The sequence below is a fragment of the Panthera leo genome, chromosome D1 (assembly GCF_018350215.1).
Source record: "Panthera leo isolate Ple1 chromosome D1, P.leo_Ple1_pat1.1, whole genome shotgun sequence".
NCBI classification, from domain to species: Eukaryota; Metazoa; Chordata; class Mammalia; order Carnivora; family Felidae; genus Panthera; species Panthera leo.
Window position 1 is genome coordinate 103,622,497 of NC_056688.1, and position 72,089 is coordinate 103,694,585.

At 37.7% G+C, this 72,089-nt stretch overlaps 2 protein-coding genes and 1 pseudogene across 2 annotated transcripts; all 3 read right to left on the reverse strand.

Annotated features, from left to right (window-relative positions):
- Positions 1-11,370: 11,370 nt before the first annotated feature.
- LOC122200608 (olfactory receptor 1440-like) lies at positions 11,371-15,322 on the reverse strand. Its single transcript, XM_042906316.1, has 2 exons — positions 15,305-15,322; positions 11,371-12,328 (listed from the first exon to the last, which is right to left on the reverse strand). Exon 2 carries the CDS (start codon positions 12,313-12,315, stop codon positions 11,371-11,373), a length of 945 nt encoding a protein of 314 aa, XP_042762250.1. The 5' UTR covers positions 12,316-12,328; positions 15,305-15,322.
- An 8,671-nt stretch (positions 15,323-23,993) lies between these two features.
- Positions 23,994-25,537, reverse strand: LOC122200192 (annotated as a pseudogene).
- Positions 25,538-41,324: 15,787 nt separating this feature from the next.
- On the reverse strand, positions 41,325-42,304 carry LOC122200187 (olfactory receptor 5AN1-like). The gene has a single exon (XM_042905667.1). It carries the CDS (start codon positions 42,261-42,263, stop codon positions 41,325-41,327), a length of 939 nt encoding a protein of 312 aa, XP_042761601.1. The 5' UTR covers positions 42,264-42,304.
- Positions 42,305-72,089: the final 29,785 nt, after the last annotated feature.

A 72,089-nucleotide genomic window follows, 5' to 3' on the forward strand; every position in this document is an offset into this window, starting at 1 on the left:
AACCAAAGCCTCACCTAGATATTTCTGCAGAAGGTGGGGCACTGCTGGGTGTTTATGGCCTGGGGAGTGTGGCAGTACCTGTGGCCCCCTGCAGGCCCAGACTCTTGTCCCAGATTCCTGGGAAAATCACTGAACACCATCTTTCAATTATCTTCTAAAGGAAACTTCCTCTCCTGTGCGGCCGTGATAAGAGAGGTGCTTCCAAGTGGGGTTCATTTAAATGCCTCCCTAGGACCCAAGGCGGAGACAGGATAACTAATTAATGTGTCCAGGGTAATTGTTCTCTAGTAGAAAAACATGAGAGATTTCCCCTGCTGATTCCATTTTCACTTTACAGATCCTTCACGTTTAGAAAACTTCTTTAGACTAAGGAATCAATAGAACAGGAATACATTTAATACACCATCTTAATCTAAAACCTTTCATTACAGGTGGATATTTCTCAGTCTTTTCTGTTACACACGGGATGGTATGATGGGTGTGTTTCACTCAACATGTTACAATGCATATTTAAATGACTCATAAACATCATTATAAGGTATTAGTGGTTATATAATATTCCACTTTAAAAAATACACCTCTGGTGGATTTTTTTCCCTCTGGTGGATTTTAAATGAAATCTAAGTTTTTGCTATGAAAAATTATCTTGAGTCAATGTCCAAAGCATCTACACTCCAGATAATTTCTGTAAAATAAATTTCTAGAAAGGAGAATTACTCCATTGCTACAAATGCATTTTCCTAGCTTTCCATTTTCATTTCATTTTATTTATGATCTCCTAACATTTAGAAAAATCTCATTTTTTTCATAGTGAATCTTATGGGTCTAATTTCATCCATTCATTTGAAGCAAAGTTCTTCCCTATTCAGAGTCCAGATAAGTATTTACCTATTTTTAACTGACTTTTTTTTTTGGTTTAACACTTTTTTAACTACTTAAATGATCCAGAATTTAACTTATGGTTGAGGACTTAATTTTTTTCTTTTTTTCTTTTTTCTTTTTTAAAATTTACATCCAAATTAGTTAGCATATAGTGAAACAATGATTTCAGGAGTAGATTCCTTAATGCCCCTTACCCATTAGCCCATCCCCCCTCCCACAATCCCTCCAGCAACCCTCAGTTTGTTCTCCATATTTATAAGTCTCTTATGTTTTGTCCCCCTCCCTGTTTTTATATTATTTTTGTTTCCCTTCCCTTATGTTCATCTGTTTTGTCTCTTAAAGTCCTCATATGAGTGAAGTCATATGACTTTTGTCTTTCTCTGACTAATTTCACTTAGCACAATACCCTCCAGTTCCATCCACATAGTTGCAAATGGCAAGACTTCATTCTTTTTGATTGCCGAGTAATACTCCATTGTATATATACCACATCTTCTTTATCCATTCATCCATTGATGGACGTTTGGGCTCTTTCCATACTTTGGCTATTGTTGATAGTGCTGCTATAAACATTGGGGTGCATGTGTCCCTTCGAAACAGCACACCTGTATCCCATGGATAAATGCCTAGTAGTGCAATTGCTGGGTCGTAGGGTAGTTCTATTTTTAATTTTTTGAGGAACCTCCATACTGTTTTCCAGAGTGGCTGCACCAGCTTGCATTGCCACCAACAATGCAAAAGAGATCCTCCTTCACCTCATCCTTGCCAACATCTGTTGTTGCCTGAGTTGTTGATGTTAGCCATTCTGACAGGTGTAAGGTGGTATCTCATGGTGGTTTTGATTTGTATTTCCCTGATGATGAGTGATGTGGAGCATTTTTTCATCTGTCAGTTGGCCATCTGGATGTCTTCCTTGGAGAAGTGTCTAATCATGTCTGGGGACTTAATTTTTTTCTTAAGAACCTTTCCATTAAATTGAAAAAACAATTAGATTTTTCAATGATGTGTGGTAAATCCTTTATCATATATTATATTTAAGGATTATGAACACATTTTGTTACAATTCTGTCTCTACCTTGAACATTACAGGCAGGATTCAAAACTGTCACCTATTTTATATACTTTCAATTTTGCATTTTATTATGTTGCATTAAAATTATTTATTTTTACATCATGCCCCCTACTAAACTGTGAGTTTCCTAGGGAAGGATCTGTAGTATTTATCTCTCTCAGCACTTGACACTAGTAGCTGCCCACTAAATGTTGACATAAATGAAAAGATGAGTGAATATCAGTTAGGTTTAATGATTGAAGAACTTTATACTAAGCTCATTTCTGTGGTTTAAGTTATTAGAGGACATTCTCATGTTCTTTTAGCTAGGTCCTGTTTGAAGACATTTCTTTTTTCTTCTTTTCATATTATTTTTGTTTTCAAGAGTTTTATGGAAGTATAACTTACATATCATAAACTCTACCCATTCTAAGTGTACAATGGGTACACTAAAATCTACTAAACTTTAGTAGATTTATAGATTTATAGAGTTGTGCAATGATCACTAGAATCCATTTTTAGAATATTTCCATCACCCAGAAAAAGATCCCTTGTGCCCATTGTGGTTTTCTGGCATGTCAACTATAATTTTGAACAGGGCACTGCTGTCCCTGAACTTCTGTCCGTCTATCATCTCAGATGATTGAGATGGTAGGAGTCTTTGGCCCCAAAAGAAAGATATGAGTGTCCCAGTCATGAAAAGTAAAGGAGAGTGGTGTGTGCTTATGGAGTGTATACAGATGTATAGTGGCAGAATACCTTGAATACCTGTAGTGACAGAGATAGCATTAAGGACAACTGAAAAATCAGGTGGTGCTGGAAATTATGTGTGGAGTTTTTAATTCTGTAGTTTTAGAGAGTGCAGGATATTATTCCTTTTTTTAAATGTTTATTTATTTATTTATGACAGAGAGAGAGAGAGAGACTGCAAGCAAGTAGGGGAGAGGCGGGGGGGGGGGGGGAACGGGGGGAGGCACAGAATCTGAAGCAGGCACCAGGCTCTGAGCTGTCGGCACAGAGCCCAATGCAGGGCTCGAACCCATAAACCACGAGATCATGACGTGAGCCAAAGTAATTACCCGACTGAGCCACCCCGGCATCCCTATTCCTTTATAATACGTGCCTTTGCCTTTGTTTTTCTATGATAACAGATCCTCTCAGGCTTATTCTGGCTCAAGTCCTAAGGTTCTCAGCACCAGTGTTCATCCTTACATTACTCATGCTATTTCAAATAAAGAATTGCTGTCCTCCCCGCCAAGGGTAAAACTATTCACCTGCAGGCAACTGGAGTTTGGCTCCACCAGTGATACACTTTCTGCCATTCATTTTCCAAGGCTAGCTGTCAAGTCCTGCTTTCATCTGCCTGTGAATATACCCAGGTCACTGACTCCCTTTTTACACCACCAATTCATTCTGAGTGGGAATAACCCTCTTCCACAGTGGTAAGAGCAGAGAAAATGATCTAAGCAAGAGAGTGCCTCCATCACCGCAGCCACAAGGCATGTCCACTCATGGAATGAACCTTTGTATTCCCAGCATCACATGGTTTGCAGGCATTTCTTCACCCAGCTGTATGTCAGTGGCTGTTATCATCAATTCCAAATATAAATGTCTTTGGTAACTTTTGAAAGGCCAAAAGGATCTGAACATCTTGTCTAAGGAAGCTGGAACAGCCCACAGTTGGATGGCAGATGGGACATCAGGTATGTGTTTTATTGTCTTCACTCTAGCCCCCCTCGGGCTCTTCTCTGCTCTTGATTTTTTTTAATTTAATTTAAAACAAACAGGAAGCCTAAAGAATACAGTACAATAAAAAAAGTTACCCATAATCCTGCCACCCAGAAACAACTACTAATATTGTTGATTCTCTAGGGGAGCTCAACATTTTATCCCTCCTGTATTCATCACCTAAGGCTCCGTGGGAACTTTGCATCTTACTCACCAAGGGGAAGTGCAATTCAGTGTTTCTGGGCTGGACAAAGTGGTATGAAGGCTTTCTTTCGGGGGTGCATACCTAAGGAACTGGGCTAAACAGAGATTATTAGGGTCTGTTAACCTTAAAAATAAAACTGTCAGTTATTTTACCAGCAAAAATGGGTTTCTTCTAGTAACAGAATTGCAATTTGGGACATGCAAGCTATGGCAAAAGCATAAGCAAAGTCCAAAAACAGACAGGAATGTTATTATTTATTTTTTGAAAAGAAGGAGGAAGCTGGGAGGAGTAAGTTTGAACAAAAGTCCATTGAAGAGAAGCAAGAGTTCAGGGTGATGACCCTGTTTCTCACTGGCTGAGTTGCAGAGGCAGTCAGTTTCTTGTAGGAGATACAATCTGCCCTGTTGGGGCCTATAACTGATGATTCTTTCCAGTAGATACTGCTATTGGGGTTTGTAATTGACACTTCTGTTAGGATCTGTAACTGATAATTCTTTCCATAATTAACATTTGAGTGATAACTGCACCCATGTCTGGCCTCCTGATTCCATTTTAGTGAGGTTTGCCTTTATTTTCAAAGGCCTACATCTTACCAATTTTATTTATTTATTTTTATTTTTTATAATTTCATTTCATTTATTTATTTTGAGAGAGAGAGGCGAGCAGAGGAGGGGCAGAGAGAGAGGGAGGGAGAGAATGCCCAGGCTCCTCACTGTCAGCACAGAGCCCCAGGGGCTCCATCTCATGAACCGTGAGATCATGACCTGAGCCAAAATCAAGAGTCAGACGCTTTACCAACTGAGCCACCTAGGCGCCCTATTTATTTATATATTTATTTATTTAATAATTTTTAAATCCTTCTTTGGTCAGCTTCACCTGAATCTGAGATGGCTGTGCATCTTATTCTCTTAAACTTCCAGATTTTCTGCACTGATAAGACAGAAATCTGACTAAAAGAGAAGGGGAAACACCATGAAACCATGTCCAGAGGGATTTCTTGCCAGGCTGTCTCCTACTTGCAAAGGCTGAGTAAATAGCAATGAATTAGACACACAGACAAGCTCAAAAAGAGTACTAAATCCAGATTTCTAATCTGGACTGAGAAATTGAGTCAGCATGGCTTGGTTAACCTCCCACCACTATGGCCGCTGAAAAGTCTAATGAGGCAATCAAGGACTGGCCACAAGTTGGAGGGCATCTTTGACTCCTTTCTGGGATGTTGGGGGCCATGTCATGCTTTCGTTGAATCTCTTGTCAGCTTAAAGAAGATGAGTCACTGGAAAATACTGGTGGCTGAAGCAGTTGAGTTGTGTCTGTAATAATAAAAAAGATGTGGACACCTAGTTTTGGAGGGCCTCTCAATGAAATCCTAGGATATGGTGGATAGAGCTCTCACCAAAAGTTTAGTACATAAGTTTGGCTCTTCTGTTCCTTGCTCCTTGCTTCCAAGTTAGTATGTCTGGGGCCTTTTCTCTACTGGAAAATAGTTTGTCTCTCACTCTTCTCCCACCCCTCCCCCACCATGTTTCTTTCTCTCTCTGTCTCTCTCTGTCTCTCTGTCTCTCTCTGTCTCTCTCTCTCTCCCTCCCCCACCTCTGCCATATTCTCTTTCTCTTACCCCTACCCTGTCTCCTTTCCTCTCTCATTTCTCTTCCTTCTGCATGGCAACCACTCCAAGGGGAGCCACACAGTCTAAGTAATTTAAGACATAGTTGTGAGAAGAGTAGTCGATTTTTTCTTTTTTCCCTTTTTGTCTCTTGTGATCATGGTCTATGGATATGCTCTGAACTCAGAATTTGGTCTTAGGAGAAATAGCAGACCACTAGATTGTGACCCATCTCTGTCACAACGTAGAATAAGATATTTTCGTAGAATTAGAAGAAATTAACGTAGAATAAGATATTTTCATGCCACAAACTGAAGTGTGCAAAAATGCATCTTCTTTATTGCCTTTTAATATAATTTCTATTTTGAGCCTCTATTCCATCTGAAGACAGAAACTTAATGCCTTCACTTTTATTTGCAAACACTTTCAAGTAAAGTCACTCACCTCCGGATTTTCTCCCCAGTTACTGAATATCTATAAATCTATCAGTTAAGATGTTCGCTTTCCTTTGCTCCCTGGGATTATTTCTAAACTCCAAAGCTTGTGAAGTTTTGTAAGCTATGGTAGAGAGGACTTTCAGCTTTCAGATATGCATTGTCTGGCATTCCCACAACAGGCAGTTTCTCCACATTGTTCTTGGGCAATATCTTTCACCCTTGGCATTTAGCCTGTTACGGCCCCATCCACAGCCACCGATGGAGATGTTTGTGGTCTTAATGATTTCTGGTCATTAATCCACATATTCTGCAGTTTCCTGCCTCTAAACATCTGATTCTTTTGGTCCAGCAACCCCTCCCATCCCCTCTTTAGGTGTATGGGAAACTTCATGACCCTCCTCCATGTTTCCCTGAAGCTGTGGAAAACTCAGGATGACTTTCTCAAGATCTTTCTCATCCTGGGCTGCTGCTTCTTCTTCTTTTTTTTTTTTTCTGCTCTCCATACTCTAGGCTACCACCTTGTATGTGGTAAATAGGCAAACTCTAGGACCTGTGTTGTTTGCTCATGTTCCAGTCAAGGAGCACCCGTGAATGTCATCTACTTTGGATTCTTCAAAAAGCTTCTTTATCTTTCTGGACCCTCAGCTTAACCCAAAATGGTCAGGGAGCAGGGCACAAGACTCCAAACTAACACATCCAAACTTTCTGGATTCACACCCAACTCTTGGCTTCCTCTGTTTATTAGTGAGGAAGATCTTTACTTGGTATTATTAAGTTTGTCACCTTCTAAACCTTTTTGGTCTAACACTTGAACCAAAGCTTTGAATTAAAAAAAAAATAAGAATTTTCAACATTTATTCCTTGTTCTATGGCAACTTTCTCCCTAACATGAGTGACTAATGTCTGATTTTCCAGCTTGGGGAAAGACTTTCAAGATTTAAGCAAAGAAATATCATCCTGCCACCATGTAGAAAAGCACAAACACAGAGCACGTGGGTGGCTCAGTTGGTTAAGTGTCTGACTCTTGATCTCAGCTCAGGTTTTAATCTCAGGGTCGTGAATTCAAGCCCCACACTGGGCTCTGTGCTGGGCATGAAGCCTACTTAAAAATAAAGTTCAAACATGAAACTCCCACTGTAGTAAATGGTTAATTCTTGTCAGACTCTCCAAGTTTTAACCTTATCTGTACCACTCATGAAATATTAAACATTAGGACAGTTAAACATTTTGCTCCAGTTTTTTTTTCATGTTGAAAATGAATATATAAAAATAATGCATCTGTCATGGGATTGTAAGTATTAAAAGACTACATAGGGGCTAGTATTTCATTAGTATACACTGACATAGCCATACTGGTAGTTTAGTGATTTTTTCATTCTGATAGGTTGGTGTTTATCCTGTGTCAAACTGTTAAACAGTTTTTAATCAGCAGTGTAGAGACAGCTGCTAGGTTGGCTCTTCACACTTCTTCAGCTTTAGCTGGTGAGAAGAGAGTGAGCAGTGAAAGGATTCAGAGAGGGGGCAGCATGAGTATTATGATTACACTCCCCTACTGTCTCAAGTCCCATGGGGGCAACATGGAGGCAGATGTAGGAAGATCATGTGCACAAGGTATGGGTCTGTGTAACAGCTGGGGGACACTGATGCTAAGATGCCCCCAATCTTATAAAGGGCTGCTGGCAGCCAACCCATTCTTTCCTCCAGACAGAGACACTATCATTATTATCCTGGATGGTAAGCAAATATTCTCAAAGGTTGGAAGGAGGTGTCTCTATTTCTACCATCCTGGATTTTTTTTTGACAGAGATTTCTTAAACATTGCACAGTCATTTTCTTACAAGATATGACCCAGATCATCTGAAAAATGAGTGCAATTGTGTCAGCAAAATTCATTTAATAATCACCATTGTCAGTGTCCCATCTTTGTCCCCAAAGAAAGGAAGAATAATTCACTTTATGTTGACTGGTAGGGATCTCCCATCCTAAGAAATGGAATATTTGACTGTGGGTCTTTTAGAATAATTAAACCCCATTGACTATTTGAAAATATTTTAAATCACTCTTGTGAATTTGACAGGTGAAAAGTCACACACTGCATTGTTATAATCTGCATTTATCCAATTACTTGGAGTTTGAGCTATTTTTCATACATTTGTTTAGACTCACTTTCTCTTTTGTAATTCATCCTCACACAGGATTTGTAATAATCTCACTACTTTTCAGACAATGGATGTAGCTTCCATCAAAATGTGAATCATTTGTAGATCATCATTTGTTGCTTTATTTTCCCTTAAATGGCTACTTGTCTTTGAATTTTTTTGTGTCATTGATTGAAAAGAAATATAAAGTCTTTAGAGTACCAACTTATTTTCCTTTGTGGTTTCCTCTACTAATTTTAAGCTTGTTAAACTCTTTATTATTTACAAATCACATTTATTTATATTTTCTTAGCTATATTTCTCAATTTTGTTCACATTTTTTTTTTATTATTTACTTGTGGCTTAAATGTGTTTTATTCATATACTTCCGTCCACATGGCAGCTATAGTTTATGTATCATGAAACAAATAAAAACTTATTTTTATATTCCAAAATATTTAACTAAATATAAGATTATAAATTGAATACTTTTATCAATAATTTATAGACGCTTTTATTAAAAATGTTAATTTTCATGTTACTAGATCTTTCTCTAAAATAAATTTTTGTCCCATTTTTCTGTTTTTAAATCTTTGCACCATTTTCACATGGTTTAAATTATTGTATGAATTGAAAACCTAGAGACAAGCCAGTAGTTATAAGTATTTTTTCCAAAATATTCTTATTATTGTCAACCTTTATTCTCCAAATTGAACATTAGTACCATTTTACAAAGTTCTTTCCACTACTTCCCACCCACCACCAAATCCTGTTGGGATTTGGATCAGAATTAATTTTAACAAACACATTCCTTGGTTAAAACAGGCAAGTTTTCAGTATTTTTTCTTCAGATCAAGGGATTTCTCTTTTCTTAAAAATTCAACAATCTTGTCTCCACCTGTTTAATGATTATCTTTTGAATCTCCTGTTATATTACACTGGTCTCCTAAAGCACTCCTTCGTGCCTCATCATCTTGTTCTCATATTTATCTCTGTACTTTGTCTCTGAATTCTTGCAAACTGTTTTTTTTTTTTTCATTTTTAAAAACATTTTAAAATTTTTTATTTATTTTTGGGGGGGGAGGGGCAGAAAGAGAGGGAGACACAGAATCTGAAGCAGCCTCAAGGCTGTGAACTGTCAGCACACAGGGCCTGACGTAGGGTCACACTCATGAACCATGAGATCAAGACCTGAGCCAAAGTCAGAGACTTAACCAACTGAACCACCCAGGTGCCCCCTTTTTATCTGAATTCTTAGGAAAGATCTCAGGGAAGTTCTTCAATTCGATGCTTAGTTTTTTGAAACATCCACTTTGCTGTTCACTGCCTCAACCATTTTTTAAATTCTTGGACTTACAGAGCTCATTGTGGTCTCCCCCTTAAATGAAAACAGGGTTGCTGACTTCTGAAGTCAGATGAATGTCAGCCTTCCTGAAGATGCGCTTGCAATAGTGTAGCTACTCACTGAGCCACATCCCTGGATATGTCTCAACTTGGAAAGCTTAGGAACCATTTTCAAATCCCACTTTTAACTTCCCTTTCAGAAAACTACCTTCATTCACCAAAAATAAAGCAGTAGAGCACTTAGGAAAAATGAGACACAGGCATGTTAGTATAAAATAAATATTATTTGCAATTTTAAATTATGAAATAATTGAGATACACAGTGATCAACAAAACAACCAGTCAGCAATCTGTGCTGAATTAGCTTTTAGCCTATGCCCAGAGTCCTAGCAGCTATCAAACCCCCTCCTCTTCTGCTAACATAGCAAGGAAAATGTCACTTCTTAGAATGCAGGATTTTCTACTGCCTATCTGGGAGTATGTCCATTCTTAGTCATGGGGCTAAATTCCCGTGGCAACCCAGAAACCCAGGAGATATGGCATGATAGAATTAATGGATGCAGATGTCTTCCCTCACACAACATCACATAAAGTACACTTGTTTCTTTAAAATATCAAGACAAAAATGTTAACCACATGTAGTTACAGAAAGAGAAACACACAGTATGATCCAGAAGTCTGTCTAATCACAGAGCCTCTGTATGATTAATTAATCTCTGGTCCTCTGTTGCTCATGAGACACACCTGCACAAGGGTATGTGTCATATACATCTAGATGTTACAGGTGATTTAAGGATCAGAATAAAAAGGAGGCTGGTCTTCTTGGAAATAGGCTCTTTTGCATTAAGACCCATATCACTCTTTTCTGAGGACTATGTTCTTCATAATTGAGATTTTTAGTTTTATATATTGAGGCATTTCTCCTGGCTATGGCCTAAGATTGTGGAAAGCAGAATCTGAGGATAAAAAACAGGAGTGTGCTTTCTCTCCCAGCCTCAGTTCTCCAGGACTTCACTACGCCTTGTAGCAATCCAACCAAGGGTACAAGGGAAACAGCTAAATCTAGACTTTCTTATGTACCAGAAGTTCAGCTTCTTATATCTAATTTCACCAACCACTTCCCATATGTTAATTATTGGAAAAACAACTTCCTAATGGAGACTTGTTCTACTTAAAATACAAAAAAAAAAAAAAAAAAAAAAAAAGTAACATGAAGACATTGTTGTTGATGCCAAAACCAGGCACTAGATCACTTTCTCAGCAGAGTGCCAGTTTCTCATTCCGTTTTCTGGTTTCACAGTGAAGATGGATGATTCTATAGCAATAACAGACAAGGAATTTCCTAGGGATTGCTAATGAGCCAACTAGTCAACCAAACCTTAACTAGGGCAGACATGTTCATCATTCTTATTACAATAAATTTCTTTTTGTTTGAAGTTAACAAATCTGATCTGGTATAGTTACTCTTGCGTTGGACAAATCCATAAATGAAGAAATTCATCCATTATTTCCAGAAATGAAAAAATAGGTTAAATCTGAGAACCAACCTAATTACTTAGGAAATTCATTTTAAAGAGATCTCTCAACACTAATAGTAATCTCTGCCTTACCTAAAATGAGTTGCCATAAAGACACATGCTGGTCTCCTGGCAGCCTTGATCAGTACTGGCATCTCTGGTTCTTGAGGTAGAACACTAGATAGAGATGGAATATTGAAGGTGAAGGGTCATACCACCACAACTAGCTACAAAAACAGTTGTGAATTGTTTGGCCTTTCGATGTATTGGTTCATAACTGATGAAGGATGGAGATGTTGAGCTTCCAGTTACTTTTCATGCATTTTCTAGTCCTTGTGCCAGTCACGGATTTATACTGGGAGAGTGAAGCAACTGTAATTCATCCCACAGTTAGGACAGTTGTGGTTCAATGTTTTAGTCACCAGTTTTTCCTATACTGTACATTTGAAATAAATTCCATAATTAGTAACAACAGAAAAAGATTCTCTTCTTCCTTCTGTTTAGGGCATCTTTGATTTCCTTGTTCCTCAAGCTATAGATCAATGGATTTAGCATGGGGATTAGAACAGTGTATAAAACTGATGCCAACTTGTTTTGGCTCAGGGAATCACCAGAGTTAGGATACATATAAACAAAGATACCTGAGCCAAAGAAGAGAGCCACAGCTGTCAGGTGAGAAGCACAGGTGTTGAAGGCCTTGGACCTGCCTTCAGCTGAGGTGATCTTCAGAATGGTGGCAACAATATAACCGTAGGATATCATGATAACCAAGACAGATGTGAGCCCAAAGATCACTGTGAGCACAGAGGTCATGATTTGAAAGAAAAAGGTGTCAGAGCAGGATAGGATCAGCAACTGGGGAAGATCACAAAAGAAATGGTTGATGACATTTGGCCCACAGAAATGAAGCTGAAGTAAGGCACACAGTTGGACAAATGAGCCACAGAATCCAATTACACAAGATCCTCCCACCATCTGCACACAGAGGGTGGGCAACATGATGGCGGTGTAGAGCAGAGGATTACAAATGGCAGCATATCGGTCATAAGCCATGGCGGCCAGGAGACAGCACTCAGTCAGACCCAGGCTAGAGAAGAAGAAGTACTGTATAGTGCACCCCGCAAAGGAGATGTATTTCTGCTTCTTGAAGAAATCTGAGAGCATCTTGGGCGCTATAGTGGAAACATAGCAGATGTCCAGCAAGGACAGGTTACTGAGGAAAAAGTACATAGGTGTGTGCAGATGTGAGTCCACCCTGATGAGAGTGATGAGGCCTAGGTTCCAGGACACAGTCATGAGGTAGATCGCTAGGAATATTGAAAAAAGAACACTGGCGAGCTTTGGAAATTCAGAGAATCCCAAGAGAATGAACTTTGTAACTATTGTACTGTTCCTTCCCCCAGCCATTACATTAGTATTCCTAGGATAAGTAGACAAAGAAGAGAATAAGTCTTTAATTCAGTTGTTATCCCAATTTCTATTAACACCTTCTACTCACACTAAACACAAAGCCAAGAGAAATATGGAGCCATTTTAGAAAAAATAACCCTGGTTAACTTTGCCCCTAAATAGCTACAATGGTCCTGTGTATCAATTTTCCCACATGTAAAAGAGGACAATTACACTTTTCACTGTTAGCCAACCAGGCTCTTACAAGGACAAAGGAAAGTGTAATAACATTCTTAAAAGATGCTTTAGAAATTTTAGGATATTATTGAAGGGGCTATAACTCCTAGGTATAGTTTAGTGACTAAAAGCATGGCCTTAGATGTCACATAGGTGTCTTTGGAATGTGGCTCTGCTGTCTGTGGGTTTTATGACTCTGAATAGGTTGTCTGTTATCTTTCTACCTGAGTTACTTAATCTGTAAGACAGAGATAATAGAACCTATCTCATAAGGTTCAGTTGAAATTAAATTAGTTCAGTTATGTATAGTGCCTATCATGCATATAGTAAGTATTGAATGAAGTTGTGTCATTAGCTATTATCTTTGTAATGTAGTTTTGAAGCAATCCTTTGGTTTGTGAAAAACTTTTAAAGTTTAAAAGGTTGGCAATACATATAACATTCTCTGCCTACAGTGGAATTAAGTTAGAAATCAGTAACAAACTGGTAATTAAAGAAACATCATAATTTGAAACTAATCACATATTTTTAAACTATTTAAAAGTAAAATAATAAATTATAATAGAAATTAGAAAGCATCTGTAACTTAAATATAATGAAAAATACTATTTACCAAATCTTGTGGATGTTTTAATTGAAATATAATTGGCATATAATATTGTGTGAGTTTAAGGTGTACAGTGTGTTGATTTGATACATTTATATATTACAATATGATTATCGTCATAGCTTTAACTGACACTTCTATCATGTCACATAATATCATTTCCTTTTTGCAGTAAGTTAAATCTTGTGTATTTAAAGATGGACTTAGATAGAAAAGACTGAAAACAAATGACCTGACCACAATTCTTAGTTAGGAAGGAACAAAATTTTAAAAATATTAAATAAAGAATTTTAAAGTACTACAAGAAAATCAAGAGTTGATTTGTGACATATCTGGTGATATCAAGCAAAAAAATTTTTTTTTATTTTTTTAAGGAATGAAAAGGGGGATATAACTCTAGCTCCTGCAGTTGTCACAAAGGACACTCTAAAAACTTCCATGTCAATAAATTTTTAAAACTTAGAATATACAAATTTTTAGGAAAGTGTAACTTGCCAAAAGTGACTCAAAAAGGAATAGGAAATATGCATATTTAATAAACACTAAAAAATAGTGTTTTAAAAAATAGTGTCAATAGTAAGGGTCTTCCCATGAAGAAAACTCCAGGCCCAAATGGTTTAATCAGCAAGTTTTACCAAAAACAAAGGAAAATAGTAATTCCAACTATACACAAAATCTAATGTATAGATACTTAGATCAGTTTCCAAGTCATTTTGTGGGACTATCATAACTTTATACCAAAAGCTGACAATAATGGAATATTATAGCCATATTAACTATGTACATAGATTAGAAACATCTTGAACAGAATTTTGACAAACTGAATCCAAAGATACATAAAAATAATACAGCATGAACAAGTTATGTTATTTCAGAAAAGTTATTTCAGACAGTTATTTCAGAAAAGCACGTTGCCTTAATATTAGAAAATCATTTAGAGTAATTTACCACAGTAAGAGATTAAAGAAGAAAGCAATATAATCATCTAAATGGATATAACTAAAAAAATTCATTCATGATTTTAAAAAATCAGCAAATAAGGAAAATAATTTAAACTTGTCAAGGATATCTTACAACCAAACTCAGTAAATTAAATTTTTAATGGTAAAATAATGAAAGAATTATCATAAGGGTCAAAGCAAGGAAATAAAGCTCACCGTCACATATTAATCTTTGCCTTAAAGATTCTAGCTAGTGTAACAAGGGCACAAAAACAATCAATTTCAAAAGTCAACTTTGGGCCCCTGGGTGGCTCAGCTGGTTAAGTATCTGACTCTTGATTTTGGCTCAGGTCATGATCTCACAATTCATGAGATCGAGCCCTGCATCAGGCTCTGTGCTGACAGCATACAGCCTGCTTGGGATTCTCTCTCTCCCTGTCTCTCTGCTCCTCCCTTGCTCTCTCTCTCTCTCAAAAATAAATAAAAATAAAAAGTCAACTTTAGAGAAGTATAATTTACAAACAATAAAATATATCAATTTTATAAGGTCGACAAATTTGCTCACCCATTTGCCACCACCACAATCAAGACATAGGACATTTTCTTCCTTCCAAAATATTCTTTTCTGCCTTTTTAAAATATAATTCCTCTCTCCTAACCCCTTGTCTTAGGTAACCACCACTCTGCTTTCTGTCACTCTATATTAGGGGAACTTCACTAGATTTTCAAAATGAAATCAAATTGTATGTACTCTTTTATGTTGGGTTTCATTTGTTCAACAAAATCTTTCTGAAATTCACCCATGTAATTGTGCTCCTCATCAATAATTTGTTTCTTTTAATGGCTGAGTAATATTTCATTATACATATATACCACAATGTATTCATTCACCTGTTGATGGATATTTGAATTGTTTCTAATTTGTAGCTATTATAAAGAAATCTTTTATGAATTTTTGTGAGCAAATCATGGTGTAGACATATGCTTTCATTTGGTGGGGGGGGTAAGTACTTTGCAGTTGAGTTGGTGGATTATATGGTAACCGTGCATTTAACTTCAAAAGAAATTGTCAAATTGCTTTCCCAGTGCATAATTTTTAAAAGTTTATTGAGATATAATTCACATACCATATAGTTCACTTGATTGTACCATTTTACATTGCTAGCAACAGCTATGACAATTTCACCTTTTGAGGATAAGAAAGAAATTATATTTTTCTTACCTCCATGGGATCTGGTTACTTTTGTAGAAAATCCAAAAGAAACTAAATAGAAATATGAGAATTAAGCATTATTCCCACATGATCTGAATGTCTATGTAGAAAATAAAAAAGACTGTACAGGTAACTCATTGGAAGTAATGAGAGTTTAGCAAAATCAACATATAAAAATAATGTTGAAAATCAATTTAATGAAAAAAATCACTATCACAGAGATTAAGTTCAAGTTGGAGGCAGCAAAAAAAAAAAAAAAAAAAAAGGAGACAATATACTGCTGAAAACAAAGTCAAAGACAGAAGGAATAGGCTTTTTAAAAGGGAAGTAAAAGATTGAAAGAGTTGAAAGGATTAATGAGACTGTAACACCGGTAGAAGACAGAGTGCTCTTGTCCCTAAAGAAAGCAAACCAAAATAAAGGAAAGGAATGTTACTGAAAAAAAAATTCGGTAGTATATTCTGTAATGAAGAGTTAATGCCACAAATCTAATGAATGCAACTTGTCAAAACAAAGGTCACACACTGATTTAAAAAAAAATCAGAGGCACCTGGCTGACTCAGTGGGTGGAGCATGTGACTCTCAATCTTGGGGTTGTGAGTTTGAGCCCCACATTAAGTAGAGCTCACTTTAAAAAAAAAAATAAAATAAAAGCTTCAAAAGTTAAAAAAAAATATCTTCTGAGCAATCAGAAAAATAACAAGTTACCTCAGGGGAAAATACCAACCCATCTTTACATTTCTTCATATAATATTCAACAGCAGAAGAGAGAAAGTCATGGTTTTAAATGTTTAAACATTTAAATATTTAAATGTTTAATGTTTTAAATGTTAAAACATTAAAAGTCATGTTTTTAAATGTTTAAAACAATTAAAGTTTGGGGGCAGAGAAAGTGGGATGCCCCAAATCTGGTGCCAAACCAACGTGTCATTCAAGAGTGCAAGCAAATTTACATCCATTTTTATTTTTTTTTTATTTTTTAAAAAAATTTTTTTTTTTTCAACATTTTTTTATTTATTTTTGGGACAGAGAGAGACAGAGCATGAACGGGGGAGGGGCAGAGAGAGAGGGAGACACAGAATCGGAAACAGGCTCCAGGCTCCGAGCCATCAGCCCAGAGCCTGACGCGGGGCTCGAACTCACGGACCGCGAGATCGTGACCTGGCTGAAGTCGGACGCTTAACCGACTGCGCCACCCAGGCGCCCCAACATCCATTTTTAAAAATGAGAGGGGCACCTGGGTGGCTCAGTCGGTTAAGCAGCCAACTCTTAATCTCGGCTCAGGTCATGATCTCACGGTTTCATGAGTTTGAAACCTGCATCAGGCTCTGTGCTGACAGTTATGGTTCAGTTATGATAGTTTTAGCAAGACCATCCCGTAGGTAATACTGGACACTTGTTTTCAATATCCACATTTAGAAAGCACATATCTTCATCCTGTGTCATGTCATAAGTGCAGGGCTTTGCCTGGCTCCCACTCTGAGCACCTATGGGAAGCCATGAGAAATGGTTACATGGCCCACAGATGCATCCTCGTTGTTACATGCCACCTTAGTGGATTTTTAAAAGCCTTTCCCTCCATTTCCCTCTCCCGCAAGTAAATTTCACAGAACTTTGTTAAATAATCTGATGATTATTTAAATTAACTTCTAGTTTTAAACTTGTGCATCTTTCATGTAAATGATTGTTCTCTCTTCTTACTCTAACATTGTCCACTGCAATGTGATGAGATAGCTCTTGTTAAATTATGTGTACATACCTGTTCAAATATTTCAGAAGCAAACAGAAAAAGAAAAAATCAGGGTTTTTTTTTCTCACCTAAATCAAAGATACAGTTAATATTTTGTGTGGAATAGGGAGTGAACATGAGGCAAGAGACTGTCGGTTTACACCCAAGTGAAATGGGTGTGAGGTCTTCCAGACTGCTAGTAATGTCAATAACAGGCTATAACAACAAGAACAAAAAGCCCAGAAACAGGTGAGGTTAAGAGGATCCTAACGGTTGGATAAGATGTATCTGATATACATAACCCTTTGCACCACTCAGATTTGTTCATGCCCTCCCATTGTACCTCCAATACTACAATATAGAGGCTCCAATTTTGTGAGAACAAAATGCCATCAGTTCCTCCCAAGAGGAGAGGTACAGTCAATAGGGCTAGTGAAGCAAGTTTCTTCCTTGACAAGTAGCTAGTTCTGAGGTCCCAGCAGATTAATCTTATCTCTCCACTACTAATTTCAGACTTCCCTCACTCTCAGCCATTATTTCAGATGGTCTAGGCTTCCTGTTCAGAGAATTAACCCACAACTACATCCCTGAAGAATCCGAGTGCTTAGTTTCTTTGCTCTTAATAGTTCTTGGTTGCTGCAATTGCCCATTAACTGTTCTCCTGGGCATCAAAAGATGCCCCGGTGAATTCTCTGGGCTCCAGACACACTCCTTCTAGCTGACTGTGTAGCAGCAACCCTAACTCCTCAAGATAATCAGATCAATTATCCCCACCATACAGTAAGTCCTTTCTTTGCCTGATGGTCTATTAGCATCAGGTGAAAGTCTCAAATTCATTGGAGTCCTTCTGTGTCCCCTGACAGAGTGATTCTACCTGGGATCTAGAGCCTCTAACTTGGTAGAACTTAAGTTTATGGGGAAACAAAAGCACAAATTGTAAAAGTGGGTCACTTGGAATCACAGCGAAGGGGTGAAAATCTTATTCCATTCTTTGGTTCCTGGAGCCATATACTTAAGGTACTTGGGAAAAGCACTATATATTACTTGTTTACTTAGTTCACATACAGCTTCCTAGAAGATAGTGCCTTACCTATCAGGAATTTTCTAGCTGACACCTTAATTCAGCTATTAAACCATATATTTCTGCATAAAGACATACAATAAAATATCAATAAATCTCATGATCATATTCCCATTAGTTCACCTTCTTTGCCATAAACTGTATCGTTTTAACTGAGGTAATGTCATATGGGATAGACTGGGTGTTCAGCAAGCCTTAGATGGTGGTACTGGCAGAGATAGTGCATGCATGGAAGGCAGGACTTTAGCTATAGAATGTGTCAATTTAAGTAGGCATAAATCCCTCTTCCTTCCAAGGTGGTAGAGTTCACTATTATATACCTACCACCAAGTGGTTGGCTGGTGTTCTTGAGTACTATTGATGGCTCTGGCTTCACTTATTTTCTAGCACATTGGACATTCAGTTGTGTCAGTAATTTGGCCTTTATGAGAAAGAACTTGAGCAGTGCCTTCAACCATTCCACCATGGCCACTCGCTGTTCATGATGGCCATGAACTGTAATATACAAAGAGAGAGGCTGGGTGACATCTGGTCTTTGTCAATCTGTCCATCTAAATATGAAAACTCCCACTGGAATGGATGCTTTCTGGTGAGTATTAACGTGACAAAAAGATCTGTGTGTTTCATGCCCATAGGTTCATCCATATACTTCTTCCCTGGACGTTCTTGTCCCTGGTCTTCCAATATTGCTCTTTCCAGGCTCCTGACCAACCAGTCCAAGCTATCTGACACTGCTGAAGAGCCCATGTGTATCTTTGACCCAGGAGCTTTTTCCCTCAATGTAAATTGGACAACCAGGTGTGCTTCTTGGGACTGTGACCACTAGGAGGATTTCCCTTCACCACTGTCCTTTAGGGACACTTTCTTGGGCAGTAACAGTCTGCTTTCCACTCTATTACTACACATTCTTGTCAACACTTGACTTTGTCCTACTTGTTAGTTTTTACTTAAATGGTAGGTGTGAAATTATATTGCTCTATAATTAATGAGATTTAAATCCTTTAACATGTTTCAAGACCATTTGTACTTCCTTATGAAATTTCTATTGACTTACTTAGCCCATATTAACTCAGACATTTGTCTTTTTTATTTATAGGAGTCTGTTATATACTCTAGATGCTAATCAGTTGTATTTGTCTTAGTATCTTCTCTGGTCAGGAATGGATCTTTGAGGGATTCCTAGAAGTCTCTTAATAATGTCTGTATGGTTCTTGGTTTAGAAACATGTGAACTAAACAAGTTAATCTGTAAACTTAATCTGTTAATCTGAATACCAGATATGCAATGGTGAAATGTGGATCAAGAAATGGCAATACACACACTTCTTTTGAAAGTTAAGGAGGAAGAGACATATAACACTCACCAGACTATAGCAATCCCTATTCTACTAAGCCGATCTTATGAAGAACTCTCAGAGTGGGAGTGCACTATTCCATGACTAGGGACTACTACATTCATTCTTCCTAGTCCATTATTTTCCATGACACTTAATTTCACTTTCTGTAAAGTCCTTACTTTGATATTTCTCCTCTTTGGCCACATTTGAACAGTAAATTGAAGAATGTCTCTTCCTTGGGAGTGTCTGATCAGCTATCTCAGATTGCTTCCTGGACACTGAAAATTGATGGCCCAAAAATTCTTTTAAGTCTCAAAGAGCCAACTTTATGCTAGTCCAGACTAATATTTGACTTATTTTCTTACTTAGGTCAGCTCCCCAGATCAATAGCCATATTCACAATTCTTTTCTAGATATCTCTGTCTTTATCTCTCTCTATATTTCATATATATCATAAATATAAAATATCTTAGTCGTATCAGGCTTCTGTGTGAGAATCACACTCTAAGTCCCTAAATTTCTTTTACATGGACCATTTTGTCAAATTAAAAAGATTTACTGAGCATAACCTTCAACCACTTAGACTTTAAGACAATGGGGGGTGATAACCACATCCTTGATATGGTCCTTAATGCAAGGCTGGGCTTTATTGCCCCCTCTTTTTTTCTGGGTCCTTCTAATTTTTTAGAGATAGAAATCAGTTTTCTCCTCTAGTTGTGTAAGTCTCCAAAACGTATTTTTTTCTTTTCTCCAAGTTTTAATTTAAATTCCAGTTAGTTAACATACTAGTAATATTAGTTTCAGATATGCAGAATTTAGCGATTTATCCTTTACATACAACACCCAGTGTTGTATGTATGGAGGTCATACATTTTTTGTATGTATGTACGTATGGAGGTCATACATCCTTTACATACAACACACAGTTGTATGTATGGAGGTCATCACAAGTGACCTCCATAACACCCATCACCTTTTCAACCCATTCCCCATCCACCTCCCTCCATCAACCCTCAGTTTGTTCTCTATAGTTAAGAGTCTGTTTCTTGGTTTGCCTCTCTTTTTTTCCCCCCTTTCCGTATGTTCATCTGTTGTGCTTCCAAAATTCCATATCTTAGTGAAATCATATGGTATTTGTCTTTCTCTGACTGACTTATTTCACTTAGCATGATACACTCTAGCTCCATCCATGTCATTGCAAATGGCAAGATTTCATTCTTTTTGATGGCTGGGTAATATCCCATTGCATATACAAACCATATCTTCTTTATCCATTCATTATTCCATAGACCTTTGGGCTCTTTCCATAATTTGGCTATTGTTGATAATGCACCAGGATGCATGTATCCATTCAAATTAGTATTTTTGTATCCTTTGGGTAAATACCTAATAGTGTAATTGCTGGGTTGTAGGGTAGTTCTATTTTTAATTTTTTGAGGAAATTCCATACTGTTCTCCAGAGTGGCTGCATCAGTTTGCATTCCCAACAGTGCAACAGGGTTCCTCTTTCTCCACGTCCTTACCAACACCTGTTGTTTCCTGTGTTATTAATTTTAGGCATTCTGACTGATGTGAGGTGATATCCCAGTGTAGTTTTGATTTGTATTTCCCTGATGATGAGTAAGGTTGAGCATCTTTTCATGTGTCTGTTAGTCATTTGGATGTCTTCTTTGGAAAAATATCTGTTCATGTCTTCTGTCCATTTTTTAACTGGATTATTTGTTTTTTTGGGGTGTTGAGTTTGATAAGTTCTTTATAAATTTTGGATACTAACATCTGATAATGGGATACTAACCCTTTATCACATGTGTCATTTGAAAATATCTTCTCCTATTCCAAAGGTTGCCTTTTAGTTTTGTTGATTCCTTCACTGTGCAGAAGCTTTTTATTCTGATAAAGTCACAATAGTTTATTTTTGCCTTTGTTTCCCTTTCCTCAGGAGACATATCTAGTAAGAAGTTGCTACAACTGATGTTCAAGAGGTTGCTGCCTGTATTCTCCTCGAGGATTTTGATGGTTTCCTGTCTCACATTTAGGTCTTTCATCCGTTTTGAATTTATTTTTGTGCATGGTGTAAGAAAGTGGTCCAGTTTCATTATTCTGCATGTTGTTGTCCAGCTTTCCAACACCATTTGTTGAGGAGACTCTTTTTCCATTGGATATTCTTTCCTGCTTTGCCAAAAGGAGTTATCCATATAGTTTTGTCTCCCCTTGTAAGTTAGGGACTTTTTTTGTATTGCTGCTTTTAAGAATTTTTTCTTTGTGGCTTTATTTTGCAAGTGTAATTACAATATGTCTTAGTGTTGGCCTGCTTTTGTTGATTTTGATGTAAGTTCTCTATGCCTCCTGGATTTGGAAGTCTGTTTCCTTCCCAAGATTAGGGAAGATTTCAGCTATTATTTCCTCAAATAAACCTTCTGCCTCCTTTTCTCTCTCTTCTCCTTCTAGGACTCCTATGATACAAATGTTATTACATTTCATGGAGTCCCTAGGTCTATACCTGTGATCCATAATTCTTTCTCTCTTTTACTCAGCTTCATTATTTTCAATTACTCTATCTTCTATAACATTTAATTGTTTCTCTGTCTTCCATTCTTGTGGTCATTACATCTGGTCTGTTTCAAATCTGTTACTACATTTTCATTTGATTTTTTTCACTCTTTTATCTCTGCTGTAAGGATTTCTCTGATGTATTCCATGCTTTTCTCAAGCCCAGTGAGTATCCTTATGATTATTGCTTTAAATTCTCCATCAGGGGGCGCCTGGGTGGCGCAGTCGGTTAAGCGTCCGACTTCAGCCAGGTCACGATCTCGCGGTCCGTGAGTTCGAGCCCCGCGTCAGGCTCTGGGCTGATGGCTCGGAGCCTGGAGCCTGTTTCCGATTCTGTGTCTCCCTCTCTCTCTGCCCCTCCCCCGTTCATGCTCTGTCTCTCTCTGTCCCCAAAATAAATAAAAAACGTTGAAAAAAAAATTAAATTCTCCATCAGGCATATTAATTATTTATACCTGTTTCAATCAGATCTCTGACCACAACCTTTTCTTGGTCTTTCTTTTGGGATGAATTCCTCTATCTTGGCATTTTTTCTAAGTCTTGGAAAAGCCTGTTATGCTTCCTGTTCCTAATAGTAATGGCTTTATGAAGAAGTCGTATAGTGTTCAGGGACTGGCACTTCAAGAAATGTCTCTAGCATGTGCTGCGTTTTTGGCTGAGTTTTGGCTGCCCTATCCTTCAGGCCAGTTGTCTGAAGAGACTCTCCTTGCCTGCAGTGGGCAGTGTTTAGACCTTGGCCACAGTGTGGTGAGTTTTAACCAGGTGTGCTCTAGTCTGCTTGTTAAATGAGACCTGATGCTACTTCCACTAGAGCTGAAGCCTTGCAGAACTCTCTGGTTGGTAGACATGGTGCAGGTGGGGATTTGTGCTGGTTTTCTGAGGAAAGGTTCCACTGCACTTGGACTTAGGCACACTTGCCCAAGAAAAGCAGCACCAAAAGAGCACAGGGGAGTGGGAATTGGTGTAAGCAGGTTAGGCAGCCAGTGTTGGCACTGTGCTGTTTATGCAAGCTGGTTTATGATGATGGGGGAAGGAAATGGTGCCAGCCAGCTCCTTTGTCCCTGGAGAGGGATCTCTATGCTTGCTGCTCTCGGGGAGGCACTGCCAGAAAAGCGAATAATTTCCCCTCGTGCATCCCGGGCAGTTTTTAGATGGCTGTTTTCATGCTGTATTCATGTTGCTTGCCTGCCTGGACCAGTGCAGTGCACTTTGGGCTCTATCCCAGACAAGCCTCCTGACTTTTAAAACTCCAAATTTTAGGGACCTGGTGTGGCAGGTCTTCTGGGGGAGTGTCTTGCCATGCTGGGACTGATGTAGATTTGACCCAGAAGGGCAGTTGTGCCAGAGCACAGAGGCATGGGATTTGGAGCAAACTACTCTAAAGAACCAGCGTCTGGGTTAGCCACCACCAGCAGGTGTCTCTGTGGCTATGCTTCCCTATGGTGCTCCCTAGTTCTTTGGTCCCTGGAGTGGCATCTCTGTGAATGCCACCTCTCACAGATGCACTCCAGGAAGAGCAAACTGTCTCTCCCCATGCACCACAGGTCATCCTCAGATTGCACAGTCTACCCCAGGCTTCTTGAATGCCTTCTCCCCAGGAGTAAGGCAGTACCTTCAGGGCTCTAACCCAGCCATGAACTCCACCTCTAAAACTCCAGTGTTTGAGTTTTTGCAAAAACTCATGAAAATCAGCCCCTCTCATTTCCCCAGCCAATGGCTTTGGGGAAGCATTCTCTTTGTGCATCCCCCTATGTGCTCCTCTCTCTCTCTCTCACCCTTCTCTGTGACCTGGGCTCCCTCCTCTCTGCAGCACCCATGATCTGTTTCTCCTCCAAACCATGTCTCTGCACTTCCTCCCTCCCTCTATGTAGCCTCTTCTGCAGTTTGTTCTGTCAGTCCTCAGATTGATTTCTTGGGTATTCAGAATAATTTGATAGTTATCTAGCTGTGTTTGAGGGATGAGACAAGCCTAGGGTCCTCCTACTTAGACTGCCATCTTAGCTCCTCTCAAGTCTCCAAATTTCTTGACTCTCTATATTCTCTTGCATTTCTTCCTTGCAAACTGGCCAGTTGTCTTGTGAGCTTTTCTCATTCTGGTAGAACCTTGTTAAATTCATCTAACAGCAACCAATTCATGCTACAAGCATTCCATTTTCCCACATAATCTCCCTTCAAAGTTATCACAAGTGCCGTCGTACCAAATGTTTTATTGTGCCAAACATAAATTACTATCCTCCCAGTTGTCAATAATATATTGCTTAACACCTATTTCCTGGCCCTAAAGAAACTTACAAATGTTAACACTGATTTTTTTAATAGCATACTACCACCTGTACAGATTTCTGTAACAGTTATGATGGACTGAGTATGTTACAGTAGCAAATAATCCAAAACAGACTTATTTTTTGCTAACAATACAAGTTTCTCTTATGTCAGCTGGGGGCTCTTCTCTTGCACCACCATCTTATTCCTTACAAGTCAGCCACTGACTAGACCACTGGGAATAAAAAAGGTAAAAAATCACACATATATAATCTCTACCTAGAAGTGGGATATGTCACATCTGTTCACATTTTCATTTGCCATAACAAGTCACATGCCCAAACCTGACTTCAAAGGGATGAAATACAATCCTCTCTCAGGGAATAGAGGGAAAGCAGATATTTGTGAAAAGTTACACAATATATTACAAGGCTTGTAAGTACTATTATAGCTGTTTTTCATACACTATTCTGCGTATTTTGTGTCCTAAGCCCTAAAAGGCACCAATAATTCCATGAAAATATTCTCTTTTCCCATCTGTTTAAGGCATCTTTGATTTCCGTGTTCCTTAGGTTGCAGATCAATAGATTTAAATCACCACAGTGTATACAACGGAGGTCAGCTTGTTTTGGCTCAGAAAATCATCAGAAGTAGGGCACAAATAGACTAAGGTGTGTGAGCCATAAAAGAGAGTCACAGCTATCAGGTGAGAAGCACAGAAGTTGAAGGCCTTGGACCTGCCTTCAGATGAAGTGATCTCAGAATGGTGGCAGCAATATAACCATAGAATATCATGATAACCAAGACAGATGTGAATCCAAAGATCACTGTGAGCACAGAGGTCCCGATTTGGAAGGAAAAGGTGTCAGAGCAGAATATGATCAGCAGCTGGGGAAGATCACAAAAGAAATGGCTGATGACATTTGGCCCACAGAAATGAGGCTGAAATAAGGCACACAGTTGGATAAATGAGCCAAAGAATCCAGTTACACGAGATCTCACAACCATCTGCACACAGAGGGTGGGAGATATGATGGCGGTGTAGAACAGAGGCTTACAAATGGCAGCATATCGGTCACAAGCCATAGCTACTAAGAAAAAGCACTCAGTCAGACTCAGGGTAAAGAAGAAGTACTGCATGGTGCCCCCTACAAAGGAGATGTATTTCTGCTTCTTGAAGAAATCTGAGAGCGTCTTGGAAGCTGTGGAGGAAACATAACAAATATCTAAGAAGGCAAGTTTATTGATAAAGAAATACATGGGTGTGTGCAGGTAGGAGTCCATCTTTTTTTTTTTTTTTTTTTTTAATTTTTTTTTCAACGTTTTTAATTTATTTTTGGGACAGAGAGAGACAGAGCATGAACGGGGGAGGGGCAGAGAGAGAGGGAAACACAGAGTCGGAAACAGGCTCCAGGCTCCGAGCCATCAGCCCAGAGCCTGACGCGGGGCTCGAACTCACAGACCGCGAGATCGTGACCTGGCTGAAGTCGGACGCTTAACCGACTGCGCCACCCAGGCGCCCCAGGAGTCCATCTTGATCAGAGTGATGAGGTTGACATTGCAGAACACTATCACGAGGGAGATGCCTAGGAAAAAGGATGACTTCAAGTTTTGGAGATTCAGAGTATCCCAATAGGATAAACCTGGTAATTGTAGTGCTGTTTCTTCCTTCACCCACTGCCATGGTGTTTCTGAGAACTGAAGGGAAATAACAAAAGGAATTTCTTATTATTCCAGTATCTTCAGGCTATTAAAAGTAAATACATGGTGTTACTTAGCTATTCAGCCCTGCACTTTAAGTAATTGCCTTGTAAACAATATAACAAGAAAAAAAGAAAAAGAAACTCCCCATACATATTTTTATTTCTTTATTTTTTAGGAATATTTTTATTAACCTATATTGAAAAAAAAATCCATATAAGTGTAGATCTTAACCTACAATTAAAAACAATGTATCTAGAGACACATACCCCATTGACGATGGATGAATTAGGGGGAAGTGGAGCAAATGAAACTTATGAAAGAATTCAAAAAAGAAACTAAACATTATCTTGAGATCATACATGGAGGACTAACTGCCCAAACTAGCAACTAAAAATGCTGGATAAAATATTTTATAAATTTGCTCAAATGCATCAACTAGTTGGTTTTCTTTAAAGGCAAATACTATTCAAAACAAACACTAAATGAAAAAGAACACAGCAAGGTAGCACAACAGTTAACCTGGTTTGGGACTGCAGTCATTTGTCAAACTGAGACAAATGAGCATAGATATTTTTTAGCTTCATGGGACTCAGGGATCGGGAATAAGGACCCGATCAAGAGATTCCCATATAAGGTGGGTGCACCCAAAGGAATATACCATTAATACAAAAGTAAAAATTCAAACAACCATTATCCCACAATAATGCAAAGAAAGTTGTATGTCTAAAACTTGGCATTGAATAGAAAGGATGGAGTTATTTTAATCTCCTCAAAGAAATTCATAACTATAAGGTAGTTAACACTGGAATGCCTAGTGCAGTCCAATTTCACACTACTTGAAATACCTGAAAAACCTCAAATGGGAACTGAGTTTAAAGAGATACTCAATATAGTCAATTCAACAGGCTAATGCAATTCAATATAGTTAGTCCAGAAATCACTTGTCACAGTCAGATATGAGATAAGGAGCTTGTGGTACATTATAAATCAATTCACAGTTTCACTGAAAGTATTGCTATGAAATAAATGATAGATGAAGGAAACAATATGCATAATGCTGTAGTTGATTTACATTCTGGGGAAATCTTATCTTGCTGTCATTTGCAAACTGGCACCAGTCCATGTACCTCAATTTGAATAGCTCTGTCCTAGATACCTGACAGAAGCAGATGAAAGTGCTCTCTGGAGAAACCCACCTTCATTTCAGAGTTCAAAGTATTTTCATAGATGTAATTCCAAGAAAATTAATAGCTCAAAGTAAAAAATCACTAAGTATGTAAGTATATGAGAGTTAACAAAATATTAGCAGAAGCACACCAAAAACGGCTTTAGATCAATTGGACTTATCAGAATAGAAATAAGTTGCACAAATTTTAAGAAATATGAACATCTGTAAATATGAGTAAAGAGCAAGCAGACTCATATATGGCTAGTGAGAACACGTAGAAAACCACCTGGCTGTGGGTCTGGGAGAAGCCTCACAAATCTGAGTGTTTAGGAGTGCTCTGAGGAAAGCAAAAGGGCAGCTGTGGGCATCCATCCTCGCTTTGAAGGATAAAGAGAAAACATACAATCTTAAGAGTTCTGTCTCAAGAGGAAACAAGAAATGTGGAGCAAGAATATGCATAGAAGAAGTCTGAGAAAACTTCAGAATCCCTACCAGGGCTGACAAAAGATATTTGTCTCCTAAAGCCAGTTGGTAAAGCCTGAAGGAGACAACTCCTTTAAATGCAATGACATCAATGCAAATCTTCAAGGAACATGAAAAAGCAAGGAAACATAACACCACCAAAGGAACACAATAATTTTCTAGTAACTGCCCCTAAAGAAATATAGATCTGTAATATGCATAATAAGAATTCAAAATAGTTGCTTTAAGGAAGCTCAGTTGAGCTATATGAGAAAACACAAAAAGAGATCAGGCAAACAATACACAAACAAAATGAGAAATTTAATGGAAAAAGAAAAATCATTTAAAAAAAGAACCTAAGAGAAATTTTGGAGTTGAAGAATACAATGAATGAAATGAAAAATGCTATGGAGAGTATCATTATAAGATTGGCTCAAGCAGAAGAAAGAATCTGTTAAGTAGAAGACAGTCCTTTGAAATCATCCAGTCAGAGGAAAATGAAGAGAAAAGTATGAAAAGAAGTGAAAAAATACCTATATGGATTATGGGATACCATTAAGAGAAACATTCTGTGAATTATCAGACTCTAAGAGAAGAGAGGGAGAAAGGGGATGAGAGCTCATTTACATAAATAATGGCTAAGAATTTCCCAAATCTAGGAAGAGATTTGGACAATCAACTTCAAGAAGCTCATGTAGTCCCCCCAAATTTTAACCTAAAGTTATCTTCTCTGATACATTATATTTAAACTGTCTCAAATCAAACACACACAAAAAGAAATTTAAAAGCAATAACTGAGAAAAAATCCTCACATACAAGTGAACTATCAGCAGATTTCTCAACAGAACTTTGCAGGCCAGGGAAGACTGGTATACTATATTCAAGGTGATAAAAGAAAAAAATATGCCAACCAAGAATACTTTACCCAGCAGAGTCGTCCTTCATAAATGAAGAAGAAATAAAAACTTTCCAAAGCAAACAAAAGCTGAAGTGGTACATCACCACTAGACCTGCCTTACAAGAAGTATGGAAAATTCTTCAAGCTGAAAGGAAAGGGTACTAACAAGTTACATGAAAATAGACAACACACTGACAATGGTAAGTATATAGCCAAATTCACAGCACTCTAATACTGTAATATAATGGTGCGTTAAACCATTATAAACCATTGAAAAAAATCCATGTAAGTGTAGATCTTCACCTTAACTTAATGCCAGTATAAAGGTCAAAGGACAAAAGTATTAAAAAAAATAACTATTGCTGCAGTAATTTGGTAATGGATACATAGTATAAAAAGAGGTAACTTGGGACATCAAAACCATAACAGGTGAAAGGGGAGAAATATAAGGGTAGATTTTGTATAATCAAAGTTGTTATCTGCATAAAATAGACTATTATAACCATAAGATGTTTTATGTAAAGCCACATTATAGCCATAAAGCAAAATCCTACAGTATATGCATAAAAGATAAAGAGAAGCAAAAGCATGCCACTATGGAAAATTATCAGTTCACAAAGAAAGACAGAAAGAGAAGAAGAAGAAAGGAGCAAGGGAACTTTGAAACAGCCATAAAACAATCAATAAAATGTCATTAGCAAGTTCTTACCTACCAATAATTACTTTAAATGTAAATGGACTAAATGCTCCAATCAAAAGACACAGAGTGGCTGAATGGATTTAAAAAAAAATAAATAAAAAGACCCAACCATATACTGCCTAATGAGATTCACTTCAGGTTTAAGGACACACAAAGCCTCAAAGAAAAGGGCTGGAAAAAGATATTTCATGCAATAGAATATCTTTCATTCCATTGGAAGGTTATTTTGTTCAATGAAAATGAAAATAGACCAGGGGTAGCTATACTTATATCAAACAAAATAGACTTTAGGGCAAAAACTGTTACAAGAAACAATGAAGGTCATTATATAATGATAATGGTTTAATTTATCAAGAGGATATAACAATAATAAATACATATGCACCCACCATCAGAGCACCTAAGTATGTATTAAGCCAATACTATCAGAACTGAAAGGAATAACAGACAAAAAAAACAGTACTCCACTTTAAACAAAAGACAGGTCATTCCATACTAAAACTCAACAAGGAAACAATGGACTTGAAATATACTTTAGACCAAATGGACCGAACTGCCATATACAGAATATCTAACAGCAAAAGAACACACATTCTTCTCAAGCACACATGAAACATTCCCTAGGATGTCCTTAGGCCACAAAACAAGTCATAACAAATATAATACGACTGAAATCATATCAAATATATTTTCCAACAACAATGATATGAAACTAAAAATCAAAAATAGGAAGAAAGCTGGAAAAATAAAAAATATGTGGAAATTAAACAGCACAATTAAACAATCAATGGTCAAAGAAGAAATCAAGAGAAATGAAAAATACATTAAATGGAAATGGAAACACAGCATACCAAACTATGGGATAAAGCAAAAGTAGTTCTAAGAGGAAGTTTATAGAAATAAATGCCTACATTAAGAAAAAATTTCTGAAATAAATAATCTAAATTTACACCTCAAGGAACCAGGAAAAAAAAAAAAAAGGTGCATACTAAGCCTAAAGTTAGCCAAAGGAAGGAAATAACAAAGATCAGAGCAAAAATAAATAAAATGGACACTAGAAAAACAACAAAAAAGATCAACAAAATTAAGAGCTGGTTTTATCTTTTTTTTATTTTTTTATTTTTTTAACGTTTATTTATTTTTGAGACAGAGAGAGACAGAGCATGAACAGGGGAGGGGCAGAGAGAGAGGGAGACACAGAATCTGAAACAGGCTCCAGGCTCTGAGCTGTCAGCACAGAGCGTGATGGCGGGGCTCGAACTCACAGACTGTGAGATCATGACCTGAGCTGAAGTCGGACGTGTAACCGACCGAGCCACCCAGGCGCCCCTAAGAGCTGGTTTTATAAAAAGATAAACAAAATTGACAAATCTTTAGTTGGATTAAGTAAGAAAAAAGAAAGAAGACTCAAATAAAATCAAATGAAAAAGGAGACATTACAATTGATAATACAGAAATACAAAGGACCATAAGAGACTACTATAAACAATTATATGACAGAAAATTAGGAAATCTAGAATAAATGGATCAATTCCCATAAACACACTCACTACCAAGAGTGAATCATGAAGAAACAGAGAACCTTAAAGATGAATAATGACTAAGGAGATTAAAGCAGTGATCAAAAGCACCTCCACAAATAAAAGACCAGGACCAAATTACTTTATGGGTGAATTTTACCAAACATTTCAAGAGGAATTAATACCAATTCTTCTCAAACTCACAAAGCACAAGAGGAAGAAACACTCCCAAACTCATTATATGAGACCAGCATATCCCCAAAACCAAAGCCAGATGGGGACATTACAAGAAAAGAAAACCATAGCAATATCTCTGATGAATAGATGCAAAAGTTCTCAACAAAATATCGGCAAACCAAACCCAACAGCATATTAAAAGGATCATACACCATGACCAAGTGGGATTCATCCTGGTGCAAGGATGATTCAACATATATATCAATCAATAAATGTGACACATCACACTAATTAAAGAGATAACAATCACATGATCATCTCAATAGATGCAGGAAAAGCATTTGACAAAATTCATTACTGTTATGATAAAAATCCTCAACAAATTGGGTATAGAAGACTATATAGTATGGTGATTATAGTTAATAATACTCTATTATATACTTGAAAGTTGCTAAGAGGGTAGATCTTAAATGTTTTCACCATAAAAACAAAGGTCATTACATGAGCGGATAGACGTGTTTAACACTGTGGTCATTTCACAATATATGCATGTATCAAATCTTCACACTGTACACCTTAAACTTACACAATGTTATGCGTCACTTATATGTCATTAACAGTAGAAAAATAATGAAATAGGAAAAGCGCTCAAAAATAATTCGGTAATATTAGCCTAAAATTTAATGAGGTTAGACTTAGAGATTGAATGTACATATCTTATCTGGGGAAAAGTTAATACATAATGATCAACACCAACTCATCTCCTGGTGAAGTAACAGGACTTCAGTGATAAAAAAGGAATCCTTTGGACATCGAGGGAAAAGAAAAATACCAAGTTACCTGTAGGGGAAAACATCAGATTGGCCCTGGACTTCTCCACAATAACACTGAACATCAAAAGGCTGTGGAGCAGTATTTACAAAACTCATCTCCTTTTATAACCAAACTGTCATTCCAATATTAAGGCCACACGAAAATATTTTCCACCATAAAAAATCTCAGAGAACACAGTATCCATTAGCCCTTAATGAAGAAAAAAATCTACCAGAATATGAATATGAAACAGCAAAGGTTTTTTTAGAAAATAACATACTAGTGATAGCATTTCATTCAGTTAAAACAACCATGGCAATTATGGTTACAGGATACACGAATGCATCATATTTCAGTCATTTGAAATGACAATGTAAACATGTATTTATTGATAATAAAAATATCCAAGATAAAATAAGTGGAAAAATCAGGTTACAGAACAATGCATACTGAAAAATAAAACTTACACAACTCTATATACAGGCACATGTAAGAAAAATTTCCAAAGTATTTACATGAAGATAATAGCAGTGGTTATCTCTGGATGGCAGTAGCATAGGTGATATCATTTTCTTCATAATGCATTAGCTGACATATTTATAAATTTTTAGTGGGAATATTTTGTGTTGACTATTAGGAGGAAATTTAAGATATTTTTCTTTAAAAAGATACAATCCATATAACTCATGTTTTAACTGGTTCAGATAAAGTGAATTAGCTAGAAGAGTCATAAAGTCATACAAGTTTATCAATTTCCAGTGCCTACAAAAATGGCAATAGAAAGCCATTATCAATATTTCAAAAGCTAATGAAAATGTGTACATTTCCATTATACCACACGGAGATTTTACTTATTTATTTTTATTTTATTTCATTATTTATTTATTTAAAAATTTTTTTTAAAATTTACATCCAAGTTAGTTAGTATATAGTGCAGCAGTGATTTCAGGAGTAGATTCCTTAATGCCCCTTACCCCTTTAGCCCATCCCCCCTCCCACAACCCCTCCAGCAACCCTCAGTTTGTTCTCCATATTTATGAATCTCTTATGTTTACCACACAGAGATTTTTAAACTACCAAATTCCTTTGCTTTGTAGGAGAATAGTCACAATTTACTGTGATTTCTTTATTTCACACTAAGAGCAAGACTTGATTGTCTTTAATAAAAATGAAGAAATTCATTGAGAGAGAGATTAAACCATTACCTGTCCAGGGTGTGTTTTTTGCTAAATTTGTCAGTTGAGCTTCATTTTCATCCTGTGTTAAGTGGAATCAATGGTTTGTATTCTTTGTATGGTGAGAAGGTCAAAACCAGATAAACGTATACACTTCAGCTACTGTGATGATCATGACTAACTGAGAGCTTGAAGGAACCGGTGTTTCACCTCCAGTGGGTTTCTCTGCTACAGAGAATCAGGCAGGCCGCCCAACCAAGTCCAATGTTCACAAAATAGAGGTGATTAGTTTAAGTTGCTTTTAAATTTTCTTTCTTACTTAGTTCTTTCTCTAAATTTGGATGCCTGTTTTCTTCCAAAATATGCTGTAAGCCTGTATACATTTTTTAAAATTTTTACTAAAGTCCAGTTAGTTAACATACAACATAATATTAGTTTCAGTACAATATAATGATTCAACACTTCCATACATCACCCGGTGCTCATCACAACAAGTGCTCTCCTTAAACCACCCCCCCCCGCCCCCCACCTATTTCACCCATCCCACCACCGACCTCCCCTCTGGTAACCATCAGTTTGTTCTCTATAATTAAGAGTCTGTTTCTTGGTTTGCCTCTCTCTCTCTTTTTCCCTTTGTTCATTTGTTTTGTTTTGTTTGTTTTTGGATTTAAGAATGATTTTTTGTTATGATGAACAGAAATACAAGATTCTTCTGAAAACTGGAAGAGCTGACAGAATATGGTTTAACTTAATTAAACCTTTTTCAATGTAGCCTCTTCTCTCCCTTTAGTTGTGGAGCTTGATCTGTCAGTCTTCAGATCTATTTCTGAGGTATTTAGGATGATTTGATAGTTATCTAGTTGTGTTTGGTGAGTCTAGGGTCCCCCTACTCTACCACCATTCTCCTCTCCTATAAACCTGTATATTTTATCTATCTACTTGAAGACCTATCTGCCAAACTTAGTTATAAATTTATTGTTTTCTTTTCCCAACATATTTCTGTTTTTATTTTTCCTCCTGTTTTCCTTGCTGTTTGTATTGATATTCTTTTTCCAATTCTTTCAATTACAACCTTTGTTACTTTTATTTCTTTTCAAAAGATTACCTCTGATTTTTTCATTGGCTGCATCAATTAAGTACTATTATATTTTACTCATATTTTCCTTGTGTATTATTTGACACCTTGTACAGAGAAAAGGCTTTGATATCTGCAATCCTGAGCTTGAGTTCTTACCCCTTCACTTACTAGCTTTGGTTCTTAATTCCTCTGGCCTCGGTTTCCTCATCTGTAAAGTTGGTCTAACAGAATTTAGCTAATTTAAACTTAAATTTCTTGAACATAGCATTCATAAATAACAATACCTGACACATATATAGTGTTTATCATGTGCCAGGGTACTCTTCTGAGTTCTTGACAAATATCAACTCACTTACTCCTTCCAAACAATCTAACAAGATATATAGAATATCCCTGTTTTACAGATGAGAAAACTGAGGCACAGAAAGTTTATGTTACTTGCCCCACATTACACAGCTGGTGAGTGACAGAGCCTGGGTTTGAATCCAAGTGTTTGGCTCAGGAGAAATTTAATTTCCAATTACAAAATATACTGTTTCACTCTTGCTGCATAACAAATCACCCTAAAACTCAGTGTTTACGGCAACATTCATTTATTGCCACTTCAGGTCAGCTGCAGGTTGGCTGAGATTCAGCCAGTCTAGGGGAGGCTTATTAAATGGGTGACTCCTCTGAAGTTGGCTGGTCTAGGATGAGCTTGGCTGAGATAGCTCTGACCCATGTGTTCCTTTCCCTAGGACCAACAGACACCCAGAACATGTTTTTCTCATAGCAATGACAGAAGCACAAAGAAGCAAGTGAAAACACACAAGGCCCTAAGGCCAATGATGAGAACAAGCACTCTGTCACTTCTGTCAGCTAAAGCAAACCACATGGCAAGCCCAAGGTGAAGACAAGAAAATGCACTCTACCCATGACAAGACTGTAGATGCAGGGAGCCTTGAAATTTGGGGTTAACAATTCAATCTATCACACAAAGTGAATGGATTTTGCTTTACTTTTTCTTAATACCCTTGTGATCAGATAAGGTTATCTACCTGATTTCTACTGTCAGAAATTTATTGAGATTTTATTCTGTTACCTAGTTCTAGATTCCTTTTTTAAAGTTTTACAAACCTGGAAAAGAAGACATGTATTTACAATAGTCATTTTAAATCTATCACTAATGCTTTTAAATACCATATGTTTAAATTCAATTTTTGTCAACTCTAGATCTTAAAATTGATTGGACATAAAATTCATGGAATTTTAATTGTGGTACCATAACGTTATTTTTGCATTTTTCACATTTAACTTTGCATGTTTTGTGTCTGTTAGTCAATGCAGTTGTTTTATTACGTCATTATGAATTGGGTTTTCTGGTCAATACTTGAATTAGTTCACTCTTTCTCTTAAATTCTACTTTGCTTAAACTAATATTGCTACTCATTTAGTTGTTGTTTCTGTATGCTATCTATATGTTCCCCCACCATCTTGTATTTAATTATTCTGAGTCATTTGCCTTTAGGAGCATCTTTAAATAAACAGAATATCATGGTGGCTGGATATTCTTTTAACCCAGTGAGACAACTGAACTTTTATTTGTCTAATAGGTAGTGTTTTGGGGTCTTTTCCTCTTTAAGAAGTGAGTTTAACTCACACACACACACACACACACACACACACACACCCCATCTTTGTAAATGTCTTTTTCTGTTTGGGTGTCATTAGTCAATTGTTTTGCTTTTTGCTTGTTTTTGTTGTTGAAGTTCTCCTGATTACTCAGCTCAAATTCATTTAGTACTATTCCAAGTAGAAGAGGTCAGTGAATTATCAAAGCTTCTCCCTCACTTACTTCCAAACAACACCTTTAGTCTAATCAGTACAGTGACATTAGAAATTTCTCAAATCTCCTGGCATGTGGACTCTTATTATCTCTAATTTCCAGTAGTAATAAAGACGATTCATTATTTGCAACTTTTGCAAGTCATTTTGTTGGGAATGGATTGGGAATGACCAAGATATCAGTGTAAAACCTACCCTCTTATCTAGAACCCTCCAATAGTTGCATTTTTTAAAATACAATACATTTTCCATTTTAAAAAAATTACAAAATTACTTAAGGGAGTAATGTCAGTTTCATTGTGACGTAAGACAGTTTCTTTTTTCTCTCTTTTTTAACAATTAAAATCAGCATCTATCTATGAACAAAAGTACTTTTTGGGGGAGTTGTGGGATCCAGCACCATCTGCCAAGGATCCTGGGAGGAATCTTTCCCACCTGTTCATCAGGTAATAGGCAGACAAACCTTAGTGTGGGCTGCAGAACCAAAAAAAAAAAAAAAAAAAGCCAGCCCCAACCCCTCTGGGCCATGGTTGGGGAAAACCATGAGTGGTTGGCTTGGGCAGACACCCACAGATGAGAGGATTTATGGAAGTCCAACATTCACAAAGAAATATTTCAGCACTCAATGGAGGGAAAAAGCTGAATTTGAATCCACTGGAGACAGTAAGAGGAACTAGGCCAGTGTTAATCCCCCCAAAAAGGCAACATAACACGGGATTGAACTAACCAGCAATAATTTCTCCAAAGGGTCAAAGGAAGAATGGTGAGTGAGTACCTGTCTAGCTTAGTTGTGTTAACCTATTTCTCTCCTGCAGTACCAGAATAGTGAGGCAGGACCTCTATGCTTGGGTAAGGAAAGTAATCAAAAACCTCCCAATACAGAAAATTCGATTCTCTGGTAAATTTTGCCAAATATTTCAAGAAAGTGAATAAAAATTTTTCTCAAAATCTTCCCTAAAATCGAAGAGAAGGGAACACTTACAAACTATTTTTGTTAAACCAGCATTACCCTGATACCAATGCCAGATAAAGACACTACAAGAAAAGAAAAAAAAATGTAGGTCAATAACCCTCATGAATGTAGATGCAAAAATTCTCAATAAAATAGTAGCAAACCAAATTCAACAATATATTTTTAAAAATCATGTGCTGTGATCAACTGGAATTTATCCCTGGGGTGCAAGGATGGTTCAACAAACACAAATAAATGTGACACATCATTAATAAAACAAAAGACAAAATCATATGCTCCTCTCAATAGATGAAGAAAGTGCGTTTGACAAAACACAACATCCTTTTGTGATAAAAACTCTCAACAAATTGGGTATAGAAGGAACATACCTCAACATAATAATGGCCATATATGACAAACCTACAACTGACATCATACTCAATGGTGAAAGACTGGGAGCTTTTTCACTAAGACCAGGAACAAGAAAAGACTGTCCACTCTCACCACTCTTATTCAACATAGCACTGGAGCCCTAGCTAGAGCAATCAGGCAAGATAAAGAAGTCTAAAGCATACAAATAGGAAAGGAAGAAGTAGAACTGTTTCTATTTGCAAATGATTTGAACTTATATATAGAAAATCAGAGTCAACCAAAACGCTATTAGAAGTAACCAATGAATTCAGTAAAGTTGCAGATAGAAAATCAACATACAGAAATCATTTGTTTTTCCATACACCGACAACAAAACATCTGGAAAAGAGGTAAAGGAAACTATCCCATTCACAGTTGCATCAAAAATCAATAAAATATTTAGGAATAAATTTAGCCAAGGAAGTGAAAGATCTATACAATGAAAACTACAAGACATTGATGAAAGAAATTGAAAAGAACACAAATGAATGGAATAATATCCCATGTTCATGAATCAGAAGAATTAAAATTGTTAAAATAACCACACTAACCAAAGCCATCAATAGATTCAGTGCAATCCCTATCATAATTCCAATGGCATTTTTCAAAGAAACAGAAAAAGATCCTAACATTTTTATGGAACCACATACACACACACACACACACACACACACACACACACACACACACTAGCCAAAGCAATCCTGACAAAGAACAAAGCCAGTTTGTTCTTTGAGGCATCCCACTTCCTAATTTCAAACTATACTACAAAGCTATAATAATCAGTATGGACATAAAAATAGATACATAGACTAATGGAACAGAACAGAATATCAAGAAATGAGCCCCCACGTACTAATATTTGACATAGGAGGAAAGAATACTTAATGTAGAAAGGATAGTCTGTTTGACAAATGGTGCTAGAAAACTGGATAACCACATACAGAAAAAAAGTGGACTCCTAACTTACACCACCCACAAAAATTAATTAGAATTTTAATTAGAGGGATTAGAATCTTAAACATATGACTTAGAAGAAGTCATAAAACACTTAGAAGAAAACATGAGGAAGAAACTCTTTGACATTGGTCTTGGCAATAATAAATTATAAAATGATATTATGTAACTTTTATTTTCTTAACTCTAATCCTACCTAGTGTCATTCAAATACCAAATGTGTTCTCCTAGATTGTGCATCCAGAAGCACAATTTTAATCATTCATCCCCCAGAGGGTTAAAAACTAAATTTTCATCTTGATGTGCACAGACTCAGCTAGGTACCTCAGAGTAATCTAAAAGTCTGGAGACTGGAGATCTATTAAGTGAACCATATGCATGTCTCAAATGAGTCCTGTCCACTGCCAAGGCTCTGATTCTCCTCTATTCTTTAAACCTTATCAGTGTATGTGAGCATGTGAGATTCAAAATCAGCTTACCATAATTTCTTGGGGCTCAAACTTCTACTCATTAACTGATTTCTTGGTCTAAATAGTCTTTCTAAAACAACTCTAATGAATAATGGGTTTGATCTTTATACAGTATTAATAATAGAACATCACTGAAATTATTTGGAAAAAACACATTCAGTACCTTAGAAAGATTATTAGGATCATTTAAGGAAGATTATTTGGGCCAAGAGGTCAATTATAATAATTAGTAGAAACTATCAACCCCTAGAATCTCAATTATTTAGGCTCTTTGACTCTTGACTAAATACAAAGTGAAATTCTGAGTCTTTATGCTAAAATTCATGCTCAGCTTTTCATCTTTATGGTCCATGGCTCCCAATGATACCCTTCTGCACATTCAACACTCTACTTTGCAACTTACTCTGACTAAAGGGAATTCTCTTCTCTTTTGTGAAATAAATCCTGCAAAATGAGGTCAAGCTCTTCCTTTTGACCCAACTTTCCACTGACTCCCTAATAACCCATATGAATTCTTATTCTTTTCATATCCCTTAGTCTGTGGGTCTATTTTAATCACCTTGCATTGAACTATGCCTAAATATGTAGAATTTATTATTTTATGTATGGGTCTGTTTCCTAACTAGATATGAGGACAGGAAGCTTTTCTAATTCTCTTTTCATCCTTACCACCCACCTTGATGTATGTATCTAGCAAATGCTTAGTGAGGGCTTGCAGATTGACTGTTCCCATGAGATATTACATGGCTAAATGTCTATGCAATTACTAATTACTAAGAGTAGAATCTGGGTATATACCATTGGTCTAACTGTTCTTCAGGGACAAGTCTGGATAACTATGTTTTATTTTCCCCAGGTTTTTTCTTTAAAATAATACTTAAAGGAATTTCCCATCAGTACCCATAGCTAATGTTTCTCAACAATAGCTGATTAAGGCATTTCTTGGAAGATAGAAGCTCCTGGGAACCTCACCCATCCACAGCAGCTCCCAGAAGGTTAACTTCCAGTTACCATCAGCAGCTCTTATTCATCACCTCCCTGAGCTCATCTGAACCGGTCAAGAGGGAGATCTGTGCAGTATTATGGAAATATCTTCCTTTAACATCTAGCAGAGTTTTGTCTCTTAAGGAAGGCTTCACAGAACCTTAGCAACAGACCTCCCATACATTCTTACACATATATAAAGAGCAGTGCTTCAAGAATATACCTCTACCTGGATTGGGGGGCCAAACATCCTTTGTTCATATTACAGTTTCCTTAGCATGGGATAAGCCCCCACACTCTCTCCTAGAGATTCCCCTTCTCTCAATCCTCCCCAAATGTAAACTCATGGAAGATTTGGCAAAAGCTTTAAATACTTCTTCACTTAAAGTTTTTAGTTAAAAAGAATAATTCATGTGACTAATTAAAATTGAGAAAAAGCATTCATAAAGAACCCATTAAATCTCTAAGAATAATATATAAATGTAATGGCATTTAGTTTTTATCATTTGGTTAATGTCTAAGCAATCTGGCAAATCAACAGTCAGTGTTGGGACCCATCTTGTTCCTCTTTTTAACCAGGCTTCTAGGACCAAATGTTTTATTTCCTCCTTCAGACAACACAAACTAGCCAGGGTTGAGAACCCTGCCTATTGCTATCTATTTCCTCTCCTGACCCTTGAGTACTCCTGGAAAATATAAGTATTAGAGTAACTCTGACCACCTACTCCATCCACTGTATCACCCATACAACCAAAAATCTAGGACATAAAATATTGAACACACACAATAGCAAAGAGTGTATACCACCTTCTATATTTGTTCTTAGTCTCTGCAAACATTGAACATTCAGTAACTATATTATTACAATGAATTCTCACACAAATCTCCTCACACCAAATTTGAACAGATGCTTAAAATACCAGAACAATTTGGTAGTGTGATCCCATTGCCTATGTCAACAGGGCAAATTTTCCAGATTTAATGGGGGAAAGAGGTTTGAGTCCTACAGTATCAGAAATTGCTATTAGTTGACATGAATTTTGCACAGCATCTCCCCCCAGAAATCCACATTGGACATAAGATTCAAGAATTAAAACATCAAACTCATAAATAAATGCTACTGAAGGGACCACATCCTTCATTCCATTACTCTTTATGATTCAAATCACCCCCCGCTTCATTAGATTACACCTGGTAATGTGACCAAATCTTAATAGATGATTAGCCCTGAAAAAGGCCTTAGACAAACATGAGCTATCTCAGACTGCTCTTCCCAGAAGACACAACTGGCTAATTGTATAGTTTCGTTTCTTTTCAAAGGCACATCCCCTTTCTCTATTCTCTCCCATTATGGTCAGAAACCAGAATAAACATCAATCACCATCATGTCTTGATTACACTGCATCAAAATATTTGGGAGACAGGCTTCTACATTCCTGGGGGCATCTGTCAGGTATCACTCTTTTACAATCAGAGGTTTGAGACTGAACAGGGCTCAATCTCCGAAGCAAAAAGTGACAGGTTTCGAAACCTTAAAATTTTACAAATACTTGCAGATTACTTATAAGTGAGGTCACTATTCATGTAGGGCAAAAGTATGAAATTCCAGGACTTAAATGTACTGTGTTTGTATGGAATCAAGTCACTTGTCAGTCCATTTGGCATATTATCTGTGTCAAATTAAGCTTTCTTTATACAAAGATAGTATAAATTTTGTTATATTTCATTCATGTGCATATTGTTTTAAGGTTTCTGATGGGACAAATCTGGACAGGACCTCAGCAGGAACATTTCTTCTTTTGCAGCCTCTTCAAGGCATCTTTGATTTCCTTGTTCCTCAGACTGTAAATCAAGGGATTCAACATGGGGATAACCACAGTGTAAAAAACCGATGCAAATCTGTCAAAACTGGAGGAGCCACCAGAGCTGGAACTCAAATAGACAAACATACCTGAGGTATAGAAGAGGGACACTGCTGTCAGATGAGAAGCACAGGTGTTGAAAGCCTTGGACCTGCCTTTAGCTGAAGTGATCTTCACGATGGAGATGACAATATAGCCATAGGATATCATGATGATGAAGGCATTTGTTATCCCAAAGATCACTGTTAATATAGCAGTCAAGAGTTGCACAAAGAAAGTGTCAGTGCAGGACAGGACTAACAACTGGGGCATGTCACAGAAGAAGTGGTTGATGACATTAGGCCCACAGAAGTGAAGCTGAAGTATGGCACACAACAGGGATACAGAAGCAGAGAGTCCAGCCAGATAGGACCCCAGCACCATCCGAATACAGAGGGTGGGTGACATGACTGATGAATAGAGAAGAGGATTACAAATGGCGGCATATCGGTCATAAGCCATGGCTGTCATGAGACAAGACTCACTCAGTCCCATGATTGAAAAAACAAAGTATTGAACGGCGCAACCCACAAAGGTGATAGTTTGCTGCTCTTGGAAAAAGCTGGAGAGCATCTTGGGGGCTGTGGAGGTCACATAGCAGATATCCATGAAGGACAGATTACTGAGGAAGAAGTACATGGGTGTGTGGAGGTGAGAGTCCATCCTTATTAAGATGATGAGGCACAAGTTCCAAGTCAGAGTCATAATGTAGATGAGCAGAAATACAACAAAGAGCACTGCTAGGATTCTGGGGAAATCAGAGAATCCCAAAAGGATGAAATAAGTGACCTCTGTAATATTTCCTCCCCCAACCATTTGCTTGGTGCTTCTAGAATCAGAAAAGAGAGAAGAGAATGCACTGCTGACTCAGGTGAAATGACAGAATTACATTGCTCATATATGTCATTCTCTCCTCTACTGAGAACTGGGAAAGAAGCAATGCTTCACTTTCCTGAAGAAAAGACCCCACCTTTTCATCTTAAAGTGTCAGGAATTACCTTTTAAAAAGTGCTTCAGGTTCTCAGTTATTCCATGACGTCTCATGAAAATTAAAAGAGATATTTAAAAATTGACCACTTTAAAAAAAGCAATAGAAACCCTATGGTTCTTATATATAATGCTAAGAATCATTGATTAAAATAATAGGTTTTTAAAAGACCTCTGATAAATATGTAACTGCTGCATAAGTGGCATCATTGAAGAATACATTTGAAATAGCTCTTCTCCCCCAAACGATCATCTAGATAGGTTTCTTAAATTTCTTATCTCAACCATAAGAAAAATTACCCTTTTTATAATAACGTCTCAAACTTTTAAACAAATTTATCTAATAAAACATCTCCAAAATGGCCTGGTAAGTTACATCATAATATGTAATTCTGAAAACATTCTCTTGGGGGCACAGCAGATGTGCTCAATTAGGTTATGGAATACGTCTTCTTAGGGAAGCCTTCACACAAACTATTCCATACAGAGGCTAGCACAACTCACTATTGCCCTCAACTATCGTCTCAATTTTAGAATATTTTGTTTCTTAGGAAACAGCATAGTACTGTGGTTAAAAGTTTAGACTTTGGTGTTTCAGTTCTGAAAAACATCATCAAGATTGCACTATAGGTCATTCCTGACATCAGCCCCCTCCCCAGGACAACTAGCAATAGAATAACTATTCATAGGCAAGACAACATTTTGAAAATCCTAGAACATGGAAATGAGGCAGAAACACCTACCTTGGACTACAGAGACCGCATAGGTGGGTAGAGGTCAGCCACACTTTGACTGTACTGCCACTCTCCCATGCTGGCACAGTGCCACACCAACAGGATTCCTTTTACCTATGGTTTCCCCAGTTGGGGCAGGAGGGGGAGGGAGAGATCCCAAGGTGAGTGGTTATCCAGCTCCCCCAGAATTGTGGGTCATTTCATGGGATGTCCAATCTGGTCTCACCTCTAGGGGATGGCAGGGGAATCTGTGGGGTATGATTACTGGGAATCCGATTGTGAGGGAGAAGGAGGCAGGACTTTCAGCAATCAGTGCTCAGATCCTGGCAGACTGAGTTCCTATTTGCACTGACACTCAGGTAGAAATCCCCACCAGAGGTTTTACCCATTGCAGAGACCAGATGGTGGTCCCATCTGACCACCGGGTAATTTGATAGGCAGTTCTGTCTGATCTAGGATCTGAAATGGCAAGCTTTCTGGCATTGGAGCCTGTTCTGCCACTCTGTACAGGCTGGAAACCAATTCATAAACTCATCCACTGGCCCATCAGGCCCAGCCCAACCAGGAAACCTGCCCAGACCACCTAAAAAGGAGCATCGTTCAGCAGTCAGCAGTGCTGCCCACCTGCAGAGCTAGGACAGTGGCCTCATTTGTCCAGGGAAATCAGCACACAGTTCTGCCTGATTCAGAACCTCAAACAATGAGCCTTGTTGGCTTTAGAGCCTGTCTCCACCATGTCCAGGCAGAAAAGCCAATTCATAGCCCCACCTACTGCTGAGTATATCTCCTAGTACCATCCAACCAGGAAGCTGACCAGAGCTCCTGGGAAGCTGCCAAACCCAGAAGCACTCTAGCAGAGAGTCCAGGGAGTGGCTTTATACATTTAGGTGTGGCCCAGAAACAGAACCATGCAAATGTGGTCAACTAATATTCGATAAGAGAGCATAAAATACTCAATAGAGAAAAGATAATCTCTTCAATAACTGTTGTTGGCAAAAATGGATATTCATATGCAAAAGAGGGGCCCCTGGGTGGTTCAGTCAGCTGAGCTTCCAACTCTTGAGTTCAGCTCAGGTCATGATCTCAGGGTCACGGGATACAACCCCACATTGGGCTCCATGCTGAGTGTGTACAGCCTGGTTAAGATTCTCTCTCTCTCTCTCTCTCTCTCTCTCTCTCTCTTTCTCTCCCCCCCCCCACTTCCCCTGCTCACACACTCTCTCTCTCTCAAAACAAACAAACAAATAAAACTTGTCTCATATGCAAAAGAAGAAAACTAGACCCAAATCTTACACCACTCAAAAAATTAACTCAAAATGAACTAAGGACCAAAATGTAAGACCTGTAACCTTAAAACTCCTAGAAGAAAACATAGGGGAGAAACTTCTTGACACCACTTGGCAGTGATTTTTTGGATATCACACCTAAAGTACAAGCAAAAAAAAAAATTAAAAATTAAACAAGTGGGATTATATCAAACTAAAAAGCTTCTGCACAACAAAAGAAATGATAAGCAAAATGAAAAGGTAACCTATGGAACATGAGAAAATATTTTCAAACCACATATCTGATAAGAAGTTAATATACAAAATATAAAACAAACTCATATAACTTAATAGCAAGAAAATAAATGGTCCAATTAAAAATTAGGCCCAGGACCTGAATAGATATTCTTCCATGATGACACCCAATGACCAAAAGGTACATGAAAAGGTGTTTTCTACATCACTAATCACCAGGGGAAATGCAATGAGATATCAACTCACATCTGTCAGAATAGGTTAGAGAGAACAAATGCTGGTGAAGGTGTGGAGAATAGGTGTGTGCACTGCTGTGGAAATGTAAATTGGTATAGACACTATGGAAAACAGTATGGAGATCCTAAAAAAATTAAAAATACAACTACATACGATCCAGCAATTCCACTTCTGGGTATATATTCACAGGAAATAAAATTAGTGTTCTGAAGAGATATTTGCACCACTCCCCCGGCCATGTTCATTGCAGCATTATTTACCATAACCAAGACATTGAAATAACCTAAATGTCCATTAAAAGATAAATGGATAGGGACGCCTGGGTGGTTCAGTCAAGTGTCCAACTCTTGATTTCGGCCTCAGGTCATGATTTAAGGGTTGTGAGATCAAGCCCCGTGACAGGCTCTGTGGCCAGTGTGGAGCCTGCTTAAGATTCTCTCTCTCCCTCTCTCTCTCTGCCTCTTTCCTGCTTGTATGCATGAATTCTTTTTCTCTCTCTCTAAAACAAACAAACAAAAAAAAAATCTTTAAAAAAATGAATGGATAAAGAAATCATAATTGATATATAAAATGTTACACTATTATATACATAATATATGTTAACATTCAATATTATATATAAATATTATTCAGGCATGAAAAAGAAGGAAATCCTGGCATTTGTGACAAGCTGCATGGTCCTTGAGAACACTATGCTAAGTGAGATAAGTTAGACCAAAAAGACAAATATAATATGATCTCACTATATGCGAAATCTAAAAAAACTGAACTCACTGAAAGAGATATCTGATTTGCGGTTGCCAGAGGCAGTGGGTAGGAGATGGGGGAATTGGGGAAGGTGGTCAAAAGGTACACACTTCCAGTTATAAGGTAAATAAATTTGGGGAATGTAAAGTGCAGCATCATGACTATAGTTAACAATACTATACTGCGCATTTGTAAGTTGCTAAGAGATTAGATCTCAAAAATTCACATCACAAGGAAGATGTAACTGTAACTATGAAAAGTGATGAATGCTAACTAGTCTTCTGTGGTAATCATTTTGTAATGTATACATATATCAAATCATTGTGTTGTACCCCTCAAATTTATACAGTGTTGTATGTCAATTATATCTCAATAAAATGAAAAAAAGAGTTCTCATTCTGATACCATCTCATTCTATGCACTTGTCCCAGTGGTTTAAACACACTAGATATGACTCACTCCCAACAAAGTGAGGACAAGAACCCCTGAACTGTAAGGTTAATGGGAGAGTTATCTGAGGAAATTCATGCACATGCTCAGCACGCAATCCAGTACACATTAATTGTCCAATAGGTGTTGGCTATTACTATCACTGATTGCTCAAGATAACCATGCAGGACAGCTGTGCTTGTGGATAAGCATGCCACGCATACTAGCCTTTTATGGGTTAATCTGGGGAAGTTCCTGAGGCATTATCAGCCCTGTAGATCACCAGGCTTCCTTGCCTCTAGGCAATACAGATTCAGACCTTCTGTGGAAGTCAGTCAAAGCACCTGGGGCTATGGTAAACTATTTAGATTTCTGGAGTTAAACCATGTAAATTATTGTCTATTTAGTTTTCTTGAGTTCAGTAAGAAGTTGCTGTGGGCAAGGTCAAAGAGGTGTCTGTCTACTTTCTCCTCCAAGATTTTGATGGTTTCCTGTCTCACATTTAGTTCTTTCACCCATTTTGAATTTTTGTGAATGGTCTAAGAGTGTAGTCCAGTTTCATTCTCCTGCATGCTGCTGTCCAGTTTTCTCAACACCATTTGTTGAAGAGACTCTCTTTTTTCCATTAAATATTTTCTCCTGCTTTGTCAAAGATGAGTTGAACATACATTTGTGGGTCCATTACTGGGTTCTCTATTCTGTTCCATTGATCTATGTGTCTGTTTTTGTACCAGTAACATCATATTTTGATGATTACAGCTTTGTAATACAGCTTGAAGTCCAGAATTGTGATGCTTCCCACTTTGCTTTTCTTTTTCAACATTATTTTGGCTATTTGGGGACTTTTCTGGTTCCATACAAATTTTAGAAAAAATTTTTATGAAAAATGCTGGTGTTATTTTGATAGGAATTGCAAGAACGTGTAGATTGCTTTGGTTAGTATAAATGTTTTAACAATATTTGTTCCTCCAATCCCTGAACATAGAATGTTTTTCCATTTCAAATAGACTTGGGTCAATTGACAACCAGAATCAATCTATGACGGGCCTTGATGTCAAAAACATGTCAAAGTATATATTTCAGTTACCAAATACTACAAAGTTATATTTAATATGTTTGGTTGATATAGTCAACATGATAGACTCACTAACACATTTGTAACACATGCCACCTATTGGCTGTACTACATACCCAAACTGTCCTTCCTTGAGATGAAACAGTATATTAATAACAGCCAAAAATTTAGATAAAAAATAACTGGACTTGAACTTTCTGATATTAAGTATTATAAACATGGATAACTCATTATTCTTGTAAACATAGACATGTATCAGAGAACAAATACATATTTAAGAATAAATTTAGGGGCGCCTGAGTGGCTCAGTTGGTTGAGCGTCTGACTTCAGCTCAGGTCATGATCTCACGGTTTGTGGGTTCGAGCCCCACATTGGGCTCTGTGCTGACAGCTCAGAGCCTGGAGTCTGCTTTGGATTCTGTGTCTCCCTCTCTCTATGCCCCTTCCCACTTGTGTTCTGTCTGTGTGTCTCTCCCTCTCAAATATAAATAAACATTAAAAAAAATTTTAAAAATAAAAAAAAAAGAATAAAATTTAAAAATTGGTGAGAATTTAACAGCTGATAAAATTAGTATTTTAAATTGATACAGAAATGATAAACTCTCCCATTAATGGTCTGTTAGACCATTAGAGCATTAGAGGAATAAATAGATATGCATTTATATAATCTTGAGATAGGAAAGAAATTTCCAAAATATAACACTAAAACAGAAACCCTGAGAAAAAAATATAATTATTCAAAACTTTCTTATAACTGAAAAACCCATTATATGAGGTACTTTTCAAACACAATTGATGAAGTTAGAAAAACAGCCAGAAAATATAAAAAAGACAATGTGGATATGTCTGTAATATAAAAGATATTAATCAATTAGGGATGGACACTCACATATGCTGCTGATGAGTATGTACAAATAGTTCTACCCTTTTTGGAGGGAAAAAAGTGCTTTCTATAATCTCTCTCTCTCTGTGTCACAACACATACACGAGCCAATTACAAATGCCAAAAGTAATAACTGATATGATTTTGATTTCCTTCTTTAAATGTCTCTGTGCTTGGTCAATGTTCGACAACTCCTGTATTTATAAGAAACAATTTATTACAATATATACAGCCTTAATTGTATGCACAGATTGAGAAAGAAAGGGAGAGGGGAAGGGAAAATGATGGAGAGAGAGAATGACAGAGAAAACAGACTTTCAGAATTTCCTGAATTTACCTACTGCCCATGTCACCCTTCGCAAGTTATTAACCTCTCTGTGCCTCAGTTGCCTCATCTATAAACAGGGCTAATAACACTTACTATCTCATAGGATTGCTGCAAGGACTGAATGACATAAATGGCCTCAAACAGTAGAGGCTCAATAAATGTTAGCAATTATCATCCCCATTCTCATTCCTCTCTGTGAAAGAAAAATAAAGCAAAACGAATACTGAAAGGTCAAGGAGCTCTTCACATAATTATTTTCTACATTAGATGGTCTCTGAGCCTACACTCAAGAATATTGTTAACCAATAAATATAATTATTTCAATCTTGTGGTGTTCTGTTATCTTCCAGTCAGCTGTAAACTCCTGATGCCACTTTTCATGTTCTACCACCACCAAATACTCTTGAGTTGACGATACTATGCACAGTGCATGGTCCAGTGGAGGTGTTCCACTATTTAGTGATAAGCATCTTGTATACTAATGTTTGCATAACTGCATAAATACATGATGAACAAATGGTTCTTTCACCCACTTTTGGATGTAAAACTAAAATTGTCTTATTTCATTTCAATTATGGTTTTAGGAACCTGGAAATCTTTCTGTTTACTCTCAAAATAAAGTGTTGCCAATAAAAGTTCTCCATTATTTTAGAGATTCAATGAAAATCCATTAATTAGATTCAATGAAAATATTTTGCAAATATGAACCTCTGTGCGCAACATCCCCCTAATTGGAAAACCTACACAAGAATGTGTGATCTGAGGAAATTCCCCTGAAAGCCAGTAAATTGTTATTTTTAATTCAGTGCTCAATTATTGACTTCTAAATTTTGTTAGTTTAAAAAAAAAAACATTACCTCATTAGATTCTAAATGATCTCATTATCCCCTATTTTACAGGTGAAAAAAACAGAAGGTAACAGAGCCCAAGATTAGGGTCCAACTTCAGCTCAGGTCATGAAATCACGGTTTGTGAATTTGAGCCCCACATCTGGCTCTCTGCTGTCAGCACAGAGCGTCCTTCAGATTCTTTCTGTCCTCCCCCAATTGCTCCACGTGTGCTCTCTCTCTGTCTCTAAAATAAATAAACATTTAAAAAACTTAAGGGGCGCCTGGGTGGCGCAGTCGGTTAAGCGTCCGACTTCAGCCAGGTCACGATCTCGCGGTCCGTGAGTTCGAGCCCCGCGTCGGGCTCTGGGCTGATGGCTCGGAGCCTGGAGCCTGTTTCCGATTCTGTGTCTCCCTCTCTCTCTGCCCCTCCCCCGTTCATGCTATGTTTCTCTCTGTCCCAAAAAAATAAATAAAAAACGTTGAAAAAAAAAAAAACAAATAAAAAACTTAAAAAAAAAGATCACATGCTTAAGAAATTGCAGAACAGGAACTCAACATTCATGCCTCACCCCAGAATAATCCCTGATATTTAAGAGTAGAGATTAATCTTTTTATTGAAGTTTAGAGACATTGGCTAGGAGAAAGAGAACCCAAAACAGAGCCCACAGTGGAAGGTGTGGGACTGAGGGAGAGGAGGTGAAGAATGGCAGAAACTGAGGACCATAAAACCTTGCTCCAGAATCACATGGCTATTAAGATAGCACAAAATCCACCGTTCTCACTAAATCTTGCCCTCTCACCTTGACCCAGATTCCCCAAGAAGACAGAGCTCTTGCCAAAGGTTAAAAATGCTTATTTTTTTTCCAAAGGAATTTTCCAGCTGGCCCCTATTGTTCTCCAAGATGGGAGTCTTTGGCTTTGAAACTGGCTGTCTGCTCAGGGCAAGAGAGATGCCCACAACTGGCGATCCTCTTAAATATGCTATTAAGCGCAGAGGTAACACGAGAAAAGACAATTAGAGGGAGAAAACCCTCAGGGACGCTCTCTGGAGTCACGGTTGTCATGGAGTTTTTGTCCCTGCTAATTTCATGCCCCACTTTGCCATGTCCCTTCTGGATCCATCCCTGCCATCCCCATAGTCCAATAATGTTCTCATGATTGTAGTCTTTCTGTTGGAAACTTAAGAGTCACTAGAGCTGGAAAGAACCTAGAGATCATCTAGTCCAATACCATCAATTACCAGGTGAGGAACCTGAAGCCAGGGAGCTAAAAGATTTGCTCAAGATGACACGGCTAGCTGGTCAAATACCTTAATTAAAATAAATTAAATACATGAGCATTTCCCTCTGTACAAAACACTTTCATTTTAGATATAGACATACATAAATTTTCTCAAATACCTGACCAGACTCAACCATCACAGCAGCGCTGTGAGTCACACGTGCCATTATTTCCTATGCATAATGAAGAAACTGAGACAATAAGGAAAACAACAAAACTAATTCATGACAGAGTCACGGCTTATTGTGGTTACAAACTGGAACATGGGTATCAATGAATCTGGGTTAAATTTCAACCCTTTCACTTGATGACTGTGAAACTTAGAGCAAATTAACCTCTCCAAGCCTCAGGATTATCATAAAATGGGGCTGGTAGTAGTAGCTACTTCATAGAGTAAGTCTTCATAGAATAAAATTAGATAATGCTTCTAAAGCACTTACCAAAGGGGTGTACCACAAGCATGCCTTCTATTAATAGTAGGTGTAATTTTGGATGGATAAAGAAGATGTGGTTTATATATACAATGGAATACTACACGACAATGAGAAACAATGAAATCTTGCCATTGCAGCAACGTGGATGCAACTGGAGGGGATTATGATAAGTGAAATAAGTCAGTCAGAGAAAGTCAGATATCATATGTTTTCACTCATATGTGGAATTTGAGAAACTTAGAAGACACGGGGGAAGGGAAGGGGAAGAAACAGTTTCAAACAGTGGGGGAGGCAAACCATAGGAGACTCTTAAATGCAGAGAACAAACTGAGGAGGGGAAGATTCGTGATGGGCACTGAGGAAGGCACTTTCAGGATGAGAACTAGGTGTTGTATGTAAGCGATGAATCATGGGAATCTATTCCTGAAACCAAGAGCACACTGTATACACTATATGTTAGCTAACTTGACAATAAATTATATTAAAACAATAGAAGGTATAATTTATATATTCTGATTTAAAGTTCTTTCCAACATGTTATGCTGCATTACTAATCCTACAATAAAAGTGTCTACTTAAGACCATTCCCACAAACATTTTTGCTTGTTTGTTTCTAGGTTTTCATAAATGAAACTCATCTACCCTGCCAGTTACCAGGGATGCAGAGATGTTCTAGACAAGGTCCCATCCTTGGTTTGATCTACTTCAGCCATTCTTACCTCCAGGGAGAAAGGGGTGGGTGGGCAATGAGTTAATTATTCAACTTTGCTGATAGGTTAGCAGTTATATATTTCCCCTGATAGGAACTGTAATAACTTTAACCTTAAAACTGAATGGATTTTTAGTACAGTTTTTAAAGATATAATACCAAAAGTATAGTATGTGGGCTCCATGGCCAAACAATGAAGACCATGCTATTGGTCAGTAAGAACCAAGTATGTTCCACAAATCACACTTTGTGAGATTCAAATGAAATGTTGCTATACTGGGAAGAATGTGGCAGACCTCTATGTACCCAGAAGTTGTATCTGTAATATCTATCATCTAACTTCCCACCTGCCATCTTCATATGGTTAACAGAAAACAAGTCAAATCTATGTGATGTAACAATGCGATATATAAAGTATTGTATAAATATGAATGTAATATGTATGAAATTAGTCCATAAACTCTTATATAGAAAAAAAATTCTCTTTTTAAACTTTTTTGAAGTCCTCTTATTTGGACTCTGAGTGTTCATGGAACTCTCAAGTCTGGAGGCTCTTCTGCTCCTGATCAACTTAAGGTCCTGGAATCCCAAGGGGCTCAGATCAGGAATTCACTTCCCACACCCTAAACACACAATAGCCATCATTTCTGAGGTCTTACACAGTCTCTGTGAAAATACCAAGCAGCATGCTCCAGGTCTGACTATGCCGAGAAATTGATGACATTATAGAAGTTTCAGGTGTATATTATAATCAACATCTCTATACAGTAGATAATAATCATCACCAAAAGACTGGTTACCAATCATCTCTATACAGTTGACCAACTTCACCATTTTACCCACTTCCCAACCACCTTCCTCTCTGGTAACCATCAGTTGTTCTCTGCATCTATGAGTTTGTTTTTGTATGGTTAAGTTTGTTTCTCTTTTGTCTTTAGATTCCAAATGAGTGAAATCCTATGATAACTGTCTTTACCATGTGACTTCCTTCACATAACTTAATATCTTCAAGGTTAAAATAAAAGCAAAAATGAACTATGGAGGCCTCATCAAGATAAAAAGCTCCTGAGTGGTGAAGGAAACAATCAACGAAACTAAAATGCAACTAATAGAATGTGAGAAGATACTTGCAAATGACATATCAGATAAAGAACTTACCAAACTCAACACCCTAAAAACAATACAGTGAACAAATGGGCAGAAGACACAAATAGATGCTTTTCCAAAGAAGACATCCAGACACATGAAAAGATGCTCAACATCACTTATCATCAGGGAAATACAAATCAAAACCACAGTGAGATATTACTTCCCACCTGTCTTTATGACTAAAATGAACAACTTGGGCAACAACAGATGCTGGCGGAAATGCAGAGTAGGGAAACCGTCTTACACTGCTGGTGGGATAGCAAAATGGTGCAATCACTCTGGAAAACAGTATGGAGTTTCTTCAAAAATTAAAAATAAACCCTCTGACCCAGCAATTGCACTACTAGGAATTTATCCAAAGGACATAAAAATGCTAATTAGAAGGGGCACATGTGCCTCAATGCTTATAGCAGTACTGTCAACAATAACCAAATTATGGAGACAGCCCAAACGTCCATCAACTGATGAATGGATAAAGATGTGGTATATATACTCGGCAATGAAAAGAATGAAATCTTGCCATTTGCAACAGCATGGATGAAACTAGAGGGCATTATGCTAAGTGAAATAAATTGGTCAGAGAAAGATAACATACAATTTCAATCCTATGTGGACTTTGAGAAACTCAACAGATGGATCTAGGGGAAGGGAGGGAAAATAAGATAAAAACAGAGAGTAAGGCATGTATAAGAGACTTTTAAATACAGAGAACAGGGGTGCCTGGGTGGCTCAGTTGGTTAACTTTCGGACTTCGGCTCAGGTCATAATCTCATGGTTCGAGCCCCACATCAGGCTCTGTGCTGACAGCTCAGAGCCTGGAGCCTGCTTCACATTCTGTGTCTCCCTCTCTCTCTGCCCTTCCCCTACTCACACTCTGTCTCTCTGTCCCTGCCTCTGTCTCTCTCTCAAAAATAAATAATCATTAAAATTTTTAATAAATAAATAAATACAGAGAACAAACTGAGGGTTGCTGGAGGGGTGTTGGGTGGGCTACATGTGTGATAGGCATTAAGAAGGGCACTTTTGGGGATGACACCTGGTGTCATATGTAAGAGATGAATCACTGGGTTCTATGTCTGAAGTCAAGACTACACTGTATGTTAATTAACTTGAATTTAAATTTAAAAGTTTAATAATACCTTCAAGGTCTATCCATATTGCCACAAATGGCAAATTTTCACTCTTCTTTATGGCTGAGTAGTATTCCATTTTACACACACAAGCACATGTATCAATTATATAACTTTCCATTTATATGCGTCTTCTTCATTTCTCTTATCACTGTCTTCTATAGGTCTTTCAATTCCTTGGTAAATTCATTCTTAGGATTTTATTGTTTTTGAAACACTGTAAATGAGATTACTTTCTTAATTTCTCCTCTTGCTAGTTGATTATTTGTATATAGAAATATCACAGGTTTGAGGCACCTGGGTCACAGTCAATTAAGCATCGGACTTCAGCTCAGGTCATGATCTCATGGTTCATGAGTTCAAGCCCCACATTGGGCTGTATGCTGACAGCTCAGGGCCTGGAACCTGCTTCAGATTCTGTGTCTCTCTGTGTCTCTGCCCCTCCCCCACCCCCTCTCTCTCTCAAAAATAAACAAATATTAAAAAATTTTTTTAAAAAGAAGTCTCACAGGTTTTGGGGCACCTGGGTGACTCAATTGGTTGAGTGTCTGACTCTTGATTTTGGCTCAGGTCATGATCTCATGGTTTGTGGGATCGCACCCCACCTCAGGTTCTGCACTGACAATGTGGCACCTGCTTGGGATTCTATCTCTTCCTCTCTCTCTCTCTCCCCTTCCCCTGCTCATATGCATGTGCGCTCTCTCTCTCTCTCTCTCTCTCTCTCTCTCTCTCTCTCTCTCAAGATAAATAAACATTTAGGGAGCCGGGGTGGCTCAGTCAGTTAAGTGTCTGACTTCAGCTCAGGTCGTGATCTCACAATTTGAGCCCCACATCGGGCTCTGTGCTGACAGCTCAGAGCCTGGAGCCTGATTCAGATTCTGTGTCTCCCCGTCTCTCTGCCCCTCCCATGTTCATGCTCTGTCTCTGTCTCTCAATAAAACATTTTTAATTTAATTTTTTTAAAAGATAAACATTTAAAAATACTAATAAATACTAAAAAAATAAATGTCACAGTATACTGATTTTTTCATATAACTACTAAATTTGTTATTAGTTCTAACAATGTTTTTGTAAAGTCATCAGGGTTTTCTATGTACATAATCATGTTATCTACAAAGAGAGACAGTTTTACATCATCTTTTCATACTTGAATGCATTTTACTTCTTTTTCTTGCCTAATCACTCTGGCTAGAATTTCTAGTACTATGTAGAATACAAGTGGTGAGAGGGGGCATCCTTGTCATGTTCTTGATTTAGAGGAAAAGCTTTGAGATTTTTACCACTGAGTATAATGTTAGCTGTGGAATTATCTTACATCTATACCCAGTTTGTTGACAGGTTTTTTTTTAATCATGTCTGGGTGTTGAACTTTCTCAGATGCTTTTTCTTCATCTATTGGCATGATCATATTTTTACTCTTCATTTTATTAATATGCTATATGACATTGATTTGTGCATGTTGAACTATCCTTGCATAACTGAAATAAATAAATCCCATTTGGTTATGGCATATGATCTTTAATGTAGTCTTGAATTCAGTGTGCAATATTTTCTTGAGGATTTTTCATCTATGTTCATCGGGCATACTGGGCTATAATTTTCTTTTCTTTTGGTGTCCTTGTCTGGTTTTTGTATTAGGGTAATGCTGCTCTTATAAAATGAGTTTAGGAGTGTTCTTTCAATTTGTACATTTTGGAGGAGTTTGAGAATATTGGAACTTAATTCTTCTTGAAATATTTGGTAAAATTCACCAGTGAAAGCCATCTGGTCTCGGACTTTTATTTGTTGGGAGGTTGTTGCTTTTTTTCTTTCATTTGACTTCAAGTTTTTATTTAAATTCCAATTAGGTAACATATATGATAAAATTGGTTTTGGGTGTAGAATTTAGTGATTCAGCACTTACATATAACACCCAGTGCTCACCACAACAACTGCACTGCACTTCTTAATGCCCATCACCCATATAGCCCATCCCCCCCACCCAATGCCCCTTCCAAAACTCTCCCCTATGTTCATCTGTTTTATTTTTTAAATTCCACATGTGACTGAAATCATATGGTATTTGTTTTGGCTGACTTATTCGCTTAGCATAATACACTCTAGCTCCATCCACATCATTGCAAATGGCAAGATTTCATTGTTTTTGACCACTGAGTAATATTCTATTAATATATACAATATTCTATACACTATTACTATATACAATATTTTATATATATATGCACTATTACTGTATACAATATTCTATTGTATACATACCACATCTTCTTTTTCCATTCTTCAGTCAATGGACATTTGGGCTCTCTCCATAGTTTGGCTATTGTTGATAATGCTACTATAAAACATTGATATGCATATACCCCTTCAAATCTGTGCTTTTGTATACTTTGGGTAAATACCTAGTAGTGCAATTGCTGGATCGTAGGGTAGTTGTATTTTTAGTTTTTTTAAGGAACCTCCATACTGTTCTCCAGAATGACTGCACTGGTTGAATTCCCACTAACTATGCAAGAGGGTTCCCCCTTCTCTGCATACTTGCCAACATCTGTTGTCTCCTGTGTTGTTAATTTTAGCCATTATGACAGGTGTGAGATGGTATCTCATTATGGTTTTGATTTGTATTTCCCTGATGATGAGTGGTGTTGAGCATCTTTTCATGTGTCTGTTAGGCATCTGGATGTCGTCTTTGGAAAAATGTCTGTTTATGTCTCCTGTCCATTTCTCAACTGGATTAATTGGTTTGGGGTGTTGAGTCTGATAAGTGCTTTATAGATTTTGGATGCTAACTCTTTATCTGATACGTCATTTGCAAATATCTTCTCCCATTGCATAGGTGGTCTTTTAGTCTTGTTGATTGTTTTCTCCACTATGCAGGAGCTTTTTACCTTCATGAAGTCGCAACAGTTCATTTTTGCTTTTGTTTCCCTTGCCTCTGGCAATGTGTCTAGTAAGAAATTGCTATGGCCAAGGTCAAAGAGATTTCTTCCTGTGTTCTACTCTAGGATTTTGATGGTTTCTGTCTCACATTTAGGTCTTCCATGCATTTTGAATTTATTTCTCTGTATGGTGTAAGAAAGTGGCCCAGTTTAATTCTTCTGCATGTTGTTGTCCAGTTTTCCCAACACCATTTGCTGAAGAGACTGTCTTTTTTCCTTCAATAGTCTTTCTTGTTTCATTGAAGATGACTTGACCATATAGTTGTGGGTCCATTTCTGGGTTCTCTATTCTGTCACACTGATCTATGTGTCCATTTTTGTGCCAGTGCCATATTGTCCTGAAAACTACAGCTTTGTAATATAGCTTGAAGTCCAGAATTGTGATGCCTCCAGCTTTGCTTTTATTTTTCAAGATTGCTTTGGCTATTCAGGGGCTTTTGTGGTTCCATACAAATTTTAGAGTTGTTTGTTCTAGCTCTATGGAAAATGCTAGTGGTTGGGGCACCTGGGTGGCACAGTTGGTTAAGTCTGCAAATCTTGGATCTCAGCTCAGTTCATGATCTCACGATTCATGAGCTCGATCCCCACATCAGTGCAGAGCCTGCTTGAGATTGTCTCTCCTTCTCTCTGACCCTCCCCCATTTGTGGTCTATCAACCGAAATAAAAAACTTAAAAAAATTTTTTTAATGCTGGTGGTATTTTGATAGGGATTTCACTGAATGCATAGGTTGCTTTGGTTAGTGTAGACATTTTAACAATATCTGTTCTTCAAATCCATGAGCATGGAATGTATTTCAATTTATTTGTGTCCTCTTCAATTTCTTTCATAAGGTTTCTATAGTTTTCAGAGTGCAGATCTTTTACCTCGTTGGTCAGGTTTATTCCTAGGTATCTTATGGGTTTGGTGCAATTGTAAAATAGGATAAATTCCTTGATTTCTTTTACTGCTGCTTCATTCCTGGTGTATAGAAATGCAACCGATTTCTGTACATTGATTTTATATCCTGTGAATTTGTTGACTTTGTGTATCAGTTCTAGTAAATTTTTATTGCAGTCTTTCAGGTTTTCTACCTAAAGTTATCATGTCCTCTGCAAATAGTGAAGGTCTGACTTCTTCCTTGCTGATGTGGATGTCTTTTAATTATTTTTATTGTCTGATTGCTGAGGCTAGGACTTCCAGTACTATGTTAAATAACAATGATGAGAGTGGACATCCCTGTCACGTTCTAGACTGCAGAGGAAAACCTCTCGGTTTTTCCCCCTTGAAGATGATATTAGTTGTGGGTCTTGCATCTACAGCCTTTATTATGTTGAGATATATTCTCTCTATCCCTACTTTGTTGAGGATTTTTACCAAGAATGGATGTTGTATTTTCGTAAAATGCTTTTCCTATATCTATTGACAGAATCATATGGTTCTTATCCTTTCTTTCATTAATGTAGTATATCACATTGATTGATTTGAGAATATTGTACAAGCCCTGCACAGCCCAGGAATAAATCTCACTTGATTCTGCTGAATAATTCTTTAATGTATTGTTGGATTCAATTTGCTATGAACTTCTTGAAAATTTTGGCATCCATGTTTATCAGGGATACTTATGTGTAATTTTCCTTTTTAGTGTGGTCTTTGGTTTTGGAATCAAGGTAATGGTGGCCTGGTACATAGAGCTTGGAAGTTTTCCCTCCATTTCTTTTCTTTCTTTATTTCTTTCTTCCGTTTCTTTTTCTTTCTTTCTTTTTCTTTTTCTTTTTTTTGGGGGGGACAGTTTAAAGGGAATAGGTATTAACTCGCTTTTAAATGACTTGTAGAATTCCCCTGGGAAGCCTCCAGTCCTGGACTTGTGTTTGTTGGGAGATTTTTGTTTACTGATTTGATTTCTTTGCTGGTTATGGGTCTGTTAAAATTTTCTATTTCTTCCTGTTTCAGCTTTTGTAGTGTATGTTTCTAGAAATTTATCCATTTCTTCCACATTGCATAGTTTGTTGGCATATAATTTTTCATAATATTCTCTTACAATTGTTTATATTTCTATGATCTTGGTTGTAATCTCTCCTCTTTCATTCATGATTTTATTTATTTGGGTCCTTTCTCTTTTTGATAAGTATGGCTGGGGGGTATCAATTTTATTAATTCTTTCAAAGAACGAGCTCTTAGTTTCATTGATCTCTTCTGTTTGTGTGTGTTTATGTCATTTATTTCTGCTCTACTCTTTATTATTTCCCTTCTGCTGGCTTTAGGTTTCATTTGCTGTTCCTTTTTTAGTTCCTTTAAGTATAAGTTAGATTGTGTATTTTAACTTTTCTTTAAAAAAATTTTTTTTAATGTTTATTTATTTTTGAGAGAGAGAGCAGGAGCAGGGGAGGGGCAGAGAGAGAGGGAGACACAGAATCTGAAACAGGCTCCAGGCTCCAAGCTGTCAGCACAGAGCCCCAGGTGGGGCTCAAACTCACCACGAGATTATGACCTGAGCCAAAGTCAGACATAACCGACTGAGCCACCCAGGCATCCCTGAGACATTTCTTGCTTTTTGAGGTAGACTTGTATTGCTATGTATTTCCCTCACATGACTGCCTTTGCTGCATCAGTTGGGATTTTTTATTACTGACTCAATCTCCTTACTAGTGATTGGTCTACTCATATTTTCTATTTCTTCATGGTTCAATCTTGGTAGTTTTTATGTTTATAGAAATTTGTCCATTTCTTTTAGGTTGCCCAAGTTTTTGGCTTGCAATTATTCATGGTAGTCTCTTATAACCTATTGTATTTCTGTGGTAGCAACTGTAACATCTCCTCTTTCATTTCTAATTTTATTTATGTCATTCTCTTTTTTCTTAGTGAGTCTAGCTAAAACATTTGTCTGTTTTGTTTATTAAGTTTTTTAAAAACAGCCCTTAATTTCATTAATCTTTTCTATTGTCTTTGTAGTCTCTTCTTCATTTATTTCCACTCTGATTTTTGTTATTTCCTTCCTTCTACTAACTTGGGGCTTAGTCTATTCTTCTTTTTCTAGTTCCTTGAATTGTGAAGTTAGGTTGTTTAAATTGCATTTCTTCTTTCTAAATGAAAGTATTCATTGCCATGTACTTCCCTTCTTAGAACTGCTTTTGTATTTTCATATGTTTTCCTGTTACTAATTAGTGACCTTTTGTTTCTCCTGAAGAAGTCCCCTGTACATTTCCTGTAAAGGCAATCTAGTGGCGATGAACTCTTCAGATTTGTCTGTCTGAAAACTCGTTATCTCTCCTTCAATTCTGAAAGATAATTTGTCCAGGTAGACTGTTCTTGGTTGACAGGTTTCTTTCTTTCAGCACTTTGAATATATTGTGCCACACCCGTAGGCCTGCAAAGTTTCTGCTGAAAAATCTGCTGATAATTTTATGGAGGTTTCCTAGTACATAACTAGTGGTATTTTTTTTACTTCTTTTGTCTTTAAATTTGACATTTTATTTATAATATGTATCAGTGTGGTTCTTTTTGGATTCATGTTACTGAGAATAATCTGGACTTCCTGGATCTAGATGTCTATTTCTTTTCCTAGGTAAGGGAATTTTCAGCCATTATTTCTTGAATAAGCTTTTGCCTCTTTCTCTCTTCACTTTCTGGGACCTTTATAATGCAAATATTGGTCTGCCTGATGGTATTCTCTCTTAAGCATCTTCACTCTTTCTCATTATTTATCCTAATGCTCTTCTGATTTGAAGAATTCCACTGTCCTATCTTTGATTTCACTGATCCTTTTTTCTTCCATTTCACCTCATGTGCTGCTGACACCCTCTATTGAGTTTTTCAGTTCACTTTATGTACTCTTCAGCTCTGAGATTTCTGCTTGGAAATTTCTTATAGTTTCTATCTTTTTGTGGAAATTCTCACTTTGTTCATGCATTGTTCTGACCTTGGTGAGCACCTTTATGACCATAATTTGAACCCTTTATCAGATAAATTACTCACCTCTGTTTCATTAAGATCTATTTCAGGGGTCTTACCTCAATCTTTTGTATGAAACCTATTTATTTCCTTCTTCATTTTCCTTGATTCTCCCTGTTGGTTTTTGTACATTAGATAAATAGTCATTTCTCCCGGTCTTGAAGGAGTAGTCTCATGTATGAGATAAAAATTATTATTCAGATGCATCCTGCTCCTGATTGTTTCTCAAACCTTTGTGATTGTCCAAACAGCCTTCCTTATATTTAGTGCTTCCCTGTAGTTGAGGGTGTGCCACAACCTGTCAGTGTCTCAAAACAGAGGATCTCAGTCAACACCTAAATGCAGGGTGATTGGAAGTCAGATACTCAGAAAGCATTTTTAAAGTATGCATGTAGGCCTCTTTCAGGGATATAGGTGTTTCTGTCTATGACCTCTGCACTAAGCCTACCCAGGGGCAAGAAGAGGGGGACAACCTATTAAGAACTGTTTCTTTGTTTGCTACAGTCCTATGGGATCCATGAGTGCAAGTCCTATTGGCCAACAGAGCCAGGCTATCAAGGGATGTGTCCCCATACACACAGAAACCACACAATCCAGGGTATCAGACATGTGCACAATCTCCTTCCTAGGAGACCCTGGTGACCTGCAGTGGGGCAGAGGGAGAGTGCAAAGATAGTGCCAGCAGGCTTCCCCTGCTGCAGGGGAGACTACAGTCCACCCATAGGTGTGTGTGAAATTAGAAGGCTGACCCTCAGGATAGAGCTTTTATAATATACATATGGACCTGTTTCAGGAAAAGACTGGGAGTTCAGTGTTTCTGACTGCTGCTTCTGCACTAGATCCCAGGTGATAGTTCAGAACTGTTTCTTTGTTTACTATCATCTTGTAGGTCTCATGGATGTAAACCCAGTTGGCTTTCAGAGATGGGGGCTTGGGGGGCCCACTCCCCAAGAGGAAGTCTTAAAAGTTAAGGTGCTACATATTGGGTCTAGGCCCCACACCATTAAGGGAAAAGCTGAAGGTTGTTGAGTTCCCTTCCAATATATGTGACTGTGCCAGGGGAGGGATTATTGGCAAGATTGTGTCTCTACCTCTCCCATTTGTTTCGATGTGGAATTTTTCTTGTTTGCACAATGTGTAGAAGTCATTTGGTTAGTTTATGAATTTCTCTCACAGCCAATTGCTCTGTGTGGAGCTGTAGATTTGCTGTGTCCATCTGAGAAAGTAAGTTCAAGAGCCTCCTATGTTGCCATCTTGAACTAGAACCCCTTTTTTGCCCCTCCTTTAAAAACTGAAAATCAGCACATAGCCATGAACAAAAGTACGTATGTGGGAATTGTGAGATCCAGCACCACATGGACAGGGCCAAGGAGGAGTTTTGCCCACTTGTGCAGTAGGGAACAGGCAACAGATCTCAGTGTGTGCTGTGGGGCTAACAGAAGCTAGCAAACCATCCCCAACACCTCTCAGTCACAGTCAGGGAAAACCTGGAGTGCTAGCCATGGACAAATGATATTTTGTCCAAGTCCAACTTTCCTGAGGAAAGACTTCAGCTCTCCCCCGGAGCAAAAAATGAATACAAGTTAGTATGCACTGAAGAAGGTAAAAGAAGAACATAACCAGTATCACCCTTCTCCCAAGGCAATACACTGCAGAGGAATGAACTAACCAGTGGCAACCTATCCTATGGGGAAAAGAAAAATTGGTTAGTGAGTGCCTGAGTACCACAGCTGTGTGGTACGTAATGGAGAGACCCAGAACCCATTTCTCTCCAGCAGTACTGAGTACTTAGGTGGGATCTTAATTACTGGGAAGCTGTTTGGGGGCACGGGCACAGAGTTTGTGAATGAGGCAGGTAAGAGTATCAAAGGGCATTAAAGGGATGCAGTGGATCCCCCCTCCACCTGGCCTGCAGTCACCTCAACACTGTGAGAGCTAAATCTGCCACTCTCCCTCATTGTGCACTCATTTTGCACTATCTCAAGTCAGGGGCAAGAGCGAACTCTGGTAAACAGTGAATATGCTAAGAAAATCAGGCCATGATTTCTGTTCAAGGGAGAAACCATAAACTTGAGCTGTAGCACTACCTTCTGAGAAACAAAGCAGAGCTTTCCAGGAGCCAGCCTGGTGAGTTCTAAGAAGCAGTGCATACATATAACATGAAGAATTCAACCACAGCAAGAAATCTAGAACAGGTGAATCCCTACAAAGTTGAATAAAATACCAGCTATAAGTGAAACCTATGAAAAATATCCCCCACCAGAAGACAGCTAGTAAAGATTTGAGGAAGCATCTGCTATTTCAACTGCAAAAGCAGAAACACAAAACTCAGAGAGGTGGGAGCCAAGATGGCAGAACAGCATGGATGTTTTCTCTGTGTCTCCCATCCATGAAATTAAACCATCTTGTACACCTAGAAAACTGATCTGAGGATTAACACAACAATCTGCACAACCTGAACCACAGAATTCAGAAGGTACATGACACGGAGAGGTGAACATGGGGAGAGAGAAGCCACGGAGGGCAGGGAGGTGTTTTTGCATGTGGATAGAGGATGGAGAAGGTGGGGAGAATACAGGAAAAGCACCCCTCCCCAAAAGCAGCTGGAGAGAAAGTGGAAAATTGGAAACAGCTGCAGAGACTGAACTAAAAAGAGAGAAAGGAGAAAGGAGAAAGGAGAAAGGAGAGGGTTTAAATTGCATTAAGGCTGTAAATAGGGGGAGCGCAGAGAGTTTGCAACTCCACAGCTCAATACCTGGCAGTGCTCTGGTGGGAAGGGCGAATCCCCAGGAGCAGAGTGGGGTCTGGGAGGTTCTTGGGCCACACGGGGAGAAGTGGTTCCATTGCTGAAAGGACATTTGGTAGAGGCTGTGAGGAAACCTGTGCCCAGCAGACCCCAGAAAACAGCCACATTTGCTGGTGCTGGAAAAAGGTTGTTAAGAGTGAAGCCTGGTGCCAGACTTGTGTTGTGATTTTCCATAATCCCTGATATGCTGCTACTGTACTATCTCGCGAACTTTTTCTGAGGCGGGCTGGCACCTGGCCGCAGTCTCTGGGCTTCGGCAGCAGCACCGTCCCACGAACTTTCCTGGGTGCAGCCAGCATTCGGCCATTGCTCAGTGAGACTCTCTGCAGAGGGGTGGAACGGGTCTAAGCCACAGTCCCTCAGAAACAAGAGGCCAGGGAAAACAGCCATATCTGAGACAAAACAAGGGAGACAGGTACTACCTGGGCCTTGGTCATGAACAGTGAAAAAGCAGGGAGTGGACAAAAGCTGAAGACAAAGGACAGCTGCACAATTGCTGTTCGGGGAGAACAGAGTTCTGATACTACAGACTGGGTAGCTGAGTGATTGCATTTTCACCACTCCTGCACATGCGCATTCACACCTACAAGCACCACAGCACTCCACCCCAGTAGGCTAGCAGCGCCATCTAGTGGAGAACTGAGTCATTACACTAAGCCCCTCCCAACGGGGCCAACCTCGCTCTTCAAGAACACAACTCTCATCACCTGCTTATTCTATGGACTATAAAGTGCTTCATAGTCTGACTTCTAGGGAAAACGAAGTAATTTCAGTTGTAATTCAGTCTGTTAGCAGGTCCATCTGTTCAATTTTCTTTCTTTCTTGTTTCTCTTTTTCATTTTTCTTTTCTTTTTCTTGAATACAAAAGGGAAAAAATTCATTTTTATTTTCAATTTTATTAAAAAATATTTCTCTTTAATTTTTTTACTATATTTTTTACTTTTGTGTAAATTTGTTTTCAAATTCTAGTTTACTTCCATCATTTCATTTTAGTCTACTTCAGCGTATTCATTTTTTCAAATTTTCAAACAATTTCCTTTTTTTTCTTCTTTCCCCTTTTTCCTCTAAACTATCAAACCATTTTTCAACACCCACACCAAAACACACCTAGGATCTAGCATCATTTACTCGATTTTGTGTGTGTGAGTGTTTTTAATTTTTTAATTTTAATTTTTTTTAATTTTCATTTTTTCTACCTCATTAATTCCTTTTCTCCCTTCAAAATTATCAAACTAAGGAATTCACCCCAAAAGAAAGTACAGGAAGAAACTACAGCCAGGGACTTAAACAACACAGATATAAGCAAGATGTCTGAACAAGAATTTAGAATCATGATAAGAAGAATACTAGCTGGAGTCAAAAATAGATTAGAAACCCTTTCTGCAGAGATAAAAGAAGTAAAAACTAGTCAGGATGAAATAAAAAATGCTATAACTGAGCTTCAATCACGAATGGATGCCACAGTGGCAAGGATGAATGAATGAGGCAGAAGAGAGAATCAATGATATAGAGGAGAAACCTATGGAGAATAATGAAGAAGAAAAAAAGAGGGAGATTAAGGCAAAAGAGCACGATTTAAGAATTAGAGAAATCAGTGACTCATTAAAAAAAACAACATCAGAATCATAGGGGTCCCAACAGAGGAAGAGAGAGAAATAGCAGTAGAAGGGTTATGTGAGCAAATCATAGCAGAAAACTTTCCTAACCTGGGGAAGGACACAGACACCAAAATCCAGGAAGCACAGAGGACCCCCATTAGATTCAACAAAAACCAACCATCAACAAGGCATATGATAGTCAAATTCACGAAATACTCAGGCAAGGAGAGAATCATAAAAACAGCAAGGGAAAAAAATCCCTATCCTACAAGGGAAGACAGACCATGTTTGCAGAGGACCTATCCACAGTAACTTGACAGGTCAGAAAGGAGTGGCAGGATATATTCAGTGTGCTGAATCAGAAAAATATGCGGCCAAGAATTTTTTTATCCAGCAAGGCTGTCATTCAAAATAGAAGGAGAGAGTAAAAGTTTCCCAGACAAACCAAAATTAAAGGAGTTTGTGACCACTAAACCAGCCCTGCAAGAAATTTTAAGGGGCACTCTCTGAGGGGAGAATTGTGGAAAAAAATATATATATTTATATGCATATAAATATATATATTTATATGAAATATGTATATATATATATTTATATAAAATATGTATATAAATATATATATATTTATATAAAATATGTATATAAATATATATATATATATATTTATATAAATACCAAATGCAACAAATATTAGAAGGGGCCAGAGAACACCACCAGAAACCCCAACTCTACAAGAAACATAAGGCAATAAATTCATATCTTTCAGTACTCACTCTAAACGCCAATGGACACAATGCTCCAATCAAAAGACATAGGGTAACAGAATGGATAAGAAAACAACATCCATCTATATGCAGTTTACAAGAGACCCACTTTAAACCTAAAGACACCTTCAGATTGAAAGTAGGGGGAGGGAGAACCATCTACCATGCTAATGGTCAGCAAAAGAAAGACGGAGTAGCCATACTTATATCAGACAATCTAGACCTTAAAATAAAGACCGTGTCAAGAGGTTCAGAAGGGCATTATATCATAATCAAGGGGTCTATCCACCAAGACCTAACAGTTGTTAACATTTATGTACCAAATGTGAGAGCACCCAAATATATAAATCCATTAATCACAAACATAAAGAAACTCATCAATAGTAATACCTTAATAGTAGGAGACTTCAACACCCCACTCACAGCAACGGACAGATCATCTAATCAAAAAATCAACAAGGAAACAATGGCTTTGAATGACACACTGGACCAGAGGGACTTAACAGATATATTCAGAACATCTCATCCTAAAGCAATTGAATATATATTCTTATCCAGGGCACATGGAAAGTTCTCCACAATAGACCACACACTGGGACACAAATCAGCCCTCAGCAAGTACAAAAAGATCAAGATCATACTGTGCATATTTTCAGACCACAATGCTATGAAACTCGAAATCAACCACAAGGAAAAAATTGGAAAGGTAACAAATACTTGGAGACTGAAGAACATCCTACTATAGAATGAATGTGCTAAACAAGATGTTAAAGAGGAAATTAAAAAGTATATGGAAGTCAATGCAAATGATAACACCACAACCCAAAACCTCTCGGACGCAGCAAAGGTGGTCATAGGAGGAAAGTATATAGCAATCCAGGCCTTCCTAAAGAAGGAAGAAAGATCTCAGATACACAACCTAAACTTACCCCTTAAGGAGCTGGAAAAAGACCAGCAAATAAAACCCAAAACCAGCAGAACACAGGAAAAAACAAAGATTAGAGCGGAAAATTAATGGTATCGAAACCAAAAAAACAGTAGAACAGATCAATGAAACCAGAAGCTGGTTCTTTGAAAGAATTAACAAAATTGGTAAACCACTAGCCAGTTTGATCAAAAAGAAAAAGGAGTGGACCCAAATAAATAAAATCAAGAATGAAAGAGGAGAGATCACAACCAACACAGCAGAAATAAAAACAATAATAAGAGAATATTATGAGCAATTATATGCCAATAAAATGAGCAAGCTGGAAGAAATGGAAAAATTCCTAGAAACATATACACTACCAAAACTGAAACAGGAAGAAATAGAAAATTTGAACAGACACATAACCAGTAAGGACATCGAATTAGTAATCAAAAATCTGCCAAAAAACAAGAGTCCAGGGCCAGATGGCTTTCCAGGGGAATTCTACCAAACATTTAAGGAAGAGTTAGCACTTATTCTCTTGAAGCTGTTCCATAAAAATAGAAATGGAAGGAAAACTTCCAAACTCTTTCTATGAAGCCAGCATTACCTTGATTCCAAAACCAGACAGAGACCCCATGAGAAAAGAGAACTATAGACCAATTTCCCTGATTAACATGGATTCAAAAATCCTCAACAAGATATCAGCCAACCGGATCCAACAATTTTTAAAAATTATTCACCATGACCTAGTGGAATTTATACCTGGGATGCAGGGCTGGTTCAATACCCACAAAACTAACGTGATTCATCACATCAATGAAAGAAAGGCCAAGAACCACATGATCCTCTCAATAGATGCAGAGAAAGCATTTGACAAAATACAGCATCCTTTCTTGATAAAAGCCCTCAAGAAAGTAGGGATAGAAGGAGCATACCTCGAGATCATAAAAGCCATATATGAACGACCCAATGCTAATATCATCCTCAATGGGGAGAAACTGAGAGCTTTCCCCCTAAGGTCAGGAACAAGACAGGGATGTCCACTCTTGCCACTGTTATTCAACATAGTATTGGAAGTCCTAGCTTCTGCAATCACACAACACAAAGAAATAAAAGGCATCTAAATCAGCCAGGAGGAAGTCACACTTTCACTTTTCACAGATGATATGATACTCTATATGGAAAACCCAAAAGATTCCACCAAAAAACTGCTAGAATTGATTCATGAATTCAGCAAAGTTGCAGGATATAAAAATCAATGCACAGAAATCAGTTACATTCCTATACACCAACAACCAAGCAATAGAAAGAGAAAACAAGGAATTGATCCCATTTACAATTGCACCAAAAGCCATGAGATACCTAGGAATAAATCTAGCCAAAGAGTTGAAAAATCTATACACTGAAAACTATGGAAAGCTTATGAGAGAAATTGAAGAAGACCCAAAAAATTGAAAAAGATTCCATCCTCCTGGATAGGAAGAACAAATATTGTTAAAATGTTGTACCCAAAGCAATCTACATATTCAATGCAATCCCTATCTAAATAACACCAGCATTCTTCACAGAGCTAGAACAGACAATCCTAAACTTTGTATGGAACCATAAAAGACCCAAATAGCCAAAGCAATCTGGAACAAGAAAACCAAAGCAAGGCATCACAATCCCAGACTTCTAGCTATACTACAAAGCTGTAATCATCAAAACAGTATGGTACTGGCACAAGAACAGACATTCAGATCAATGGAACAGAATAGAGAACCCAGAAATGGAGCCACAAACGTATGGGCAACCAATCTTTGACAAAGCAGGAAAGAATAGCCAATGGAATAAAGACAGTCTCTTCAGCAAGTGGTGCTGGGGAAATTGGACAGTGACATGCAGAAGAATGAACCTGGACCACTTTCTTACACCATACACAAAAATAAACTCAAAATGGATGAAAGACCTCAATGTAAGACAGGAAGCCATCAAAATCCTCGAGGAGAAAGCAGGCAAAAACCTCTTCGATCTTTGCCACGGCAACTTCTTACTCAACACGCCTTGGGAGGCAAGGGAAACAAAAGCAAACATGAACTACTGGGACCTCATCAAAATAAAAAGCATCTGCACAGAGAAGGAAACAATCAGCAAAACTAAAAGGCAACCGACAGAATGGGAGAACATATTTGCAAACGACATATCAGATAAAGGGTTAGTATCCAAAATCTACAAAGAACTTATCAAACTCAACACCCAAAAAACAAATCATCCAGTGAAGAAATGGGCAAAAGACATGAATAGACACTTCTCCAAGGAAGACATCCAGATAGCCAACCGACACATGAAAGAATGCTCCATATTACTCATCATCAGGGAAATACAAATCAAAACCACTATGAGATACCACCTCACACCTGTCAGAATGGGTAACATTAACAACTCAGGTAACAACAGATGTTGGCGAGGATGAGGAGAAAGAGGATCTCTTTTGCATTGTTGGTGGGAATGCAAGCTGGTGCAGCCACTCTGGAAAACAGTATGGCGGTTCCTCAAAAAATTAAAAATAGAACTACTCTACAACCCAGCAATTGCATTACTAGGTACTTATCCAAGGGATACAGGTGTGCTGTTTTGAAGGGACATATGCACCCCAATGTTTATAGCAACACTATCAACAATAGCCAAAGTATGGAAAGAGCCCAAATGTGCATTGATGGATGAATGGATAAAGAAGAAGTGGTATATATATACAATGGAGTATTAGTCAGCAATCAAAAAGAATGAAATCTTGTCATTTGCAACTACGTGGATGGAACTGGAGGGTATTATGCTAAGTGACATTAGTCAGAGAAAGACAAATATATGAATTCACTCATATGAGGATTTTAAGAGACAAAACGGATGAACATAAGGGAAAGGAACAAAAATAATACAAAAACAGGGAGGGGGACAAAGCAAAAGAGACTCATATACATGTAGAACAAACAAAGGGTTATTGGAGAGGGTGTGGGAGGGGGATGGGCTATATGGGTAAGGGGTATTAAGGAATCTGCTCCTGAAATCATTGTTGCACTATATGCTAACTAATTTGGATGTAAATTTTAAAAAATTGAATTCAAAAAGTAGAAACACAAAACTCAAATGAACATGAGACCTAAGGACACGTCATCCCTAAAAAATGAAAATAATCTTCAATCCATCAATTTAAAGCCACAGAATTTTACAATCTAGTTAATAAAGAATTCAAAATAGCTATTCTGAAGAAACTAAATGAGATATAGAAAAACACACAAAGACAATTGAATGAAATAAAAGAAACAATACATTAACAAAATGAAAAATGTAATAGACACAGAAATCATTAAAAATAACCAAACAGGTGCATCTGGGTGGCTCAGTTGGTTAAGCGTCTGATTTCAGCCCAGAGCATGATCTCATGGGCATGCTGGCAGTGTGGAGCCTTCCTGGGATTCTCTTTTCTCTGGTTCCCCCTCTACCACCCAACTCATTCCTGCTCGCTCGCTTTCTTTTTCTCTTTCTCTAGCTCTCTGTCTCTCTCTCTCAACAAATAAACTTTAAAAAATTGCCAGACAGAAAATCTAGAGCTGCAGAACTCAATGAATAAAATTAAAAATATGCAATAGAAGTATCTAAAGTAGATGGAAACAGAAAGTAGAATCAGTGGCTTGGAGGACAGGAACTTTGAGATAACCTAGTCAGAGAAGAAAGAAAAAAAAAAGAATAAAAAAAGAGCAAAGAAAACCTATGGGAACCATGAAACATACAATTTTAGAATAATTGGAATTGGAAAAGAGAAAACTGGAGAAGGAAGCAGAAAGTCTAGTTAAAGATATAATGGCTAAGAACTTCTCAAACCTGGTGACACACATGGACATCCAAGTTAATGAAGCTAATAGACTGCTACATTATCTCATTGCAAAATTATTCATCGAGGCATAGTATAATGAAAGTGTCAAAAATTAAAGACAAAGAGAAAATCCTAAAAGCAGCCAGTAAAAAAAAGATTGTAAACTCCAAGGGAACACCATTAGGCTATCAATGGATATCACAGAAGACACCCTTAAGCATGAGACAGTAGAAAGACATATTCAAAGTGTTGGAGAAAAATGCCAGCTGAGAACCTCTATCTGCCAAAGTTATCCTCCAGACAGAAAGGAGAAATAAAGACTTTTCCAGACAAATAAAAGTTGAGAGTATTAATCACCATTAGACCTTTCCAACAAGAAATGATGAAAGGAGATGAGAGGGAGGCAAACCATAAGAGACTCTTAAATACAGAGAACAAACTGAGGGTTGATGCAGGGGAGGGTGGGGGAGACGGGGAAATGGATGATGGGCATTGAGGAGGGCACTTGTTGAGATGAACACTGGGTGTTGTACACAAGCAATGACTCATGAGAATCTACACCTGAAACCAAGAGCACAATGTAAACACTGTATATTAGCCAACTTGACAATAAATTATATAGAAAGAAAGAAAGAAAGAAAGAAAAGAAAAAAGAAAAGAAAAAAGAAAAGGAAATGAAAAGATAAGGTAAGATAAGATGCAACATGAGTAGCCATCAGGGTGACCTAGTTTATTAAGTGTCCAGCTCTGGATATCAGCTCAGGTCCTGACCTCATGAGTTTGAGTCTGAGACCCACTTCGGGCTCTGTGCTAGCAGCGCTGAGCCTGTTTGGGATTCTCTCTCTCACTCTCTCTCTCTCTGCCCCTCCACTGCTTGTGCTCACTCATGTTCTCTCTGAAATAAATAAACTTTTTTTAAAAGTAAAAGAAAGAAAAGAAAAGGGGCACCTGGGTGGCTCAGTTGGTTAAGTGTCCGACTTCAACTCAGATCATGATCTCCATGCTGACAGCTCAGAGCCTGGAACCTGCTTCTAATTCTGTGCCTCCCTCTCTCTGCCCCTTCCTGCTCTCTCTCTCTCTCTCAAAAATAAATAAACATTTAAAAAAATTTTTTAAAATATTTAATATGGAAATATATGAAAATAGACCACACACTGGTAGAGGTAAGTATATAGTCAGATTTAGAAGGCTATATCTGTAATAGGACAGAGAACACTGCATAAAAATTATAGACATATCCCTGATGAATATACATGCAAAAATTCACAATAAAATACAGGCAAGCCTAATGCAACAGCACATTAAAGGATCATACACCATGATTAAATGAACATTGTCCCTACAAGGATGGTTCAACATACACAAAAACATAACTG

What these genes read in the sequence shown, in the direction of transcription:
- LOC122200608 (XM_042906316.1), bottom strand. Translation starts at nt 12,315, where the DNA reads ATGGCTGGGGGAAGGAACAGTACAATAGTTACAAAGTTCATTCTCTTG.
- LOC122200187 (XM_042905667.1), bottom strand. Translation starts at nt 42,263, where the DNA reads ATGGTTGGGGGAGGAAATATTACAGAGGTCACTTATTTCATCCTTTTG.